The following is a 72,089-nucleotide window of genomic DNA, read 5'->3' on the forward strand; positions in this document are numbered from 1 at the left end:
TTAATGTTAAAAAAGTATTTTAATCTCTTAAAATAAATTCTGCAAAAATTTTAGTAATTTTCAAGTCATATTCAGATTTTATTTTCTAATACAAATAATCATACTTAAACCTCAAGTGTTATAGTCTTTTAAAATTAATCATAAAAAATTATTTTTGTTAGAATTTTAAAGAGGCTACTTTAATCATTACACTACAAGAAAAATGTTGATTACCGTTAGATTTATCGTCGGACATTACCGTTAGATTTACTAGCAGTTGCAACACTAAATTTGTTATCTATAAAATATTACTGTCGGATTTATATTTTCCAACCGCAACAAATGGCGCAAAAAAAAACTTTGGTGGGCACGCATTTTACCATCGAATTTAGGGGAGAAAAAATCCGACTGTAAGATAATTAAATGAAATGCGCTATTTTGGTCACAGACTATGCGTTCGATGATAAATTCACTAGTAGAATTGACCCTAAATTTATGAGCTTGTTTCTACTATGAAGGAGCTTGTTTCCTCTCTGCGAATTGCTACCTCCATTGTTTGCCACCGTTGCTGTTTGTTTTCATCAACTACGATGCTACTCTTTTTCTTTTATCCAGGTATGTCTTCTTTTCTTCCTTCTTTTATTTTTTTTATATTGTTGGCATTTACTAAACTCTAACCCTACACTCCTCTAACCCCAATATCCATGGTCGCTGTCACCGTTGGTTATTTACTTAAATATTCAAAAAAATAAACTTGAATAAAGTTTAACTAGATTAATACAATTTGATTATGTATCATTAACTGAATGGTTGGAGGTAGAAAGTGTGTATGTGGTGTTTAAATTTGGGGTGAAAGGTGAGAATATGGTATTTTGAGAAGATTGGATATGAGAGTTGAGTGAAACTGAAACTTTAATAAACTTTAATCATAATTTTTTATGTTGGAAGTTGTTTGCTTTGAATTAAAAGTTTTCAATAAATTATTATGGTAAATTGTAAAATTTAAATATTGTTAGTTTAATCATCATTGAATTTAAATCTTTAAAATTATATATTAAAATTTAATTTTTTTTAAAAAAATAAAATTTAAGTTTATCGTCAATTAAATCTGCTAGCAGTTATTAATTTAATTATTAATAAATAATATATTACCATCAAATTTCACCGATTACAAGTTTATACTTTATATCCACTACAAAATTCGTTAGTAATTAGCGACAGATAAAAAAATCTGCTACTAAATAATTACCGACGATATTTATACGGTCAGATTTATTCATTGTTAAATTCGACAGTTTCGACGACTTTCTTATAGTGTTAAAATAAACTAATTTTTTTTCGTTTTTAAAATTAACCTGAAATTTTTAGTTTATAATTTCTTATATAATAAAATAATATGAATTAATTCTAAAATGATAGTATTTTGAAAATTAACCTTAAAATATTGTTTTTTTTATTTAAAATCTTTTAATAAGTTTATTTTGCTCAGCCTTAGTTTTTTTATAAAAAAAAATATCAAAATTACCATGTGTAATATAATTATACAACGTTTTATTCTAAAAAGGTAGTTACTCTTTTTTAAGTAGTATTTTAGTAATTTTAAAAATGTTGCTTAAAGAATATTTTAATCTTTTTTAAATAAATGCTAAAAATTATTTTAATTATTTAAAATGAACTTTGTAAATATTTAATATTTTTAAAGTAGAATACAAGTCTTTCGAAATACAATTAAACAATACTAAGACAAAAGGTTTTTAGTCTTTTTAATATTAATAAGAGTAAAGTAGGGTGCACGTGGGCCGGGTGAAGCTGGGTTTGATGTGACCCAGACTCGACTCGAAATATACATCGGGTCTATTTATTAGACCCGAACCCGACCTTAGACCCGATGAAACCAATACACTTTCGGGCCACAATTATACCGGGTGAAAACTGGGTAAAAACCGGGCCGTTAACATTACATTACGTTGATACCTTCTTGTAAGCTAGCATGAAAAAATATCCAAATTTTCAAGACTCCAACCATTATTTAACATGGTAAAATTCACTTAGAAAAATATAACAAGAACCAACCCTTCTTTAAAATTAAAGCATAACCACAATCAATACTAAAGCAAAACCACAATCAATACTAATATTGTCTAATAATACCAAATATTTAAATCAATACAAATAACACAATATTATGCATTAGTCTAAAGTCCTATGCATTCTAAACATAAAACATTAACTTATAGTCTTATAATGACTAATAACAAAAAATATTCAAGTTTACAATACTTAAATTCCACATAAGAATAGTCATGATCCATCACTAATAACACAAAATATTAATTGTGTATGATGACCGGGTCTATTTTTGAGACCCTTACCCGGTCCTAAACCCGATGAAATCACACCAAATTAGCCCCTAAAGTGTTCGGGATTGGGCCGGGCCTTCGGACCGGGTCGGGTCTGTGCACCCCTAGAGTAAAGTATTGATTTTGTTCCTAATGTTTAAGATAAGTCTCAAAGTTATTCTTAATGTTTCAATTGTCCTATTTAAGTTCCTAATGTTTCAAAATTGACTCAATGTTGTCCTGCCGTTAGGAATCCGTTAACAGAATTGACGGCAGGACAAAATGGAGACGATTTTGAAATGTTAGGGACTTAAATAGGACGAAAACGTTAGAGACAAAAACGATATATAAAAATAAATTTTAATTTAATTTTATCTTTTAATAATATTAATTTTTTACTGTACATAGTATTCAATTATTTTTTAATTACATCTAAATAAATTACACTTAATCACATTACTTTTATTTTAAATAAATTTATTTTTTTATAATTTTAAAAAATTTTGATACATTAGAGACAAAAGGTATAATTTATATTTTATTATATATATATTATTATTTTTTTTTCTGCAAGTTTATATACTAGTCATTCTATAAATATTTTATGATAACTAAAAATCTTTAAGAGTAAAATTATAAAAAAATTAATTTATTTAAAATGAAAGTAATATGATTAAGTGTAATTTATTTAGATGTGATTAAAAAATAATTGAATACTATGTATAGTAAAAAATTGATATTATTGAAGGATAAAATTAAAATTTATTTCTATGTATCATTTTTGTCTCCAACATTTTCGTCCTATTTAAGTCCCTAACATTTCAAAATCGTCTCAATTTTTTCCCTCTGTCAGTTTTGAAACGTTAGGGACTTAAATAGGACGATTGAAACGTTAGGGACAACTTTGGGACTTATCCCAAACGTTGGGGACAAAAACGATACTTTACTTTATTAATAATAAAATACTGTTTTTTTAGAATATTATAAAAAAATTTAATGTTTTTAATAAATTTATTTAAGAGAATATTTGAGTATTTTTATAATTAATTTAAAGGATATATTAATATTAAAGAATATATAATATATGTTTACCACAATAAATTATTTTTGCAGATGATATTGTCCACATGTTAATTTATCATTAAACAATATACGTATTAATACGTATTTATTTGTTAACGTATCATAGTAATCGGTATTTATTTTTTAACGTATCGTGACAATCATTTTAAAAAATTTTGTTGTAAAAAATTCACATTCAAATGAACCCAGAACCACACGTACCTCCGACCTGGCTTGTCCATTGATCGGCTCCCATAATAAATATAAGCTAGCCATCAAACCACAGGAGGACAAGGCTGGTATTATAAATCTGGATTGTTGGGTGAAGGGAGCAACACGTCTAGTCTCTATAGTGTTCTACATAGAAAGACTCTCCATATGAGAAACTACCCTGTCAATCTGAACCTTAAGTTTATTTTATTATTAAATCAAACGCTTAATAGACAAGGTATAGCAGTGTTTCAATAAAGTGCAATGGAACATGTGAAAACTTTCCTATATTTTTATATATGAAATTCTCACTAATTATTTTTCTTCTTTTTTTTTTCTTTGGGACAAAATTACCATATTATATCACTAATTAGTAATTTAATTAGGATAATGAATGATTTTTTTTTATGTGAAACATTTCAGTATTTCACATTATATTATGTATTTTTCAAAGTTTATATCTAATTTCTTTACTGATCAACAATAAAAACATATTAAATTAGGAATTTACCAAAAATTTCAAGGTAACATACTAACATGCAAGTGTGCAACGATGCTCAAGAAGAATAACGACGTTTACATAATCATATCACATGCTGTGTGATTTTGATTTTTGAGTAAAAATCTTTTTTTTTTGTCTTAAAAAAATTATTTTATATATAGTTATATGTTATGTTTGGACTCTGGATATTGAATATTACAGAATATATATTTATATTTAAATATGAACAATTCGTTTAACTAAATCAATTCACTTTACGAATATTTTATCTTTCTCAACAAAATCTCCAATATTTCTTTCACTGCATGATCCAAATTCCAAAGTTCCCAATCACTCTAAGCCCGCAAAATTCCTCTTTTATATTCACTCCAAATTTTACTAGATTGTATAAGATTTAATTTAAAAAAAAATCACCCATAACAAAAAAGGGTTAAATTGTTGTATGAAATTATGAATTAGCCATCTTACCTTGTAATAAATTAACATCATAAACACAATAATTCTAGTTAAATTTGATCTTTCCCCCTTTGTTTCATATATAAAAGGAAAACATTATATATTTGGGAAAAGATATGAATTTTAATTGTGAGGAAATTATTTTAATTTTTTAATTTATTTGTGGCAATGCATATATTAATTATAATTATAAATTATACTCTTTCAACTTAAATGACTTATATAATGGTGATCTCATTTATTGTTATATATGCTAAATTGAATAAGTCATTATTACTTTTGATTTGAAATTAAATGAGAATAAAACCATATATTATCTTTTGTTCCTTAGATAATTATCTTTTGGATTTTAGATATATTATATTTTAGAATTTATATACTATTTTTATTTGAGCTTTAGAGTTTAATGGGTGTCATGCTCAAATATAAATAGGCCTTCAGGGTTTCGGTCCCCAATATACCAAAATCGCATTTGTTGCTCTTTCCCCATCAAAAGAGTTACAGTTCAGCCACCTAGGAATACACAAAGTTTTGGTTGAGAAAGATCGAAAGAATCACAAAATCCAAATCCTTCCATCAATTTCTAACTTTTATGAATAAAGGTACGCTTCCGCATTGTCTTATATTTTCATGATTCAATATGAATAATCTGGATTATTAAAATTAATTTATTCCAACAAGTGGTATTAGAGCTATCCATAATTTAATCATAAAAAATATTCAGTTTTATTTTTTTTTATTATTATCAAATCAATATATATATATATATATTGTTCACGTTATGAAATTGTTGCACGCACACGAACTTGGTCCGTATATACATACGAAATTGTTCTGCGTTGTGTGTGAGTGTCAATGTATATAAATTGGTTCGTATATGAAAGGCTTCCATATATATGCATTGTTTTTGTTTGCGTTGAACTCAGATTGCGTTCTCAGCCAATTTTATATACATGTATAATATATATATTATTCTTTCGATTATATATATACATTTTTGCGTACCGATAGTGTAAAGCATGTTCCATTTTATTTTGTTTATAAAATTGATAATTTTTTTTGAAATATTGATGGAGTATTATTGAATAATAATTGTCTAGGATCTAATTATGTATGCTATTAATTTAGTATACAATTGATTAATAATTCTTTTTGGGTTATAAGGATTATTATGTATATGTCACTTATGCGAATATTGATTTAGTCAAAAAAATATTTATATTTGGCCAAGTTATGAGTGTACATCAATAATATTTGAGTAATAAAAAATATTAATTGTTACATAAAAAAATTAGTAACAATTTGGATTATTATACCCACTTATTTTATAAAGATTTGATTTTAGAATAAATTGATTGAACATTATGCTGCCAAAGTAATCTCTTGTGAAAATTGATTTATTTAAAACATTAGGAATATGGTGTTATGTAATTCATGCGAATATTGGTCGGTCCAAAGGAAGGTCTATATTTGGCCGAATTACATACAAATATTGATAGTAAATACATGTTTGGGTAACAAATTAAGAATAAAGTAATGCTTATTATTTATGCGAACAATAATCGGTCCAAAAGAAGTTTATTGTTTGGCCAAATAATAAGCATTACACACTTTTGTTTATTTTCTATTAATTATGCGGTCAATAATCGGCCCAAAAGAAAGTTATTGTTTGGCCAATTAATAGAAAATATATGCGGTAATAAATAGGTTGCGAAGTTTAAGTCTCCATGTGCGCATTAAGTCGGTCCAAAGAAAGGCTTCATTGTGACAGGAATTTTGACAATATTTTATTACTGCAATGAGAGTATTACTTACAGTTAATTTTTCTATCCAAAGATTGAAAATTAATGTTGTTCTAGATATCTCAATATGGATTTTTTTCCATTATTTAACTAATGTTTACTGCATGTTTATTTGTTCTAATCCAGAAACTATGGTTTCAACTACCAATGTTTCTGCACAAATTAGCAGTATTCCTATGCTGAATGCTTCAAACTTTAAAGTTTGGAAGGATACCGTGGAGATTGTCCTCGGTTGTATGGATTTGGATATAGCTCTTCGAGAGGAGAAACTCACTTTCACTCCGGAAAACGTCAATGAGGCTAAAATAGAGAAGTGGGAGAGATCCAATCGAATGAGCATTATGATCATGAAACGCTCAATTCTTGAGACGTTTTGGGGCTCAATTACTGAGGATAAAGATGTCAAACAGTTTCTGAAAGATGTTGAAATTTTTTTTACTAAGAATGAAAAGGCAGAGGCAAGTAGTCTTTTGAGCAAACCTGTCTCCATGAGGTATAAAGGTAAAGGAACATAAGGGAGTACATTATGAAAATGTCTCATCTTACTTCAAAATTGAAAGCACTAAAATTAGAGTTGTCTAAAGATTTACTCGTGCATTTAATTTTGATTTCCCTTCCTGCACACTTTGAACAATTCAAAGCGAGTTATAACACTCTGAAGGACACTTGGTCCTTAAATGAGCTTATATCTCACTGTGTGTAAGAAGAAGAGAGACTACAGCAAGATAAGACTAAAAGTGCTCACATGACTTCATCTTCTTGCACACAGTGAGATATAAGCTCATTTAAGGACCAAGTGTTCTTCAGAGTGTTATAACTCACTTTAAATTGCCCAAAGTGTGCAGGAAGGGAAATCAAAATGAAATGCACGAGTAAATCTTTAGACAACTCTAATTTTAGTGCTTTCAATTTTGAAGCAAGACGAGACATTTTCATAATGTACTCCCTTATGTTCCCTTTACCTTTATACCTCATGAAGACAAATTTGCTCAAAAGACTACTTGCCTCGGCCTTTTCATTCTTAGTAAAAAATTTTTCGACATCTTTCAGAAACTGTTTAACATCTTTATCCTCAGTAATTGAGCCCCGAAACGCCTCAAGAATTAAGCGTTTCATGATCATAATGCTCATTCGATTGGATCTCTCCCACTTCTCTATTTTAACCTCATTGAGGTTTTCCGGAGTGGAAGTGGGTTTCTCCTCTCGAATAGTTATATCCAGATCCATACAACCGAAGACAATCTCCACGGTATCCTTCCAAACTTTAAAGTTTGAACCATTATAGGAATACTGCTAATTTGTGCAGAAACATTGGTAGTTGAAGCCATAGTTTCTGGATTAGAACAAATAAACATGCAGTAAACATTAGTTAAATAATGGAAAAAAAATCCTTATTGAGATATCTAGAACAACATTAATTTTCATTCTTTGGATAGAAAAATTAATTGTAAGTGATACTCTCATTGCAGTAATCAAATATTGTCACACATGAAACATTTCTTTGGACCGGCTTAATGCGCACATTGAGACTTAAACTTCGCAACATATTTATTACCGCATATATTTTCTATTAATTGGCCAAACAATAACTTTCCTTTAGGCCGATTATTGACCGCATAATTAATAGAAAATAAACAAAAGTATGCAATGCTTATTATTTGGCCAAACAATAAACTTCCTTTGGACCGATTATTGTTCGCATAAATAATAAGCATTACTTTATTCTTAATTTGTTACCCAAACATGTATTTACTATCAATATGTGTATGTAATTCGGCCAAATATAGATCTTTCTTTGGTCCGACCAATATTCGCATGAATTACATAATACCATATTTCTAATGTTTTAAATAAATCAATTTTTACAAAAGAGGCTACTTTGGCAGCATAATGTTCAATCAATTTATTCTAAAATCAAATCTTTATAAAATAAGTGGATATAATAATCCAAATTGTTACTAGTTACCTTATGTAACAATTAATATTTTTTATTACTCAAATATTATTGATGTATACTCATAATTTGGCCAAATATAGATCTTCCTTTGACTAGATCAATATTCGCATAAGTGACATATATATAATAATCCTTATATCCCAAAAGAAATTATTAATCAATTGTATACTAAATTAATAGCATACATAATTAGATCCTAGACAATTATAATTCAATAATACTCCATCAATATTTCAAAAGAAATTATCAATTTTATAAACAAAATAAAATAGAACATGCTTTACGCTATCTGTACGCAAGAATGTATATATATAATCGAAAGAATAATATATATTATACATGTATATAAAATTGGCTCAGAACGCAATCTGAGTTCAACACAAACAAAAACAATACATATATATGGAAGCCTTTCATATACGAACCAATTTATATACATTGACGCTCGAGTAAATATCCATAGTCGTCCCTGAGATTCACGCAATTACTCATACTAATTCCTAAGATCCCGATTTTCCTATTGCAGTCCTCCAGATAGAGCTCCGAGCACTCAAACTGGTCCTTGGCCATATTTCAGGTGATGACTCATCACCGGAGCGCTGACGTGGCCGCGAATTGCCACGCTGGAAGGCTCCGAAACGGCGTCGTTTTGGTTTGGTGCCCTTGATAGCCAAAAACATCGCCGTTTTGACGTTATTTAGCATGAATATCAGTTTTCTCGCCAATACAAACTTCACTCGTCTCTTCTTCTTTCACCCTCTGACTCCATCTTCGTATACTCATCAATGGCGTAGGGTTCTAATCCCTGGGTTGAAAAAGTTGAGAGAAGAAGCAAGAGGTTTTCGTTCTTCCCCTCCATCACCAGAAGCAAGAGATTCGGACTTTGTGATCGTATTTAAGGTAATCTCCCTCCTTTTTTTTTTTACTTTGCATTTTCGATTCAGTGTTGGTTGTTGATATGCAAGTTGTTTGTGTGTCTGAGGTTCGGGAGTTTTGGTGTCATTGTAGTGTCTAGGATTTGAAGGTTGGCTGGGGTTTGTGGGGTTGCTATATTTAACCAGAATGAAATAGGGATATGGTTCAAAAATGTGTTCTTGATGTGTTCATGTCACACTCCAATACCAAAGCTCATACTACATCTAAAGTCACACAGCCACCATCAATGTCAAAGACTCCTACCCAGCCCAAGGTGCCAACAAAAAAATCCCAGCTTATGAATAGTTTTCCAAATATCAGTTTAATTTTTTAGGGATTCACTTGATCCTGGAGTGATTTTTTTTTTGGCCGTCCTGTAGTAACTCTTAGACTAATTACTTCTATTTGAGGACCACTTGTTATAATCTTTTCAAGAGAATGTTGATGTTCCAAAAATTTCAGGGACAAATAATGAGCTTTTATCTTAATTTTATCTTTGTGCACTTAAGTTTTTGTAGTAAGATGAATTTAAGAGATGAGTTTTTATTTGATAGTGATTTGGATATGAGTTAAAATATACTAGTACTACAATAAATTTATCAAAGCTTACATTGTCTTGAAGTACACCATTGATTGCTATATAGTTAAGTTTGACAGCAAGATGGACTTGTTTTGCCTAAAATGTTTCCACGCTTGGCTAAATACCTCTTTGAAATTTGTGATAAATGTTGTGAAGGAGGAATTGCCTAATAATCTAGTCAGACTAGATATGTTATTTCAAAAGGCAGTGAAATCTGAAATTGACATACAGGTCTATTAATGGTTTATTGTTATACTTAGATTTTAACAAGAACTAATTGAATGGTGGAAAATTAGTTGCACTTTTAATAAGAATAGGAAAATGAAAGTGGTGTTTTTATCACAAAAAAAAAAAGAATAAAAAATAAAGTTGTGTTCTGCCAAATTTGTTGGACTTGAGGAAACTAACAACTTGATGCATTTTATTCACTAGCAACTTTGTCATTTATTTATAACATTTAGTCAGAAAACCTTTTCATCGTTTTGCAGTGTAGATCAAGTGGAAGAGAGATTTCTATTCTCATATTGTCAGGGAAATAGATTGCTATTGCATTAGTTGACCAAAGCAAATTGAGGTATAGGTTTCTTCTTATATGTTCTGTTCTTTTTGGCTTCAATACTTAATTAATGATAGCTTTTCAATAGTAACATACCCCACGTTCTTACCAACTTTTTACATGGTGCCTGTGGTAAACCAAGTTTATTCATTTGATACCATCTTTTTTAGAAGAAATTTGTCACTCCAATTGCATTGTTTATAGTTTAGCTCCCGAATCATTGTCAGATTATCTGCATATCTGTTAGGGACTTTTATAGGGATCGATTGTAAATTTTAAGGACCTTTATGGGGATAAGCATAAACGTTAGGGACTATTATGGGTCACGAATATAAAGTCAGGGTTATATATGTTTACATTTTGTTGAAGCTATATATGTATAATATTTTCTGAATCTGGCAGGGACTGATATCAGCAGTGAAAGAGGTGATACCTGATGTGCATCATATATTCTGCGTCTAGCATTTATGAAAAAATTTCAACAAGAATTGGAAGGACTTACAATTACGGGAACTTTTGTGAGAATGTGTAAGAGCAACAACATACCAAGAATTTAGAGATGGAATGGACAAGATCAAAAAGTTAAATGAGGATGCTTGGGCATATTTACAGAAGTGGCTGATGGATGTTGGACTAGAAGCTTATTCAGCCATATTTAGGAATTTCTATTTTGTGTAATTAATCTTTTTCATCGTACAATGACTAGATGGTGAATTGTGATCCAAAGGTCTTTTTGATATGCCATGCTTTTGATGAAACTACAGATAGCAGCATAATGGTTTCTAGGCTGCCTTGTACCTTCATCTTTTGTTGTTTTTTGATAAACAATGGAATTTGTCTTAATATACTATGCTTTGTGGTTTACCATTCAGGTGGAAGCAGTATTTTTTTATTTTTTTTGATAAACAATGGAATTTATCTTAACAACAGTTTCATAGTTAACAACATTTTTCATTCCATCAACAAGCAATTTTTTTTTATAAACAATGAAATTTATCTTAACAATAATTTCATAGTTAACATCATTTTTCATTCAATCAAGAAGCAGTTTTTTACATCTGTTGCTAACAGAAAATCCTAAACCACCAACTCATTCATCATTTACAATACAGGATCACCAATAACACTATCAATACAAACACAGCTAACACTAATAATTGGATAATCACTTTTTGCATTTGGACATCCTCTACCAACCTTCGAAGCCTCCAATCAAAGTTCATCTTCACTTCATCACCACACGATTCTGACTTCTCATCCTGTTCCTCATTCACAGAATCTGCCCACACAAAAAGCCCGCACCATCTTTTCCCACTTGTCTGTAACCAAGAAAGGATCAAAGTTCAGAGAGGAACAACACAAGAACAGTCAGAGGAGGAGAATCATAACAACACAAGTAATTATTCTAACCCACATTATAGTTGGGGAAGCCATAAAACGATTTGTTTGGATTCGAATCTGTTCCAGACCATTTGAGGACCAGCCTGCAGCCATAGCCACACCATTCTGGCAGGACCGATCTACTGCTCTTTGTTTGCGTTCTACTCCGGTTCCAGCTAGATGGGGAACGAACAGAGCTTCCACCTGCAGTGCTACCACCACCCATCATCGACATGAGTAGCAGCCCCAGCTGAAACTGTGTGAGAACGGGAAGAAGTGTATGAAAGAAGAAGAAGAAGAGATGAACAAGATGAAGGGATGAAGTATTTGAGAATTTGGGGATTTAGGGTTACATATAGTACGAGGGACCAATATGGGTACAAATTGTAAATTAGCCAGCTCAGCTAGCCGTTGGGAGCCCTCCAGCGTGGCAATCCGTAGCCACGTCAGCGCTCTGGTGATGAGTCATCACCTGAAATATGGCCAGGGACCAGTTTGAGTGCTCGGAGCTCTATCTGGAGGACTATAATAGGGAAATCGGGATCTTAGGGATTACTATGAGTAATTGCGTGAATCTCAGGGACGACTATGGGTATTTACTCTTGACGCTCACACACAACGCAGAACAATTTCGTGTGTATATACCGACCAAGTTCGTGTGCTTACAACAATTTCATAACGTGAACAATATATATATATATATATATTTTAATTCGATGATAATAAAAAAAATAAAATTAAATATTTTCGATAATTAAATTATGGATGGCTCTGATACCATTTATTGGAATAAATTAATTTTAATAATTCAGATTATCCATATTGAATCACCAAAATATATCATAATGCGAAAGCGGACCTTTATTTATAAAAGTCAGAAATTGATGGAAGGATTTGGATCTTGTGGTTCCTTCGATTTTCCTCAACCAAAGCCTTCTGTATTTCTAGGTGGTTGAACGACAACTCTTTTGATGAAAAAAGAGCAACAAAGGGGACTTTGGTATATTGGAAACCAAAACCCTGAAAGTCTATTTATATTTGAGCATGACACTTAATATATGTATTGCACTCATACAAATTAAAAAATTAAAATAATTTCCTAACATTAATAACAGGGGAGACAGCATCTGATATTGTTTTTTCTTAGCCACCATAGAACTCTGTATAGATAAGAGGAATTAGATTTTCAAGGTTCTTGCAATGAAGGTTCTCAATCCTTGCACTCTTGTTCTTATGAACTCCATTGCTGTTCCTTCTCGTTCTCTTCCTTTCATAAAGTCCTTCAGAGCTTCTTCAAAATCATTCCCACCATTGACATGCTTCTGCAGCATCAATAACAGTAACAGTTCAGAGTCAGAAGAGAAGAGGGTTTCTCTGACTGGGATTGTGAACGAGCAAGTTGAGGAGCTTCTGAGCAAAGAAGAGAACAAGTCAATACTTGATGGCTTGGAGAAGGCTTCTCTGAGGGTTGACATGGCCAAGAAACAACTTGCCATCATTGAAGAACAAGAACTTGCTGCTAAGAAGTTCAGGGATTATGTCAACAAGCTTGAAAGACAAGCTTCTGAGGTATATAACTATATACTATATCATATCACATCATATTGAATCCCATGTGCTATGTTATACCCTTTTCAAATGCGTTGAAATCATTGCTATCTTAGCAAGTCATAAAGGGCAGGGTTCTAAATTGTGGTTGCGGTTGTTGTGATTATGAGGGTATTACAAGTGTTGTGATGCACATTGTGGCCTTCAATTTTTTGTGATTGCAATTTGAATTTGGGTTAGTTGTTTAAATGAATTGGAACCACAATTTAAAACCGGTTTGTAGATGCTTCGCCATGACTTTGTGATCAAAAGATTTCAGCCAACAGGGGAGGGAGACAGTATATCTTTCCATGAAAAATGTAGAGATGTATTCTTAATGAATTCCTTTTTATTGAAATTACAATTCAGATTATTGCTTGTGGTTAAAAGTACATTGAAGCATTTCTAGTGCTTTTGAAATTTTTTTATAGGTTGGTTCATACCAAGTCTATGCTGATACAAATTGAATCACTGTAATGTAAGATTGCAGAATGTCAAAGAGAAATATCTGAAGCAAAAGCCCTGGTTGAGGAAGCAGAACGCGCACTCTTAGTAAGCGAGAGTGGAGCTGAAGATGGCGAAGAAATTGACCGGGACAAAGAGAGATTGGAGTCAGTAAAAGCAGCATCCATTGCTGCCCTTGTTGGCACCCTTTCAGGGCTCCCCATATGCCTCACTCAGGTCACAGACACTACTCAGCTGCTTCTCCCTTTGGCTATCAACTTCATCAGCTGCATACTGTTTGGAGTAACCTTTCGATACGCAGTAAGGAGAAACTTGGATGACGTTAATCTTAAAACAGGGGTAGCCGCTGCTTTCGGTGTTGTTAAAGGTAATCAGTCATACTTGAGGTTGAATTAGTAAGAATTTCATGACTTCATCAACTCACATAAAAGTTTGTACATCATCTTCTCTTCTTTTGTTGAAATAAAGTAACAAACTTGTGATACAGGTCTTGCAACCCTGGGTGGTGGACCAGTTCTTGAACTGAACCTTGACAGCTTCTTATCACATGCCCTAGATGGAACCATTTATGTAGCTGAGAGTTTTTTCATTTTTGTCTGTGCTGCTGTTGCTCTAGATTACTGTTTCAAGACAAGGCTTTTGAGCCCTTTTCCAATTGATAGATCCATTTAGTAACAAGTCCAGTTTTAGACATCAAACTGACATCAACTAACTAACTACCTATGCAAAAAGCCCTTCTCTATGTAGGTCACTTGCCATTAGGCTGTCACATTAGACTAATCCGATTTTTAAGTGCTAGTTGAAGAAGAGAAGTAATATGGTTATATCTTTTGGGCTTTGCACTACGAACTTGTGTTGTTGCAGTAGTCAAGTTACTGCAATTGATGACAACCACACCCTTTGTAAATTTCGGTTAAGCTAATGAATATGTTGTTATACTGTGACACTTCTATCATAATATGATCATTTCCCATTTAAGAGTTATTGCTTTTATTCTGACTTTGTTGGTTTTGATAACTTTGTATTCAAGGAGGGAAAGAAACCCTTCAAACTACATTTTTTAAGTGAAGACCTGTTTCATATGACATTAGTCATTAGCTTTGGCTGACTTTTATACAGAGAACTTCAAAAAATTATGACAAGGTCTTCAAAAGCTACATGAATTAAGCATACAGGAGGAACTATGTACAACAGTTAGGATAATCTTTCAAGGGTCACTTTCTCTAACCCTGTTCCAGGAATGCCAATTAAGCTGTTACCGGGCTCTGGTTTTTGAACCCGCCTTTCCTGCATTGATTTTCTCTCTCTGCTCATTTCATTCCATTGACCCCTGCTTGCATACATGCTTGCAAGAAGAACATAATCACTGCTATGATCTGCTTTCAGTTCCAACAGATGGCTCCTTACCTTTTTACCAAGTAGAATGTTCCCATGAACTCGACAAGCCGCCAATAACGTCCTCCACACGACAGCATCACACTCCATTGGCATGCTCTTTATTAATCTATATGCTTCTTCAACTAAACCAGCACGACCCAAAAGGTCTACCATGCAACCATAGTGCTTCATCGTCGGTTGGATGTTATATTCTCTGTTCATAACATCAAAATACCTCCTCCCTTCCTCAACCATTCCTCCATGGCTACAAGCACACAACACTCCCAAGAGCGTAAGCTCATCTGGCCTCACTGCATTCTGCTCCAACATTCTTGCAAACAATGCCAACGCCTCTCGTCCATCGCCATGCGTTGCAAGCCCAAAGATCATGACATTCCACGAAACAACACTCTTCCTTCTCATCCTCCAGAACGTCTCGCACGCTTCCTCCACCACCCCACACTTAGCATACATATCAATAAGCGAATTCGAAACCTCTGTAACCTCATCAAGACCTGTTTCTTGGACAAAATCATGAACCCTCCTACCAAAATCCAGCATTCCAATAGCACCACATGCAGAGAGCGTCACCACCAAAGTCGCATCATTAGGCTGCACCCCAGCATCCACCATCCTTGTGAACAACTCCAAAGCTTCCTTATACTTCCCACAATGCACATGACAATCTATAACACAGTTCCAAGTCACCAAATCCGGATCCTTCATTTCATCAAACACCTTGCGTGCAGTTTCATCCTCCCTCAACATACCATACATGTGCATGAGGGAGTTCCCAACGTAAGCATGAGTTTCAAAACCAAGCTTGACTACATTACAGTGCAGTTGCTTCCCCAAAATAATGGGTCCGAATGAAGCAACAATTTTGAGCAAGAACGAGAACGTAAAAGTATCCGCTAGTGCTGTTTTCTCTCTCAGCATTCTGCGATAGAAATCGAAGGCCTTTTGAGGTTGTAGGGCGTTACCAAACCCCCTGATCGTGGTGTTCCAAATGAATGTATCTGGGTTATGGACCTTGTTGAAAACAGAGACAGCATAGTTCATGTGCTTGTGAAGTGAACAGAAGAGAATGATTTGTCCTAGGACGATGTTGTCATGGTGAAAACCAGTGTGAAAAACGTGGGCTTGAACCTGCTTAATGTGCTTAATGGTGGAACATCGCTTAAAAAAGGTTATGAGCGTTTGTTGAGCCTTATAAAAGGCCAAGTCTTTAGGACTCATTAGATAATGAACCCTTCTGTGTTCCCCAATTGCACTTTCTAAGATGAAGCTATCAGTTTCAAATATCAACGCGATATAGCATCAACACTGAAACTCATTATAATTATGTCATGATTCTTGTTATTGGATCCTTTTTTCTTTCTTTCCAGTTAAAATTTAAATTTAGTTAGAACTTATTTACCAACGGGAGTGGATTCTCTCCGCTGAAAAAAAAATTGACAATGAAAAGAAATTGAATGGTGTTAACTGTTTAATCTCATCCTTGATTGCTCTCTTTCATATTTATTTTTGGTTTCACTTATAAAATTAATGGTAAGAGATCACATTTTATTCCAAGTGTTTAAAAAAATTTAGAGAATCTATTTCCTTTAAAAACTATTTGATATGAGAAAAAAGTTCTAATTCTTTAAGAAAAGAATCCATTGACTTTTAATTTTTGAATTTAAAATCATTTTTATATGAATTAATTTTTTTTATAATTTTATCCTTCACAAAATTATTTTGTTAATTGTAAATAAACATATTTTTGACATTTGACATATTAAGTTTGAAAAGTGTGAAAATTGATTTAGAAATCAAATTCTTTTTAGTTTAATTTACAAAAAAAAATTAAAATTAAAATTATCAAAAATTTAAATAATTCATTTTTTATTTTTTTTAAAATAAAATATTTTCAACTCTTGAACCAATTCTAATTTCTAATATTCCAAATATATTCTAGGAGAAGATTCACCCTAACAAGCAGCAAATTATTTCTCCCAGTTGGAATCTAATTCGATGTAGGTAGTGTTTCATTTTTGGTTAGATATATTCTATGCGATGTGATTGGAATGCTCTATGCTTGGATTACTACTAACATTGGTTATGTATAAAAAATCAATGGATAAAAGTATGGTGCCAAAGCCAACATCCAGCTTTTAACATAAATGGACCTGGCATGAAGAAAGAGGCAATTCAATTCTCACAACCCAAGAACATAATTTACCCCATGACCAACCAAAAAAAAAACATAATTTACCCAAAAAGTAAAGTTGAATGTTGCCAAGTTCATCTTCAAACTTTTTAAATTATATGAATCATCTACTGAAATCTACCTCCGAGTATGAGAAAAACAGATGTTGTTATAGTGACAAAATCGACATTGACAAGTAATAAGACACTGATGCACACACTTATTGGACAAATTACAGGACAGCTCTCATCAATTTTAGATAATAAGGGTATGCCGAAGGGTCTTGTCCCAACTTCCAATGTTGAAACAGGTTGAAGAATCCCATGACTATTTGAATGGAATCGAACCAAAATTTTTCACATGAAATCATAATCGTCCAAAGCCTCATATCGATCACTGCTAGCAAAATCATCATCCGGTTTTTCAACAATAAGCTGTTTTTTCTTGCCACCTGCAGACAATAGACATAACAAAAGCTTTAAAGTTGCTCAAAACAAAGACAAAAACCAGCACAAACATAAAAAAAGCGCTTCTTTCAATCTCCTCAAAGAAATTACCTTTCTTTTTTCCAGCATTGGCTTCTTTCTCTGCTTTTATCTTCTCATTTGCAATGGCAGTAACTGAAGATGCAATGTCTTTTGCATCGGCTCCTTTCAATTGAACCATAGATAGTCTCATTACAGCCTTCAGCAAACCAATATAATGATAGCTTTTCTGCATTCATCAATGAAATCATTAGAATGCCATTTCAACAAATATAGAATACAGAGGGGAAGAAGAAGTTTCAAAGTCACCTCAAAAGCACGAAGCCTGTGTGAGATAAGCTCTGCATACTCCGAGAAATCACTCTCTGACTTGGGTATGAAAGTATCAAGGTTTTTCTCATCTTTTCCCCCACCACCAAACAATTCTTTGGTACTCTTATAATCTGCTTCTTCAACCAGTCTGTTGTAGAGTTTAGAGTTAGATGAGAAACATAGGCAATCCAGCAAAAGGTATTTTATCACTATCATGACTTAAAATCAAATTTAATTGGAATGATGCATCAGACAAAAATATATATCTCGTTACACCCAACACTGATTTAAACCATAAATCAGGAGTAAGCTTTTAAGAGTTTTTTCCATGATCATTAAGTTCAAAGGCTCTAGCAGCAGTGTGGAAAAGGTTGTTCCATGGAAGTGTGGTGTGCCTACTTACTGAACTTCTGCATTTGATTTAAAAGGAACATCCTTAATCTTGCTCTGGAGTATTATTGGTTCCTTGGCCTATATATAGTACTCACCTCATAGATTAAGGTGAATCATTTTTGTGGATTACAATAGGTACTGTAGTGCTCATATCCATTACAGTATTTGTTAGGAAGATTACTGATCGTAAAGTGCAAACTTTTTACTTCCATACTAGGATCATTCATTACCTACCCCTTTAACAATCTCTTTTATCTTCTATGGATAGTTCTAATCAAAAAGTAAAAGACAAATCTTCATCACGTAAGAAGTAAGCACCACAGTCAAAGTACACTTTAAAAATCACCGCACTAAGTGTGTCCTATAATGAAACCAAACTAGATCTAGCTCTAATAGAATGTTCATTGTACTAGACTTGCAATGAGCACTTGCTCACAACTACATCTTCCTAACCGGCAAACCTAAACTTGCTACCTGCATTTTGTATGGTATTTACAGCTGTTAACCAAAACAATACTTCCAAAAGACACGCAAGGTAAACTAATTTAATTTAAGAGAAATACCTTTGTTGTCTAAGTTTTTCAGCCACAGGATCCAACGGTTCTTCCTTTACTGGTTCTACACTCTTTCCCTTCTTTTCAGCAGCTTTTTCAGATTTTTTAGGAGCCTTTTCGGTTGTTTTAGGGGCAGGTGCCGGTGCTGGTGCCTGCCAATATAATGCAAAGAATACACAAATTTAATAACAAAGGAGCAAATCCTAAAAGATTGTAATTATAAGAAACGGAGCATCACTTCATAAAAAGCAATCATGACACTCAAGTACAATATTTTATAAAACTGAAATTGAAAATCTAATAGCAAAAAGTTAAAACAAATAAATCTTATTATGTTAATATTAATATAATATATTTTACTAAAAAGCTATTAGAAATATAGACATCTGGTAATCTGCATCATGCAAAGGATGAAAAGAAAAAATGTGGTTTTGATTGCATTTAAGTATTTAAAAGGCCATGCACTGTATAAGTTACACAAGCACACAACCATATTCATGTGTAATTAAGCAACATTATTTTAAATGTTCATACCGGAGCAGGCTCATCTTCATCCTCCCATGATTCCTTTACATCATTTTCATCCACATCTTCATCATCCCATTTACTTTTAGTCACTTCCTTTTTGTTAAGGTCAATAGGTGCAATTTGCTCATCCTCTAAAACAAATACACAAAATTGGTCAAATAAACAACAAAACAAAATAAAATAGGATAACATGTAATACTTGAATTGAATGATTATTTATTACAGTAGATTTAATAGCACTTAGATTAGCACTGCTTTTAACCACACAATTTGGGAACACAATTGATCAATAATGAAAATTTCAGTTAAAAAGGATAAAAGAAAGTGTGAGATTTTACTTTTTAATGTATCTTATTATTTAAGTTCTGCCATTTTAAAAATTCCATCTATTAGCAACAAATAAAAATTAAGATTAAGATAAGTTCGTTCAGCTTCAAGTGAGGTTAAGGTTCACCATACATGTGGACATTTTTTTTTCTTTCCAATAAAGTACATTTTTAACCAATTAAGATAAAAAAAAAAATCAAACAAAAACTATAAGCAACAGCTGAAGAAAAAACCATAATCAGAATCTTACCCCAATCGTCCATTTTGCTGTGTGCACTTCTTTGACAAAATAGAATAACAAAATAGCAGCTGATCAACTGCATAAATACGCATGAACAAACTTATTAGTCAGATATCTGAAACAAAAACAAGAGTCAATAAGAAACACCTCCTCAAACTAAAACCAATCAGGCAGATACGGAGTAAGTGATACAGGGTCATAATTCTACAAAAGCTGGCAGCCAAAAGTTTTTTCATGATTTCAAAATCATATTTTGAGGAAACAAACATAGAGGAAACATCATTATTGAACTATTCTAGATTTTACTAAGCTTGCTCTCTTCCCCCTTGTAAACCACCAACCCCCACCCCCCCCCCCCCAAAAAAGAAAACAACAACTATACAAGAAAGAACCAAAACAATTACAATGATTCTAAAATATAGAGTGAAAAAAAGAGTAGAAATTCTATACTGCTATTGCTTCCTAGCTGATTCCTCAACAAACAAACAAGCTCGCATTCTCAATGGATAACATAGAAGTTTGGAACAATCAAATAAACTAATGAGCTTAATTACAGAGGTAGCTAGCTAATCAGGGTTCTAGCAACCAGGAGGAAAAAAGAGGAATTTTTCTAGCATTGAAGTTCAATTCAATACAAACACACCAACCAAAACACGTATAACAGGCAAAAACCCCTATCCAATTCAATATAAACACTCCAAGCAAAACCCATATCCCAATTCATGAAGAAGAAAAATTCCCCCTTTAGAAATTAAGCATCTTGGAGAATTACAGCTTCTCCTAATTTGCGAGCACAAAGATCCGATCCATATTACAAGGAATCCCAACAAAACTACTTTTTGTTAGTTTTTTCTTTCCCAATGGGCACCAGTACAGAGACACTAGTTGGAATCGATTGAAGAAGTGAATTAAACGGAAGAGAAAATCGAATAGGTAAAACATAGAAAGCAAGAAGAAAAGGAATTACTTGGTGAGCTACGACGGCAGAAGCGTTGATCGGAGAGAGTGATGATGTGAAAGAGAGAGAAAGCGAGATTAGGGCACAATTGGTTTTGAGTGTGTTTGAGAATCTCTATTTTACTTTTGAGAGGGGTTTATTATCTTTAGTTTTCGTGCATCTATTTAGTATTTATAAATATACACCTTCAAAATAAATTATCTTCAAAATAAATAAATTAAAAGCTATCATATCTAATTTTATCTTCTTTTTTTTTTTTTTACAGTTATCATATCTAATTTTATCTTGATTGCATTTAGATATTTATATTATTTGGTTTTTCTTTCTTTCTTTATTTATTTTTAATTTTTGTTGTGGTTTTTCTATTTTGTTTGAATTGGAGTTGAACCTTCCAAGTGAAAATCAACACATTTTACCCTTCTAAAATATCCTGTACCATTTAATAACAAAAATTTGGGGAAATCTTTTTTTTATTATTATTTTTGGTATTAAAAAACGAGAAAATGCTCTCAAGAGACTAATATTTTGCTTAGATATTAAGAAATGTCACTATTTATGAACCCAAAAAAAAAAAAATATATATCACTATCCATGTAAAGATAATAACTACCATCAAAACAACATTAGCTAATATCTCTATATAAAGATTATTCTAATTACTTTTATGTAAATAGTCACTTTAAAAAGTTTTATTTTAGATAAAAAATAAATTGAATCCAAAAAAAAAATCCATTGGAATAAGTTTTTTTTTTTTGAATTGGTTTTTATGAGTAAAAAGGTAATTTTTTTCAAAAATAAAATACTTCTATTAGGTTTAACCATATTTATATGTATTTTTTAAAAAAGAATACTTTTTTTGAAAAACAAATTATTTACTTTTTTAAAAAGTCAATAATATCTTATAAAGAAAAATAAAAGTAAAAGAAGTTTTGATACTTGATTTAAAAAAAAAAAAACTATCCAAATATATCTATTTAAAAGAAGATATTTAAAAAAAATGAAAAAATATCTACTTTTCAAAAGTCAATCCAAATTAATCCTAACTACCTCTAAAATAAGGAAAGTAATTTCTATATAAAAATATAAATAAAATCGTAGTAAAATATCATCTCAAAAGCATTTATCTGAAGTCGTGTTTAATTGGAGTGAAAATATTGATGATTTTTCTTTTTATAAAAGTAAAAGTATTCGTGAATAAACTCTATGCACGCATTTAGATATAAAACTTATTGATAAAAATTCTTACAAAAAAATATTTTTAATAAAATTATCAAAGTAGAAGTTCTTCTCGACTTCCTAATCTTAAATTTTTTTTTTTTAGTACAGGGAAACAAACATGATCCAAATCACATGACTTATTCAATATATTTCAATGACTTAACCTAATCATACTTATCAGCTGAATCATGAATTATTCAACCAAATTATCATCAATAATTCTTATCGATATATTAGTATAGAAGGAGAAAAGAAAAGAGAGTATAGACGGAGGAAAGTAAGCATAGCCTCCCAATAATTATATTTTTCTATAATAATACCAGATATTATATTTTATTTTACTTAATAATAAAATAAGATAAAAAAAGGAACAAAACTTTGGATTCGTTTTAGCTAGTCAATTCATTATTATTTGCATGCCTTTTCACTTCATCCGTTAGTTAACTTAAATCGCCGCTTACTAATGACGAAAAGTCTAAAATGTCTAAGTAACATAAATAAATTATTATAATGATTACTATATTCCATTCATTTATTAATCAATTCTACTAAAATTCCAAACAACATTGAAATGGAAATTCCCTAGTTTATTCCACTATTAATATGCGGGTTTGTCAACGTCTTTAGTCAATTTAAGTCCTCTCCAATGCAGAAAATCGGGAACCTAGCAGTAAAAGAAAAACATAATGTAAAAGAAGAGTCACATAAAATATTTGAAAGCAAAAAATTTGGCAGTGATATGCACCAATTCAACCCAAACATAGTTCAAAGCATTGTATTGTTTCTTCTTTTGTAGCTCCTCAGAATTACCTTCTTCAACATAAACTTTTCAGAAATTGGAACGAAAGAATTAGGAAGTTTTATGGCATATAAATGATTCATCATTGGAGCTTCTGGCCAGAGTCAATCAATTCCATTCAAATGGCAAAAGCACAACATTTTGAAGTGACTGAAAACTTGTTTCCATCTAAAAAATCTCAAAGGCAAAGACATTTCCTCTCATTTACCAAAAAAAGTCAACTTAAAAAAAAAGCTAATTATAAAAATTAATAAATCAAGATCTATAACAAATGCCATAATAATGAAGAACACCTGTGACATATATCCTGGCAGGGCATGCAAATACCATCATGAACAGAAGAATATGTGCACATTAATAATTCAGGATCAAACAAAAAGTAATATAATAGTTTACAAAACAATTGGAACATCTCACACTCTACAAATCATTCAGTCACATAAGATCATCAAGGTTCCATTCATAAAGCTAGCACAGCTGAAACAGCTAGCTTATGAGTAATGACAGATGATAATGCAGCTAGCATAGCACCATTGACAGGTAAGCATACTCTCCAGTTCAAACACAACAGAAGGTGATAAACAAAACCACCAATTCAGACACATTAACCATCACACACATAAACACAAACACATGGTGCTCAAAAGAAGCCCCAGTTCCAAGGAATGGTAAGTATCAACTAAGCTTATTCTGTTAAGCTTTCACTCCAATTATTGATTTAATGAACAATAAGTTATTACATCTAACACTAAAGCCTCGAGCTTTGATTATATCAATAGCCTAAATTTAAATGGGTTAGCATAAAAGAGGGACAAGATTCAAACTTTGGGCACTCACACCTTCAAAAGCTTGGAACTTTCGCATTATTTGGCGCCGGTGGTTTCCTGGGGTGTCTTGGCGACGATGGAGATAGCGTGCAACCCTGATTGGAGCTCGTCGGCGAGGAGGTCGTACACCATACGGTGTCGTTTGACGAGGCTCTGCCCATCGAATTTTGGGGAAACGATCTTCACGTTGAAATGAGTCTCGTTATCGGAGTTTCCTTTAACGGCGGCGTGTCCGGCGTGCTGATACGACACGTCGTCTACCTCCAGAACAGTGGCTTCTAGCGCCGTTTGCAGCTTCGATTTTATTCTGTTGGCCCTTGAAAGTACCACGCTGGCTCCCCGAGAAGCCATGGAAAGGAGAAAAAGGTTTTGAATCTGGGGTTTTGCGGGCACCGTAGATGTCGCAATTTGAATATGGAGGATCGAATTGGATAAAGAATTAATTAAAACGGAAGAACCTAACGAAAGAGTAGGTGGTGCAAGGTGCAAGTCTACGGAAAAGGAAAACCCTAATCCGAAAATGCAGAAAACAAATGAGAAAGAAAAAATGCGGTGAGCGTGGATCGAACACGCGACCTTCAGATCTTCAGTCTGACGCTCTCCCAACTGAGCTATCCCCGCAATTTAATACATATTTAATGTACTAATATAACATAGCTTAATATTCCTGTTATAAAGTTTAGTTTATTCTTCAATTCTTTTGTTTACTTTCATTTCATACTTTTATCATTCATATCAATTTTGTCCTAAATTTTGTTTAATTGTATTTTTCTTTCTCAAATCACTTATCGTATAATTTTTATATTATTATCTATTCTATTATATAAAAAGGGAGCTACTCAAACGAAGATATTAAAAATATTTTTTTATAAAAATATTTTATATAAAAATGTGATTTATTTATTTGATCACATTTTAAATAAAAACAACACTTTCAAAACATATAAAATCTAACCCTATAATTCATCATTTAAGGGTCAAAAAGAAAAATTTTCACATGAAGACAATTATAAAATCTTTGTTAGAGTATCACTTATATAAAAATTGAGTTTCTACACTTAATGATGAAACTAACGTGGCATGCTTCTCAATTTATTATTTTTAACTCATTAAATACAAATTATTACGATAAACTAACTATATTAACTAATTGATTTGATTAGATATTTAAATATTACATAATTTATTATAATTTATATTAATTTGATTTATTAGTATTTTCTAATTTATTTCTTTTAATGTTCTGTTAGTATTTTTTAATTATTTATTTATTTATTAAATTAATAAATTTATTTATTAATTAATTTGATTAATTTATTAGTCATTAAAATCATAAATCTATGAATAAAATAGGCAACTGGGATATTTTCAATTACTAATTAAATCAAATAAAATCAAATCATATATATTGAACTAAATTCAAATAATATGAATTAAGGACTAAACTAAAATAAAATAATTTTTTACTTATTCAAATTAAATTCAATAAATACAAATTGATTTTATTAGATAATCATGCTCTTTTGGTCTACTATATATATGTGGCCACACAAAATTATAAGAATCGTCGTTTTTATCGCTCTTGCTATTTCAACTCTTATTTTCTTCTTCTTTTTTTCTTTATGTAGAATTTCTTTTATGTATAAATGTACTCAAAATGAGAAGGTACGAATGGGTGTTTCATTGATTGTTTGTTTGACGAATACTATAACCTGAAAATATCTCAATTTAAGCATTCTATCACTGTTGATGGAAGTTAAACTTGTAGTACTTCAAGGTGACCAGTGTATTTTTTATAGTATATAGAAGAATATTTATTAAAATGAACATACCCATTATAACGAATTTTATTTCTCAATTGTTAGATTTTTATGTCAGTCTTGTGAATTTTTGAAGGCACAAGACAATAAAATAGGTTGACTTTAGTATCATTAGAAGCTAAATTTAATGGGCAAATCACCCATTTAAGCCAATAGGAGAGACAATTTTCGCCATTCAGCAAAAAAAAAAAAAATGAGACATGAATCAACCAAAGCATGCATATCTGTAATTCGAATCAAACCAGCTCAAACTACAAACGTGAGTAATTCGAATCAAGGGTGTTCGAATTATATGGAGGGTAATTCGAAACTAGTCAATTTGAACTAGAAATGGTTGGTTCGTAGGCAGTTCGAAGAGAGCTTATTCGAATTATATATGTATAATTCGAAACAATTTCGAATTATAGAGGGTCAGACGTGTATAAATATGGTGTGAACGTGAATTCCTCTCATTAGAGTGACAAAATGGCTAGTGAGGAGAGTTTTGTAGTGTTGGTGCATTACAGAGGGTCAACTAAGAGAAAAACACGATCTAGTGTGAAGTTCACTCATAAGGATCTTCTGAGTATTTTTATGAGACCTACGATGAGATTCGATAACTTCGTGAATTCTATAATACAGAAACTTGGGCTGCAAGACGTGAAATGGGTTCAGAAGTTATTCTATCGCATTCCTATCTCAGTGCTGCGAGATGACGTGAAGTACGATTGTTCATCATAGGGAGTGATGAGGATTTGCAGGTCCTCTTTCATTGTCGTCGGCAGTTTCCCGAGGTCAAGACACCTAAACTGTTGGCAAAATTGGTTAATATGGTATCTAGCTCGGGGGTTCGAACCGGAATACCCACACTATAGGCATGGTAGCCGGTTCTAGCTCGAGACTTGTTGGTGCATCTTCGTCCGTGCCTATGAATGCACCTCTGGACGAGCCTGTTGCCTCCCCGTCATTCGCCGTTGATCTAAACTGCAGTGGTGGCGGAGAGGTTGGTATCGTGGATAGGGTGCCGACTTCTTTACAGTGTGGGGCGCCAGCTGGTATGGGTAATGCATTGCTGGATGATGATGACGATGATGATGTGGACCTGGACCTCATTGCTGATGACAGTGGCGATGACATTGCAGCGAGTAATCCAGCTGGGACTGGCGGTGGTTCTAGCTTTGGGACACAGCAGTACCCTCCGCACTTTTCATCTTTGGACTTGGATGCCATGAGACAGGAGGGGGTTCCTGGGGATCCCATTGGATTTGGTGCTAGAGATACCCAGGGTACTGAAGGTCTGACAGAGTTCCAGGTTGATTAGCAGTTTTAGGATAAAGAGGAGGCTGTGTTAAGCGTGAAGACGTATAGCATCCGACGCGGGGTACAGTACAAAGTGGTGGAGTCCGATTATCGCAGGTACGTTGGAAAGTGTACCGAATTTGGGAACGGGTGCACATGGTTGATTAGGCTTAGTCTCCGGCAGCGCAAGGGTATTTGGGAGGTAAAACGGTACAACGGACCTCATACTTGTCTCGCGACATTGATCTCAAGTGACCACATGAGTCTTGATTATCATGTGATTTCGGCATTCATAAGTCAAATGGTTAGAGCTGATGCATCCGTCTACATCAAGGTACTGCTGAATGCCATGGAGGCATACTTCGGGTTCAGGCCGACTTATAGAAGGGTCTGGTTGGCGAAGCAGAAGGCCGTCACCCATATTTACGGTGATTGGGATGAGTCATACAATGAGCTGCTGCGGTGGGTCTTAAGAGTTCAGATGACACTGATCTCCTCTAGAAAGTGTGATCCTCCGAAATCCGCATCAAGACCATCACTGGTCAGCAAGTTTGACAGTAGTTGCCCTGGACTAACCCATGTCTGGCTGTCATGAACTGCCTGGTCGGAGCTGGGGACACCAACAAAGTAATCGCCAAAGGGTCCTCCTCCATCTCCCCCGCCACTATGACCCAAGTCGTCTACCGCACCAGACACATACAAATCTCCACCATGACCTCCTCGACCCATTCCGCCAGGGGTCCTGCCGCCTAATCCACCCGGGATCCTGCCACCCCCTCCACCATCATGCCTTCCGTCATCTTCCCCACCAGCCCCATCATGATCTCCAGCGTCGTCATCCTCGTCATGGCCCCCGTCTACTCCAGCACGGCTTCTGCGTCGTCCACTACGGCCCCATCGTCTGCCACCACCCCTCCCCCTAGCGTCTCCCTCCGCCATGGCTTGATTCAGCCACCTCCACTCACGCTGGCTCTTACGTGTCCCAACACGAGCTCTCCGCTCAACGCGACGCCTATCCGAAACATCGTCCACCCAATCCATGTCAGGCACTCGTCCGGCACCTCGCTGTGTCGCCTCCTCTGGAATAGGCACGGCTCTGGGATCCCCAAGATACATCTCAGGTGACAGGAATCTCTTACCATGCTGACTCCACCAATCTAGAAAATCATGTGACGGACCTAGGTCAGGTACAACATTAGACCAGAGCACATGATCCGCTCGGCTCTCTCAATGAAGGTGCCAGAACTGCAAGCTGTACGGGAACCAACGATCACTACCTCTGCCATCCTTCGACATTAAGAAGTCGATGTCGAGGACGGGCTGGGGTCGGGGCTGTACTCCACCAAACTGTGGTAGCACCCGATCTATCTGGTGCCACTCTATGACAACAAAATATATCAGCGCCGTCACACACCTCCCCAACACCGTATGCCAAAGCTCCAATATCTTCGGATGCACAACCTGAAGAACATCAGGAGAGATGTATGGCATCCAAATAAACTGCGAGTACATAGAATCAGCTATTAGCCAAGAACACTTGCTAATCTGAAAGAGTATATAATCCGAAGTAGTGGTTCATGTACTTACATCCCCAGCCTGTAAGAGGTCTATCCTGAGCCTTCACATCTACACTCGAGGTCCTTTCTCGCTCACTGTAGGATTGTGACCAGACCACCTGCAACCCATGCCCATGTTATCACGAAATGAGAATAACACCAAGTAATATAACAGTATAAACGTAGATATAATAAAATAATAGTAGACGACAAAAAAACATAACAATACCTCAAGGCCAAGGGCCAGGTGAATGTATCATATCCAGCAGGTCTAAATCCAGGAAAGCGCCAGAAGATCCATGACTGAAGTAGCCGTAACGGTCCGGCTAATTTCACCACATGTCTGTTCGCCACTCGGCACATGCACTGGTATAACCACGAGAGAGCAGCTGATCACCAGCTATAGCCACCCATGTTCTCAAGCCTAGCTACGTATGGGAGCCACCTGATGTGAATGGGGTTGCCAGACTTATCGGCAAATAGCTGAATCCCTAACAGCATCATGATATAGGCCTGGGCATACCTCCTAACTGTGGGCTCATCGGCGCCCTCAGGGAGCTCTCCGAAGGTCTCCTGGAACCAGCTGCAGTTCACTGCAAACTTCTGGATTTGGTTCGCAGGAGGCAATACACCAAGCAACTTCTGGAACCAGACCCAAGCTGGCCGACCACCCTAGATGTACGTCTGGAAATCTTTCAGGCAACCACTAACATAACGTCCATTGACTGGCAGTCCTAACTGGTACGCCACGTCCTGCAGTGTAATAGTGCACTCCCCGAACGGCATATGAAACGTGTGTGTCTCCGGACGCCAGCGCTCAATGAACACACTGACTAGCGGCTCATCCAGTCTGAACCATCTCTCGTTCAGCCTCGCAAGATAGTATAAGCCAACCATCTGCAAGTACAGAACGTACCTCTCGTCCAGACGCATACCCTGCTGTCGCCGCATGCTCGAGATGCATCGCTGGGGTTGCAAAGATAATGTACCAGAAAATAAAAAATAACTTTAATCTTTCAACCAATAACTAAGCCACCAACAAAACCACTAATAAAATCACCACCAAAACTACTAACAAAATCAGTAACAAAATTACTAACAAAACCACCACCAAAATCACTAACAAAACCACTAACAAAACCACCACCAAAACTACTAACAAAACCACCAACAAAACCACTAACACAACCACTAACAAAACCACTAACAAAATCACTAGCATCATTCACTAACGAAACCACTAACGAAACCGCCAACAAAACCACTAACATCGTGCACCCCCTAAACCACTAACATCATTCACTATCAAAACCACTAATAAAATTCATTTTAAAAATATTCACTAACACAGTCACTAACATAATTCACTATCAAAATCACTAACAAAAAATATATAGAAAAAAAAGTTATTCGCTTCTATTTTAAAATAACAACTTCGCACTAACCTCTTCGTTGATGACACCAGCTATATGGGCTACTCCATCCAAACGATCAAGTCTGTCTGGATTATTCCCCATTGGCTAAATATTCTGCTCAAGCCTTTGTTGGAGTCGTTATGGGTCGTTTTCTCTGGGATTTGGTGGGATTTGGATTTGGAATAGTGGTTCGAATGAGGTTAGTTCAAACTCCTTATATAGGCAAAACAGGAAGTAATTTGAAATGGCCTCTTTCGAATTACTATGGGCACGAATACATGACTACTACTCAATTCGAATTAGTGTAAGCTTGTGTGTGTAATTCGAATCAGCTTGATTCGAATTAGTGCTTGTGTGCGCGTGTGTAGTTCGAATCAGTATGATTCGAATTAATATAAATGTGCAATTCGAATTATACTAATTCGAACTATAAAGAAATATGCACCTGGTGGAACTTTGTAACGTTTTTTACTTTGGTGGAATTGTATAAATTTAAACAATGCTTCGTTTAAATGGGTGATTTGCCCAAATTTAATTGTTCAAGTAAGCACCATTAATTATGTTAATAAAGTAATTTTGTAATAATAATATGATTTATATTTTAATTTCTCGAATAAATTCATTTTAAAATGTAAAAATTATACTCAATTACGCTAAAATTTTAAAGATAATATAAAATTTCACAACAAAATTAACAGTCGTTAAGGAAATAAATTTATTTATGATTCTTTCCTAATTATAAATACTAACAAGACTTATGAAAAATATTAACGTCATCATTATTATTAACTAAACCATAATATTAGGTAGTTGATAGTTTTATAAGTGAAAATTATTAAGTAATAACGTAAAAATTAGCAACGAATAAGCAATAAGGATTCATAAAAAATATTATATATTATCAATTTTATGATTAAAATACGTCACATATCATATTCTCATCTATTCTATTTATTATCTATTCTATTATATAAAAATCAGATTTTTACACTTAATGATGGTCGATGGAGCTCACGTAACATGCTTCTAAGAGTGTTTAGCAATTTATTTCTTACAACTCATTAAATAAAATTTATTACGATAAATTAACTATATCAACTAATTAATTTAATTATATATTTAAATATCACATAATTTATTATAATTTATATCAATTTTATTTGGTAGTATTTCTTAATTTATTTATTTTAATGTTTTGTTAGTATTTTTTAAATTTATTCTATTTAATTTATTAAATCAAATTAATTATATATACTAATTATCTATATTAATTAATTAATTTGATTAATTTATTAATTAATAAAATAATAAATTTATGAATACAATAGATAATCGAGATATTTTTTACTAATAGTTAAATCAAATCAAATCATATATTCATATATATATTGAGCTAAATTCAAATCATGTGAATTAAGAACTAACTTAAAATAAGATGTTTTTTTACTTATTCAAATTAAATGCAATAAATACAAATTAATTTTGTTAGATAATAGTCATGGTATTTTCTTTTTTTTTTTATGTGTAATTTTTTTTATATATAAATGTACTCAAAATGAAAAGGCACAAATGAGTGTTTCATTAATTATTTGTTTGAGGAATATTATAGTGCGAAAATGTCTCAATTTAGTCATTCTATTGCTGTCTCATTAATTTAGGGTGGCCATGGTATTTTTGATAGTGTTGGATAGAAAAATATTTGTTAAAATGAATATACCCATTATAATTAATTTTCTTTATCAATCTGTTATCTTTTATCTAACAAATAATATCTATGTTTAATATATTATTTTCATCAGAAGTCATACGTAATTGATTGATAATTCTATGTATAAAAATACTCCTGTGGATTATGCCAATGTATAGCACTATCAGATGAAAACTGATTAGATTACATTTATTTTCAACGAGGTGGACAAGCTTTTAGGCCTAATCACATTCGAGTTTAGGAAGGTTAGAAAAATACTAATAATATAAATACTTTTTTTATTTTTAATACCCAATAATAAATATATAAATTAAAACTATTATTGTTTTGTACAAAATAATAAAACATATATTATACTAAAAACGTATCCAATCCGTATTAACTGTCATTGTTTATCGATTATGTTATGATAAATTTGGTTACTAAAAAAAATTAAAATTAACTTAAATATATACAATATTATTTTGTCTTTTTTTTTAAAGTAAAAGAGCTCAACACATTAGAGTGGAGCAAATAGTATCAAACAAAACAAAAAAACAGGCAACTCCCACAAACTCCTTGAACAAAGACAACCTTAGGGATCACACCTCTCCACTCGTCGCAGCTAAGGATGGTCATTGTGATGATATCTTCTACGTCTTTCTTTTGATTATGAAATATCCTCCTATTTCGCTCCATCCAAATGTGCCAAATGATCGCACATAAATACCTTAAACGCTGCTTTCGATTTTCTTTACTTCGCGGCTCATCTGTCCAAGTCAGGAAATGGTCCTTCACTAACTCCGGGAAAGTCTAGAGCCGGCCAAACATAGATATCCATGCACTCCACACCTGCCAAGCAAAATCACAGCCAAGAAACAAGTGATGGACCTACTCAACATCCTTATTACATAAGACACAGCTCTTATCATCCTGGCTAATAATTCCGAACCGACTTAGCCGATCTTTGGTGTTCACCCTGCCTACCAGGACAAACCAAGCAAACAACTCCACCCTTGGTGGAACCAAACCTTTCCAGATGGTCTTTGTGAAGCTTTAACTGGTTACATCCTCTGATAGCATTTCTTCTTGTAGCACTTGCACAAAAGAGTTAATCAAAAAAATACCAAGTCTATCATATTTCTACACAACTCTATCCTCCTTATTATTCGCTAGCCTCACAGGTCTCAAAGCCTCATGTAGTTGACTCAGAAGATCTAACTCCCATTGAAAGAGCTCCCGCTTCCATTGGAAGTTCCAAATCCACTCTAACCCATCCCAAAACTCACAATCCCCAATCATCGACCCACATTATTGGTTTGAAACAGAGAAGAGCCTGGGGGAATGATCTTTCAAGGAACCACACTGCAACCAAACATCCTCCCAAAACTGGATCTTTCGTCCGTCACCAATCTCCATTGCCAGACCTGTAATCATCTTATCCCCCAAATGTTGCTCCTTAAATTCTATATGGCAAATATTCTTTCATGGGCCTCCTCTAGTAGGCAGCACTTGAGAAGACAGTAACTCATTCGGCCTCAAATTATTATAGGAACAGACCACCTTCTTCCACAATGGGCACTCTTCCTTAGCAAAACACCACCACCACTTAAACAACAGTGCTGTGTTCCGAATCATAGCATCTCCTACTCCCAGCCCACCGAATTTCTTTGGGACCTGCACCAACTCTCATTTCACCAACGCCATACCCTGCCTCCCATCCTCCTTACTCCACAAAAATCTTCTCTGTAGAAAAATTATCTTCTCAGCAACGGTCTTTGGTATTTTGTATAAGCTCAGATAATACACTGGCAAACTATTCAAGACTGATAAAAAATCATAAAAAAATCATCATAAAAAATAAATGGATAATTTTGTTATTTTTAGTTCTTTGGTATGTATGGACGACGCATAATAATATTGTGATTGGCACGAATATATGAGATTTTGAAAGGCTTAATAAGCATGAGTTTGGTTCTTGGCATATTCGTAGATGAAATGCAGAATAAATAAGAAGATGGTTAATAAAAGAATAAATGGTTAAAGTTTCTTCAATGCTAATAGTCGTAGTGCATGATAGGTGTTCTATAACTTTTTTAGATTTGATTGTTTCTTTATTATTATATGTTGTTCTGTTTAATTGTGCTAAAAATGCTTATGATGATCATCTTATCGTGTTAGTGTAAAGGTTGTAGGTGCTATATTTATTTTATATGCTCTTAAATCTCATTTCTCTTATAGATATTTGTGACTGAGTAATTATTAAAAGAAATTGATTTAATATTTATTTATATTCTATTTAAATTATAATTGTGAATAAATATTTTTCAAAATAAATAATGTGATTTTTTTATAAAAATAAAGTTTAAATAATTGTAAAATTAGATTATAGTATACCATAGATGATGATAAACTTGGCATTAGATATGCTATAAAAACCTTCTAAGAATATTATGTTGTATTATATAATTTGGTTATATTTTTCTTATTTTTAATCTAGATTATTTGAATTGGCATATTTCTAAAACGTGTTATTCAAAATTTTTAAATTATTAAATTAAATTTATTACAACTAATTAATTAAGTTGATTAAATATCTAGATATCTTATAATTTAATACAACTTAATTTATAAAGATACATAACTTTTACAGTTTTATTATTTATATAATAAATTTAGAAATAATTTTTATAAGTTATAATTTATTTTTTTATTTGCATATACAATTTTTTAAGAACATTTTTTAGTTTTTTATTCATAAATAAATTATTTTTTACTTTGATATATATGATGAATATTTAATTTTATAATTTTAGATTATTGTATAAATATAATTAGTATGATCTTATTTCTATTATTTGAACATTAATAATGCCTTTATGAATATTTTTTATTGCATAATTCACTTTGACAGAAAAAAAGATTTATGAAAATTTAAACTTGAGCTCTTACTATGATTAAGTTCAAATTTCAATTTATTTTGTCATATTATATAAACATTAAATTCTTTGATTAAACACTTATTTGATTATGATATGATATTATATATAACTTTCATATTGACAATTAAATTTTAGTTACTACACAAATGTTATATATTTTAGGTAATTGTACTTTTTTTGTTATTTTAAAAATTAGTATATTTTTAAGATCGTTTAATTATGTTTATTTTTCTAAAAATATTGTCATTATTGAAGAGTAACTAATGTTCGTTTGTGATAGTCTAAAATTGAGAAAATATAAAATATAACATATTAATATTTTGAGTTTTTAGACCATATTTGCCTTACGTATTTTTTATTTCTTATTAATTAATATTTTTTATACACTTAATTGTCATTAATTTATATCAATTAAAATTTATAACTTGAAAAAAATAGATACGTGTCTAAAAAATGAACAAAAAATATATTTTTTATTTTAGTAAAATATTTATGACGCTTTAGTTTTTTTCTGCATCATATCTAACATTTTTAGTTTTTATTATAGTTAAAAGTTTTACAGATATAACAAACTAATTGTTACACTATTAAATATATTATTAGAGATAAATTATTAAATATAAATTAGTAAAGAATATATAATACTTAGTTAAGTATCATAATCATATTTAAAGGTAACTAAAATTTAAATGATTGAAATGATTAAATGCTAAATATTTTGCACCTAATCAATTTTATTTTTGTTATTGAAATTAAAAAAGGATAAGTTGTTAATAAATTCTATATTTAAATTTAAATTTGAGTAAGAAAATAAAAAAATATTTTGAATTTTATCTCACTAACCATAATTAATTTTAAGATAAGAAATTACTTTGTATATCATATTGTCAGACAGTGTGATCATTTGTTATTCTTTAACGACAAATATTGCCAAATCAAATGGTGTAAGAAATTAAAAAGAAATGTATTTATCAGTTCAGGAAATACTAATTTATTTTTCAATAGAATAAATTATATATTGAATAACAAAAGTTGTTATTGGTTTCTCTTCACACTGACTAATACTCAGCAATAATTATATTTCGGTACACTATGTTACCAAGAAATATTAATCAATTTAATAAATTTTGTAATGACGTAAGTCTATAAGTTTAAAAATTTAAAATTATGTCATAAAATGTGAAGTTTTAACAAGGAACAATGTTGATAATATTGTTTTGACTTCAAGAATGAATATGATATCAACAAATAAATTTGTCCCAAGTAAATTTTAACAAAGACAAAAATCCATAAGTATTGTTATTAATAATGAGATATTAATCTATTTTAAAGACAAATACATTTTTTTCTACGGATTTTTTAACTTGGCATGTCAAAGACTAATCTACCACACATTGATGCTCTAATGCTCTATTTATTAAAAGTGTGCCGCTAACTAATAAATTGTTATACACATAAGGCGAGATTCGAACTCCAAATAATTGCTTAAGCAGACAAATGAGATGATTATTCAACCAATCTAAATTGATTAAGATAAATACTAATTATTTTTAATATTTTTAAATTATAAAATATTTATAATAATAATTATTATATATATATTTTTATTTAATTTTTTAATAAAAAATTTATATAACTTTACTTATTATCCCGTCTAGAGCACGGGAACATATACTAGTTATAAACTAAAATATACTGTATACTAATTAAGTAACGTGATAGTGTATTTGACACGTGTCAAGTGTTCGACATTCAAAAATATACTTATGTTATACATATATTTTTATTTAAGTAAGTATTTTTTTTTTAACAAATATTCTCCACATATAAGTCATTATTCCATACAAGTTTATACTTTATACAAATCTCCTTAATTTAATTCACCTCACGTATTACTGTTTAACTAACTTTTCAATCAACGCGCGAATATATGACTGCCTTTTTCGAAAAGATTTCGTTTCTATTTTCGAATTTTCTCAACGTTTTCGATCTACATTCTCTTCCATCTCTGCATTCTCTGCGTTTCTCTTCGTTTGTTCTCTACGTTTTTGAAATCTAGCTCTAAAATCAGTTTTGAACAGTTATCTCGTTGTTGAAGATAATGAATAATTCAAGTTTAGATTATCAATTGAATAAGAAGGAAGTTGATTATTGTTTTGAATCCAATCAAGTGGCTGAGGTGTGGTTCGATTCTAGTTAATGTTTTCGTTAGTAGTTTATGATTCTGTAGGTGAATAATGTTGTTTTTATTTTTGAAAATTGTTGTTCATCGTTGATGGTTTGAATTGAATGTAATATAAGAGTTTGCATTAAAGAAAATATTTTTTGGTATTTAAAGCAAATTTCGGTGTAACATGAAAATATTTAAGTGTATTGTTTAAGAAATTTCGGTTTATGTGTGCTGATAAGTTCTGTATAATTAAAAACTCTTCTTCTCCCTCCTCATCTTCTGCTGTTTCTTCTTCTTATTTTTCATTATCATCATCATCATCCTTTTTTTTTCTTGTTTTATCTTCTCAAACTTCTTGTTGTTTTATTCTTAAATTCTTAAATACAGAATTACTTGGAAGATTGTGAACTTATATTCATTCAACTAAAAGAAAGAAATAAATAAAGAAAAAAATACAGCATTTGAGGAAACATTTTTCTGTATTTGCAGCAAATTTCAATGTAACATGAAGATATTTAAGTGTATTGTTTAAAAATTTTCGGTGTATGTGTGATGTGCATAATTCAAAACTCTTCCTCTTCCTTCTCCTGCTACTTCTTCTTCATCTTCTTATTTTATTTTCTCATAATTCTTTTCGAATTCAGCTTCACAACTTCCTTCACTTTTTCCCGACGATTTTGAGAGATTTTGATATTTGTTTGATAAGCGTTGCGGTTTTGATTGAGGGAGAATAACCGTTTGCGCTATTCAAGAGTTAGGAAAACACGCGTTTACACGTAATCTAAATTAAGAATTGTTTTTGTTGGATTTGAGCTAACTTATATAAACTTTTATACAAAAAAAATTTGTATGTGTAACGGCCTATTTTTTTAAAAGTTTGTTAACACTTCAAATATGACTTAGATATAATGTTAATATATGGTTTAGAAAAGTTAATACTAATTGTTTGAATGTTGGTGGTAGTAAATATTTGTAGTTTAACATTTATAATTACTTGATTATCTTATAAATTTTGGAAAAATATATACGTATTCCATTGCATGTGTTCAATCATTTAAAAAATTTTGTTTGTCTCTGTATTTCCTATGGTGTGATATCTCGTATGTATATGTCTTATCATTTATAAAAAATTGGCACTTAAAATAGGGTTTGTTTAAAAATGCGGTGAGCGTGGATCGAACACGCGACCTTCAGATCTTCAGTCTGACGCTCTCCCAACTGAGCTATCCCCGCAACATATTGTATAATTTAGTTTCTTATGTTGATTTGCAGTTAGAAAACTAATGAAGCCAAAATCCTCTATTTCTGCTTCTCTAAAAACTGGAAAAATAATCCTTCCTGTATTGTATTATTGTATATATCAATCGTTACGATGGAACCATTAAAAACCGTTTTCCTTCTGTTACTTTTCCATTAGGTTCTCGTAAAGTGCAAGCTTATGTATACAGATAGCCTCAAAAAGGCAAGATCCATGTCAATTTTGTCTTAAATTTTGTTTAATTTTTTATTTCATCCCAAATCACTTATTGTATACTTTATTCAATTTTTCTCATATATTAAAGATTTGATATAATACATTTATCTAAAATTTGGCACTGTTCTTTCTCCCAACACAAAATATTCAGAACAAAGACTCATCATACTTAACAATTTCATTCAAATTATTAAACATTTGCAACATTATCAAGTATCAACCTTGGCAGCACCACCATGAGGATAATGAGTATTCATAATTCTTGTTACAAAAGTTCCAAGTGTAACCAATGTAACCACCACAGCCACTACTCCAATTACAACCTTAATTGCTGTCCTCTTCCTTGTTTTCAATTCACCAATGGAGGAGGAGTAATGCTCTTCAACTTTCTTTGGCATCACAATAGAGAGCACTCCATGAGATAACTTTGCACTGATTTCATTCACATTTGTGTCTTTTGGAAGCCTAATTTCTTTGTGAAAACGGCTCCATTTGTTGTTGGATGAATCTAGAGGCCTTTCTCCAAAGATAGTTAGCAATCCTTTGTTGTTTGTTTGAACCTTAAGTTGCTCCTTCTTGAAACCTGCGAAAAATTATTCAGAAGAAAACATGACATGTTATTATATATTTTAATAGAGACTTATGATACTCTTCTACATATTTTCTTAGTACCTAATTTGACACTTGGTTATAAATTTTTTAGTTGACGATATAAAAAAGTTTTATATTAGGATAATATGCATAATATGAGGTTATTTTCTAGAAGAGAACATAGAGGGAAGAAATTTTAGTACCCTTCAAATCAATCTCAACAGTGACATGTTTTTCTTCTCTAATCCATCTGCAGCAAGGTTCAAATTCCTCATATGATCCAATCATTGTAGCCCCAGCAGTGTTATTTTTTCCCATTGCAGAATAATACTAGTGGCTATAGCTTCTTCTCTCTTAAACTTGTGATTTTTAGTTTCCTTATTATTCCAGCAAAGTTTATGGAAATGGATTGAATGAATGAATGAGAGAACCATGATACAATATCTCTATTTATATCAATATATATACAAGGCTCAATGCATATAATTAAGAGTGTATTTGGTAATTGGGGTGGTTCTCTTGGTTAAGAATGATTCCTTGTTGGTTTGAATAAGTTTTCTATTGTTACTTTCTTGAATCCTAGTTTTGAAGGAAACCATGTACCTTATTTTACTTCCATCTCTCAATCTCTGTTACTTTTTCTTGATTCTTTTTTCTACAAACCAAGAATTGTAGCAATGTGTTCACAACAAGCTTGTGACTTAGCTATCTATATTCTGATATTCTACAAGGGCAAAAAGAATTGACACCTTATCACATCAACTCAATTAGTCTGTATAAGTGTGATTAATTAAAGAATTTTTGGCATTATCACACATTATCATAAGAATAATACAGGAAAATTCACATCTCATATTGGATAGTGTTAATTAATGAAAGCTTACAAACTATAACATTTATGTTCTAAATTCCAACATTTGTCTACTCATTCATACATCAAAGTGCTGTTTTTATAAAAGATGTAACATTTTTTTCCACATTTTTTGACCGCTAAAGTTTTAATCTACTGACAAGTTACTACATGGGGATGAAATGATGAATAATGATACTGCGTGGAATTTGTATGCAATATGCAACAAGAAATCATGATGCCGATGGGATACAAGTTTTCACTTGCTTGAAATTTCGAGGCAAAAACTAATAATAAGTCAGTGTTTTTCAAGATCACAGTATGCTAATTACAACAACGTTTGTGCCAAAGAAATAGTTAATAAGAATTACACCACACTGTAGAATAGCATAGGATTCTTTTGAACAAAACTTAAATAGTGATGACGCGTGGGTGAGAGGTGGACCCAAGGAATCAATAATGAATGAATGCAGTTTCTGCGTGGTTGCTAAGTTGACTGACTTAGACTTACACCCACTATTATTGTCTCTCACTCTCACTCTCTCTCTTTATTTATACTTACTATGTTTCTCTGGTTTTCATCATCATCCAACACTCCAACATATATCCTTCTTGCTTCCATCTCATGGCTCTGCAATCCTCCTCCTCCTCCTCCTACTCTGCCCGTCCATTTTCCTCTTCTTCCATCAGATATGTATGGAAATACGATGTGTTCAATCAGTTTCAGAGGCCAAGATACTCGCTTAGGTTTCACTGGCAACCTCTACAAAGCTCTCTGTCGCAAAGGAATCCACTCCTTCTTTGATGATGGCGAGCTTCAAAGCGGAGAGGAAATCACACCTGCACTTCTCAAGGCAATTCAAGAGTCCAGGATTGCCATCGTTGTGCTCTCTCCTAACTATGCTGCTTCTTCTTTTTGCTTAGATGAGCTTGTCCATATCCTTCACTGCATCAAGGGAAACAATCGCTTTGTTTAGCCGGTTTTCTTTAAGGTGGATCCTTCTGATGTGCGCCGTCTAAAAAACAGTTTTGGAGAGGCAATAGCTAAGCATGAGAACAGATACAAGGATCACATGAACAACAAGGTGGACACATGGAAGAAGGCTCTGAAAGAAGTAGCCAATTTGTCTGGCTATCATTTCGAAGATGGGTAACTTCACTTCGTATACTTCTTTCTGTAATTGTTTCTCATTATTACAATTTTGAATTGTAAAAGTATTTATGTGTTTGTTTGTTGGGCAGGCATGGATATGAACATGAGTTTATTAAAAAGATCGTGCAAGACATTTCAAGAAAGATTGGACGTCTACCTTTGCCAGTGGCTGACTTCCCTGTTGGACTCGAGTCTCCAATGTCAAAAGTAATTTCACTTTTGGAAATGGATTCTACTGATCGAGTTCACATGGTAGGGATACATGGGATTGGTGGCATAGGGAAAACAACACTTGCTCTTGCTCTTTATAACTTGATTGCCGACAATTTTGAAGGTGTGTGTTTTCTTGAAAAGGTGAGAGAAAATTCACAAAAATATGGGTTGGTGCATCTTCAAAACAATCTTCTTTGTAAGATATTAGAAAAGGAGGGAGTCCAGATAATATGTGTTAAGGAAGGAATTTCACAGATACAATGTAGACTGAGTCAAATAAAAGTTCTTTTGGTTTTGGATGATGTTGATGAGCATGAACAGTTGACAGCTATTGCGGGAAAACCTGATTGGTTTCATCCTGGAAGCAGAATCATTATTACAACACGGGACAAACATTTGTTGACACTTCATAACATTGAAAGAACATATGAGGTACAAGGTTTAAATAAGCAAGAATCCTTAGAGTTGCTTCAATGGAAAGCTTTTAAAACAGATATTGTCAACCCAAGGTATAAGAATGTTTTAACCCGTGCAGTAACTTATGCTTCCCGTCTTCCATTGGCTTTGGAAGTAATAGGTAGTCACTTGTGTGGAAAAAAAGTAGAAGAATGGGAATCTGCATTGAATAAATTTGAAAGACATCTTGATGATAAAATACATGAGATACTTCAGGTTAGTTTTGATGCTTTGGGAAAAGAAGAACAGAGTGTTTTTCTTGATATTGCCTGTTGTTTTAAAGGGTATGAATTAGAGGAACTTGCATATATACTTCAAGCTCATTATGGAAGTTGCATGAAATATTATATTGGAGTGTTGGTTGAGAAATCTCTCATAAAGATTGATCAATTCAGAATAACATTACATGATCTAATAGAGGACATGGGCAAAGATATATGTCGAGAAAAATGGTCAAAAGTGCCTGGAAAACATAGTAGATTATGGTTCTACAAGGATATAATTAAAGTTTTGGAAGATAATCAAGTAAGTAATAGTTTTTTTACTCAAGTTTATTAAAGATTTTTTTAATACATGTATTTTAATTAACTCATGTTCTTACTTTTGTGTGATGAAAGGGAACTAGTGCCATTGAAATCATACATTTGGAATTTCCTTTATTTAGAAAGGAAAGGGGTGAAGGTCCATTGGAAAAAGAGAAAAATGATGATGTAGAAGTAAAATGGGATGGAACAGCTTTTAAAGAGACTTCAAAATCTCAAAACACTTATCATAAAAAATGGTCGTTTTTCCAAAGGTCCCAAATATCTTCCAAATAGTTTAAGAGTATTGGAATGGAGGAGGTATCCATCGAGACATTTTCCTTCTAATTTTAATCCAGAAAAGCTTTCCATACTCAAGTTGCCTTATTATCCCTACATGTCACTCAAGTTGGATAGCTTATCCAAGGTAAGCGTACTAAATTCATTTTTATGATTTTGTATGTTTGTTAATTCACATAATCAAGTTTATTGGTTTTATTTTAGTTTGTTCATTAATTTTATTTGTTTGTTTGTTTTTTCTCCAGATGATGATCACCTTGAAAGTTTTGAATTTTGATCGCAGCTTTTTTTTTGAAAGAGATACCTGATGTATCTAATCTTCAAACTTTAGAAGAATTTTCTTTTGAAGAATGTTATAATTTAGTCTCAGTTCACAGTTCAGTTGGTTTTTTACCGAAACTTAAAGAATTGAAGGCTGAAGGCTGCGACAAGCTCAGAAGTTTTCCACCTGTTATTAATTTGCCATCACTGGAAATACTCGGTTTATCTGGTTGCTCAAGTCTTGAGAAATTTCCAGAGATTCCAGAAGAGATGAAAAATCTAGAAGGGCTTATTTTGAATGAGACTAGCATAAAAGATTTGTCAAGTTCATTTTGTAACCTTTTTAGATTGCGGCGTTTGGATATGCAGTATAATGAAATGTATAAAATACCAAGTGTCATTGCCATGATGCCAAACTTGTATCGGTGTGATATTAAGTTAGGAGGAAGAAAGGGGAGGGTATCAGGGGAGCAAGAAGAGGAACTTCATGGAATACTCACTCACTCCGTCCCCTCTTCACATTTGAAATATCTTCCTCTCGAAAACAACAATTTGTGAGATGACTTTTTTCCACTAGCTGTTGCATGGTTTCCGAATGTGAAATCTTTATACCTAGGAGGCAATAATTTCACAGTCCTTCCTGAATGCATCCAACAATTTCGCTTTCTTCGGTATATCGATGTGGATTGTTGTGAGCATCTTCGGGAGATTAGAGGGATTCCACCAAACTTGGAAATCTTTTCAGCAGCACACTGCAAATCATTTGAGTCACAGAGGCACAAGCGTGTTACTCAATCATGTTTGGTTACTTTTTAACAATGCAGATGACATCATAATTCATATTAAATTAATAATTTATGCTAAACTACTGCTTCTGCATTATGAATGAATGTCAGAAAGTGCACGAGGGTAGAAGGACCAAGTTTGTGATGCCAGGTGGAAGCATTCCAAGGTGGTTTGAGTGGCGCAGCAGTGGATCTTCTATTTCTTTCTGGTTTCGTGGCACCAAATTCCCTGACAATGCCCTTTGGGTTGCAATTCTACTCAAAGATTGCATCCCTACCCCACTTGGATGGAGTAATATCCATTGTGACCATCAATGGCACACGTTATCATGAATATTGGGAAGCACCATATTTTGAAAGAGGATGGAATCATGCGAAGCTTTCATATGAAGCATCTGACGGTTATAAGGGAATGGTGCCAGGTGAGTCAATTGCAAAAGAGATTGGAATCCACGTATTGAAGCAAGAGAGTAGTAGTATTGAAGATATTCGATTCACTGACCCATACAAAATGACACAAGTAATTATAATGATGATCATGCTCTCAATAGCATTGCCCAACCATAAGAAGCAGCCCTTGCTCCTCCAAACATGCATTGGTTTGTGGACGTTGCTGTTTCTAACTATGCATGATTTGGATAAGGACAGTGAATTAGGGTCGGAAGGATTAGGAATGTAATACCACCCGAATCCGCGGGTACCCACCCCGCCCCGCCCCACACCGGGGCGGGTTATTGGGAGGGGCGGGGCGGGGTCGGGTTTAGGTAATACTCGCCCCCTACCCGCCCCGCTATATATATAATATATGTAAAATAATTAGTAAATGATTAATAATATTGTATCATATTTAAATTTGTACTTTAATTTATGTTATATATATATGATGATGGTCATATAAATTTTGAAATTTAATTTTATTTATTAGATTTTAATAATTATAGGGGCGGGTAGGGCAGGGACGGGTTAGGGTTCAACGTTTTACTACCTGTGGGTAAAAGCGGGACGGTTCTATGCGGGTTGTTGTACGGCGGGGCGGGGTCGGGTAGAGCAAAAACCTGCCCCTACCCGCCCTGTTGCCACCCCTAATCAGATATCAGCGATGGTTAAATTGCATCCACAGAGCTAGTGGGTGCAGAACTTGGGTGTGTCCAAGGGTAATTGCATTTATCACTGTTTTTCTGTTACTCATTTTAGATTTTTGTTATCTCCCTCTCCCCAATTTACTTTTATCAATAATATTTTTGTACATAAAAGGATCCCTGGGAGTCTGGGACTAGAGTGATTCATTGAACTTGTTCATGTTCTTGAAGATAACATAAAATGCACACAATCTTGTTTATTTCATTAGTGACAGAAAAGATAAAAGAATATTGTATCAGTATGATAGAAATCACCATGCATGTGTACTTGAGATATCCATTCAATGTGGTACTTGCTACTTTTTCATCAACAGTTTATATTGTATGTTACACTACATTGAATGATTCTGAATTTCTAATAAAATGGGTACTAGGACACTAGCTAGGAATGCAAATAAGTAGTTTATTAGTCTTATCTCAACAAGAATGTGGAGCACAGACCATAATGGTTCTAAATAACCTTTTGGAAAATATTGGAATGTATGAAAATGATGATCGGAGAGAGAGTGTTTTATGTCAGTACTTATTGGCTTTTATATGGAATAGTAAGAACAGGGAATTATTTGATTCAAGCTACACTAGACCTCTCTGATTCTCAATCACGTCCACAAAATTAGAGACACTTCATAAAAAGAACATGAGCATAGTTACTCAAGGTTTAGTGGCAGAGTTATCAGGAACTGGAATGAAAAATGGATCACTGGATTCTAAAAAAATGGTTGCGATATGTGACGCTATGCTAACCATAGCCACAAATCAGCAGAACAAAATCTCAATCTAATCATTAACAGGATAATGGAATTCAAAAACAAAATGAAGACATACCTTGCTTATTCTCTGTTATTGTTTGAAAAATCTTTATCTTATTCTTTCTCTATAATAAATTAATAATGCTGTGGATTCTAGATAGCTAAAAATCTAAATAATTTCTACAATCTCATCTCTTTAATTAAATGAATATCATCTTTATTTCAAAAAGCAGGAAATTGAAGTAATTCTAAACAGATAAATGTGATTAAGGAGTATCCTCCAATCCAATTATTTAGTGGGCTTGGCACTAACAAGTAACAACATTAAGATGCTCAATTTCAGTAACTTTTTTGTATCATACATTTATATATTGAATGATTCTGAATTCATAACACAATGCAATTGCAAAGCAAATAGATAACCCTGTTGCCCACGGTCAATTTGAAGCTTTATTCTTTGCTTTATCTTAACTCATTGATTTACAGGTAAGAAGATGAATGTTTTTGAACCCTGATTTTCGTGGCACCAGAGAAACACATTTTGTTTCATCAATCAATATAGGCCAAGCTTGCTGCATTCCCATTTCTAAGAGAAACATGTCAGAACAATTGAACAACACTCTGTTTTATTTGAAGAGAGAGTTTTATCAGTAGTTGTTGGCACTTATGGAATAGTAAGAACAGGGAATTATTTGTTTCAAAGCATGAAAATTTTATGACATGAAATTCTGTAACTAGTCTAATTAATGATTTGCAGATGTAGGGAATTCTTTTTCTTTTCTTGGGATACAAGAAAAACAGGACTAAAAGAAATTATTTTTATAATTACCAAGAGGACAAGAAAAGAATTGTTTTCTGTTGTCATGTAGTCTTGATCTCTTGAGTCCCCAATATAGGAATAATAATAGATGAATCAATGAGAAAACAATAGAAATAGTTATGCAAATTGCAAGGTAGAGACAGAGATACCCTTCCTTGAAATTTTGAGGAAAGAACAGAACATGTTGTGGCTTGATTTTCATGAGTTCGTATTTTCCTATGTTGCTGCTTTACAGAATTCATTTTTTTTTTCCATTTCTTTCTTTTATATAGAGTAGAGGGCCCTTGGCCATGTCACTTTCACTTTCATATGGCAGAGGATGGTTACTGTGGTCCATATGGTTACTGCTAATTTGAAACTGTAACCGTGTGGCCCAGTCACTTTGATGTATATGTTCTTTATTTTTTCACCTTTGGTGAATTATATATGTGCTTCTTAGAAGAAATTTAAGACATGAATGTCATCTCTACTTTGTACAAGGCATGACAAATGGAAAGTCAAGAATTCATAGGTGTTACTTTTTCTGAGATTTATGCTCCTCACAGCACTAGACATTTTGATCTCATTTATTGTTGATTTTTATGAAGTAAGAACAACTCCAAGCTAATCTTAAACTCTTCTTCTTAATTTTCTTCTGATTTGGTTGATGCATGCAATACATATAACAAACAGCTACTTTGTCAAAGGCTTCAATACAGCAACTAATTTCTTAGGGAACTCAATCACTTGTTAAATTCAGCAGGGTCAAGTTAAAACTGAAAGAGCCTAGCAGCGGAAATGACACAAATGTCCAACACAAGAACAATATGGAAGCACTCACAACACAATATGGCAGCAACTATAACAAGCAAATATAGTAAGTAAAGCAATAATAGGAACACACCGAGATTTTAACGTGGAAAACCCCCTCAAGGTGAGAGGTAAAAACCACGAGTCGTCCAGACCAATGAAATAGCTCCACTATAATCAAATGAGGTACAAGAGAGTCTCAAATAAAGCACAAAAATGTGCATATAACCAGCCAAAACATTAAAGCACCAAAGCTCACAAATGAAAAGCAAGAAGATGAAATATACCCAAAAAACAGAGCTACTGTCGAAGCCAATTTCTCCCTCTGTAGACATCCAATTAAAATCTCCACCGTCCAGAATGAAGAACAAGATATGAAGAATCTACAGTTCAAATTTCACGTCGATCCAACGGTGAAAGAATGAGAAACTGCCGTTCTAAAATTGCTGCTCTGTGTAAAAACGGGAAACCTAATTTCTCTCTTGCGAAGCCAATTTCTCTCACTGCAAATCTCCAATCAACATCTCCACCGACCAGAATGAAGAACAAGATGATAGGAACATGCAGTTTAAATTTCAAACCGATCCAACGGTGAACAACTGAGAAACTGATATTTGAAATTTACTGCTTTGGGCAAAAACGGGAATTTTGTTTTTCCCCTTCTCTCTCACTTGGTGGCTACTCTCACTCACTCTCAATGACCCCCAAAAATCTGAACTAGGGTTGTGGCACAATGGGTGCAAGAGACACCCTCAAAATGTTGGGCTTGGGCCTCACAAAGGAGAGAAAAAAACCCAACAAATCTCCCCCTTCTCGACTAGGTGGAGGCTCTCGCCATTCCGGCGATCAAAACTTTTCTCTTGACAATGCTTTTGTCATCATATCAGCACCATTGTCATCAGTGTGAACTTTCTCAAGTTCCAATAACTTGGAATCTAACACATCCCGTATCCAGTGATACCTAACATCAATATGTTTAGATCTTGGATGAAAAGTAGAATTCTTGGCAAGATGAATAGCACTTTGGCTATCACACAACAACACATAACGGTCTTGCTTGAAACCAAGTGCTGCAAGAAACTTCTTCATCCACAACAACTCTTTACATGCTTCAGTTGCTGCAATAAACTCTGCCTCTGTGGTAGAAAGTGCAACACACTTTTGTAGCCTTGACTGCCATGAAATAGCTCCCCCTGCAAACTTGACCAAATAACCTGAAGTAGACTTTCGAGAATCAATATCTCCTGCCATGTCTGCATCAGTAAAGCCAACTAGCAAAGGTTTCTCACCACCAAAACTCAAACTCAAGTTAGTTGTACCTTTGAGATATCTCATAATCCATTTAACAGCATTCCAATGTTCTTTACCTGGATTAGAGAGGAAACGACTCACAGTACCAACTGCATGAGCAATGTCTGGTCTAGTACACACCATAGCATACATCAAGCTTCCAACAGCTGAGGCATAAGGAATTTCATCCATTGCTTGTTTCTCCTCATCAGTGGTTGGACACTGCTTGGTACTCAACTTAAAATGAGGAGCAAAAGAACTAGCAACACATTTAGCATCATTCATGCCAAACCTTTGAAGCACCTTCTTTATGTACTTCTCCTGTGACAAATAAAGCTTCTTGGAATCTCTATAACGAGTAATAGTCATGCCCAAAATTTGTTTGGTAGGACCCAAGTCCTTCATAGCAAAGAACTTGCTCAACTGTTTCTTCAACTCATTAATCCTCAAAGCATTCTTGCCCACAATCAAAATATCATCCACATAAAGCAAAAGAATGATAAAATCATCATCAGAAAATTTTTGCACAAATACACAATGATCTGAAGTTGTCTTATGGTAACCATGCTTCCCCATAACAGATTCAAACTTCTTGTACCACTGTCTTGGAGCTTGCTTCAACCCATAAAGACTCTTCTTAAGCTTGCACACAAAATCTTCCTTTCCTTTAACAACAAAGCCCTCCGGTTGCTCCATGTAGATCTCCTTGTCTAAATCACCATGAAGAAAAGCTGTCTTCACATCCATTTGCTCAATCTCCAAATCAAGAGACGCTGCTAATCCAAGCACAGCACGAATGGATGACATCCTCACAACAGGAGAAAAGATCTCCTCATAATCAATACCTTTTCTCTGGCTAAAGCCTCTAACAACCAATCTAGCCTTATACCGAGGCTTAGAATTGTGTTCTTCATTCTTGATTCTGAATACCCATTTGTTCTTCAAAACTCGCATACCCTTCGGTAGCTTCACCAATTCATAGGTATCATTCTCAAGCAAGGACTTCATTTCTTCTTGCATAGCTTCAAGCCATTGAGCTTTGCTTTCATCTTCAACAGCCTCTCCAAAGCATTCAGGTTCTCCCCCATCAGTCAACAAAACAAACTCATGTGGAGAATACCTTGACGAAGGCTTTCTCTCTCTTGTAGACCTTCTAAGTGCATTTGCAGGAATTTCTAAAGCTGGTTCTTCATATTGATCATCATCACCAACTTCATCAAGTATTGGATCAACTGTTCCATCTTCACCTGCACTTGTATCATGCTCATTATTTTGAACTTCAACTCTACCATCTTCTACCATAGGCATAGAGGGAGTAATATCCAAGTCAGAAAAATCATCACCAGGCTGAACTATTGGCTTCTCAGCATTATCAACATCCTTCAATGTTTGGTCTTCAACAAAGACAACATCTCTACTCCGAATCACCTTTTTGTTAACAGGATCATAAAACCTGTAACCAAACTCATCCATGCCATAGCCAATAAAAATACATTGCCTTGTCTTTACATCAAGCTTAGATCTCTCATCTTTAGGAATATGAACAAAAGCTTTACATCCAAAGACTCTTAAATGATCATAAGAAACATCTTTACCTGACCATACCTTCTCTGGCACTTCAAATTGCAAGGGAACACATGGTGTTCGGTTCAAGACATGAACAACAGTGCTCAAAGCTTCACCCCAAAAAGATTTTGCCAATCCAGACTGTGACAATAAGCACCTAACTCTTTCAACCAATGTTCTGTTCATCCTTTCAGCCAAGCCATTCAACTGGGGAGTCTTCGGAGGAGTCTTCTGATGTCTTATACCATGCTCTTTACAATAAGCATCAAATGGACCTGAGTACTCACCACCATTGTCAGTACGAATGTATTTCAACTTCTTCCCAGTTTCTCTTTCAACAGAAGCTTGAAATTGCTTGAACACATTCAAAACTTGATCTTTGGTCTTCAAAGTGTAAACCCATAATTTCCTAGAATGATCATCAATAAAGGTTACAAAATAGATAGACCCTCCAAGTGTTCTTGTCTTCATCGGCCCACATACATCAGAATGCACCAAGTCAAGTATCTCTGACTTCCTTGAAGGTGGGTGGCTCTTGAAAGAAACCCTGTTTTGTTTCCCAGCAAAGCAATGGTTGCACTTTTGCAAAGCAACCTTACAACCAGATAAAAGATTTCTCTTGGATAACATATTCATGCCCTTCTCACTCATATGACATAATCTCTTATGCCATAAATCAGTTTCATCAACAAACTCAGCAGCATTAACAAAATCTTTCACAATCTTTGCTTGAGTTAAATAAAGAGTAGAGTGTCGAGTACCTCTAGCAACAACCATGGAACCCTTGGTGAGCTTCCAACTATCACGAGAGAATGAGCTATCCAAGTCTTCATCACACAACTTACCAACAGAAAGTAAGTTCAACCGAATATCTGGAACATGCTTCACACGCTTCAAAGTCAACTTGGTACCGTTGGAGGTTTCCAAGCAAACCTGTCCAACACCGGCACATTTTGCAACACCTTGATGAGCCATTTTTACATCACCAAAATCACCAGGAGTATAGGACGTAAACAAATCCCTCCTAGATGTAACATGAATAGAAGCACCGCTATCAATCACCCAACTAGTGCTATTATCAACAAGGTTAACAGATTCAAACTCCTCAACAACAAGAAAATCATCATGAGTTACATTAACCTTGTCTTCCTTGCTACCATCATCTTTATTTGTGCTCTTGTCTTTACTTGCCTTGGCTTTCTCCTTCTTTAGCTGCCAACAAAATTTCTTCACATGTCCCTTTTGACCACAATGATGACACTCAATATTCTTATACTTTCCTCGAGACTTGCTTCTGCTTTGATCTCTACCTTTAGGACCTCGACTTTTGCTTCTCCCCCTAGACTCAGAAACAAGAACATCTGAATGTGTAGTCGATGTACCTTGTGACTTTCTTCTCATCTCTTCATTCAAAACACTGCTCTTGGCAAGATCCATAGAGATTACACCATCAGGAGCAGAATTGGACAATGACATTCTGAGAATTTCCCACGAGTCTGGTAAGGAGCCAAGAAGTAACAATCCTTGAACCTCTTCATCAAACTTGATACCCATGGAAGATAACTGATTCATAATTCCCTGGAAATTATTCAAGTGATCTGTCATTGATGTCCCATCTGTATACTTCAAAGCCAACAACTGCTTGATCAAAAACATCTTGTTATTCCCAGTTTTTCGAGCATACAACTGTTCAAGCTTAATCCAAAGGGTCCGAGCATGTGTCTCTCCAATAATATGGTTCAACACATTATCGTCAACCCACTGCCTAATATATCCACAGACTTGTCTATGCAACAAAGTCCAATCATCATCAGATTTATCATTAGGCTTCTCTGTACCAAAAACTGGTTGATGAAAATTCTTGACATAAAGCAAATCTTCCATTTTTGACTTCCACAAATCATAATTAGGACCATTAAGAGTGATCATCCTACTAGTATTAGTATTAGCTTCCATTGTTCACAAAATCACAAGCCCAGAAAAATACCAACCAGGCTCTGATACCAGTATGAAAGAGCCTAGCAGCGGAAATGACACAAATGTCCAACACAAGAACAATATGGAAGCACTCACAACACAATATGGCAGCAACTATAACAAGCAAATATAGTAAGTAAAGCAATAATAGGAACACACCGAGATTTTAACGTGGAAAACCCCCTCAAGGTGAGAGGTAAAAACCACGAGTCGTCCAGACCAATGAAATAGCTCCACTATAATCAAATGAGGTACAAGAGAGTCTCAAATAAAGCACAAAAATGTGCATATAACCAGCCAAAACATTAAAGCACCAAAGCTCACAAATGAAAAGCAAGAAGATGAAATATACCCAAAAAACAGAGCTACTGTCGAAGCCAATTTCTCCCTCTGTAGACATCCAATTAAAATCTCCACCGTCCAGAATGAAGAACAAGATATGAAGAATCTACAGTTCAAATTTCACGTGGATCCAACGGTGAAAGAATGAGAAACTGCCGTTCTAAAATTGCTGCTCTGTGTAAAAACGGGAAACCTAATTTCTCTCTTGCGAAGCCAATTTCTCTCACTGCAAATCTCCAATCAACATCTCCACCGACCAGAATGAAGAACAAGATGATAGGAACACGCAGTTTAAATTTCAAACCGATCCAACGGTGAACAACTGAGAAACTGATATTTGAAATTTACTGCTTTGGGCAAAAACGGGAATTTTGTTTTTCCCCTTCTCTCTCACTTGGTGGCTACTCTCACTCACTCTCAATGACCCCCAAAAATCTGAACTAGGGTTGTGGCACAATGGGTGCAAGAGACACCCTCAAAATGTTGGGCTTGGGCCTCACAAAGGAGAGAAAAAAACCCAACAAAAACCACTACCCAAAATCCTTTTTCATATCTTAAATACACTAGGTTATACTTTTCTTAATAATTAATTTGTAGGAAACTAAAGCTAATCCAAACATAGATATTACAAAAATAAACTAATAAAAAAGATAGCTGTAGTTAAATTTCTGGAAACATGTACAAATGGATTTCATATACAGCAAGTGACCGTTACCATATTATCAAAGAAAAGTTCACGAGCCATTTTACAATAGAAAGCTATCAAAAGTGTAGCATGGAGGATATTCAATTCATGTATCCTTATAAAAGAAGAAAATTGGACTGCATTTCAGAAATGAAGTCCTTTAGAATGTTGATGTATACTTTTCTAACTTTGCTCATTGGATTCATGGTCTGAAAGTAAAAGTAATTACTTAGATATTTGTATGCTATGCAAGAAGAAAACACGGTGAACCCATATATATGATCATTCTTCTAAGATTTCATGTGAACCAATTCTCAGAACAAAAGCACATACATCATTTTACATCAAATCAGTATCAATATAAAATCATAGTGCTCCTAATTTTGTTCTCTTTCTTCACATGTAATCTTATCCTCTTGGGTAGTATAATAAATAAGAAATAATAGCTACGCAAAGTGTCCTTCCTTGAAATTTCGAAGCAAAAAACTGAGTTGCTGCTAAATATACTGCTTGTGACTTTCATTTTTTGTTATTTTGTTTCTTATGATACAGTAAAGGGCCCTAAGCCTTGTGACTATTAACCTTGGCCTGCCAAAGGAGGGTCAGCAAAGTATATACCACGGCACATGGCATATTCAATGGAATCTCTTTTTTATGTGTCTATCTGTCGTCTCTTAATACTAATAATTTATTGTCCATATAGAATTTTGGACAGTGAATTCTTGATAATGAAAGGCTCCAGCTTTTGTGCTGTGTTCTATGTGCATATTTAGTAAAATTTTCTTAGATTGGAGCAAGTTAGACTTCATAATAAAAATTAATACACATAAAGGGGTATTGACAAGTTTATCTAAAGGATTAGGTAAAGTAATGTTGTTGCTTGACTAAGCATTTGGATAAGCTGCATTCTTATTATAAACAAACAAATATCATCAGCATAATTAATTGCACAAGACTTTTTTTGTTGTGATCTAGTCTTGGCCTCTTGACTCTTGAGCCCCCCAACATAAGAATAATAATAATAATACATGAATCAATGACAGGATATAATAGTTATGCAAATTGCAAGGTAGAGACACAGACACAATTTCGAAGAGCAAAGCATGGTGATGTCTGGCTTCCATGAGTTAATATTGATGGTTCTAGATGAACTTGAGAAGGGGGGGTTGAATCAAGTTAGCTTAAAACTTAGAGTTTCAAACTCTGTTGCAGTGGAAGCTTATGTTGCAGGAGATTATTTCAAATTATCTCATACGCAGAACATTAAAAGAGCAGAGAAGAAGAGAAAGGGGCCAGCATGTATCCTGGTTCGGATTCTCAGTACCATGAATCCTACGTCCAGTCTCCACCACAAACCATGGTGGAATTTTTACTATAATCCTCAGATTACATACACCAATACTTATTGAATTACTCCCTAATTCAACTAGTATCTACCCTTAAGCTTTCTTCACCAAAGCTTAGCAACCCCAAAGTGCTATCCCAACTTGGAAGGGGAATCTACACAGATTCAATTCTCACCAAGTGCTAACCCAACTTGGCAAGGGGAACTAATCCTAGTTCATAAACCCAAATTACATCAGAAAAACAGTGGCTATTTTGCATTACTCTTGCCTTTTCTCTCTTGGCTTTTGAACCTCACATAAATGCCTTTTTCAAAACAGAAAATAACGCAAGACAGCCATAACATAAAATCAGAATTAAGCTTGAGTAGAAGAAAGAGATTCCAGCTCTATGTTAGAGATGGTGCTCTGAATGTGTGTGCTCTCTTCCTTGATTTCAAATGTTAAGGTGAGGCTTGCTATATATCTTCATCTTGGCTTCATTGTAGCTTCATCCTTTTGCTTGTCCTTGCTGCCCGTTGGGGCTTTCTCTGATGGCATGCAGTCCTTGCTCCTCTGCTCCACTAACGCTGCTTGTTGGAGGGTCTGATCCACCAACCTCTGTTGTCCTTGGAGCTGCTGTCTTCTTTGGCATGCAAAGCACTTCCATTTTTGAGCCATTCCAACTGCTGTCCATAGCTCTGCGTTTTTGTTTTGCTCTTCCAAACTTGCTAGTGATCTTCTGCATTTTGATTTGCTGATGTCCTTTGTGTAGTGGCATTGTCCTTGTGTGTTGTTCTTTTCTTAGTGCCACAGCTGTCCCATAATAGTGCCAAATGTCCCATTACCTTTTTTTCTTTTGTTCAAACCATGAGCTTGCGGATCTCTCTCTTGGCTCATAGGTTCTGATTAGTTTCTTCATTAACTTGTAATGGGCTGAAGCTTTGGAGTTGTAACACTTGAAGTTGCTGAAGCAACATTAACTTGGGCTGAAGCAACATGTAAATGGGCCTGCATCACTTAGCATACACACATCAAGCAATATTGGGCTTTTCACCCAAAACAATGTTTGTCATCATAACATAACCCAAAATCAAACTAGGCTCAACAAATATATATATTGAGTTATTTACCATATCAATGCTTTATATAAAATTCGTTTTTTGTTTCCATTTTTTTTAATGTAGAGTAGAGGGCCCTTGGCCATGTCACTTTCACTATTGTATGGCAGAAGATGGTTACTGCCTCGGCTTGGTGGGTGGCTGCAGACTGCAAAGTATAATTATGTGCATAATCTCCTAAAAGTATTTACTTAATCTAAATTATTTCTATTTTAATTAAGTGTTGTGCTAACTTTCTTAACCAATTTTCACTCGGAAAATGTGAAATAGAAATCATGAAGTAGAGAAGGCCTCAACAGTTTGTATGATATTAATTATGTATATTGTATTGAATGATTCTGAAACAAATTAAAATAGATAGTAGCTAGCTAGAATACAAAGAAGATGATTAAAAAATATACAACCTCAGTGTTTTCTTCCTTTGTTAAGTTTGAGTCAATTGCTAATATTTAGAGACATATTTATTATCTATCTTCTATCTATAAATATAATGTGGGTGACTTTGTTCTGATCAGGTGCAAGAATCTCATTTCTACTTTGCACAAACCATGACAAATGAAATTCTGAAATGAGGAATTCATTGATGCACATTTTCATAATAAAAAAAATCCAAAACCACAAACGATAAGCACAAGACCTTGTATCAGTCAATATGTTATTACATGATCAAGCATGCTGCATTCCAATTTTTAAATTGAAAAATCTCAGCACAAATTAACATTATTTAGTTAGGTTGGGGGTGTTGATCAGTCTTTGACAAAGTCCATAGTCAATGTGAATCCATCAATCTCTGCTTTCTATTTTTATTTTCGCTTCCTACCTTGAAAATTTCTTAGTTAGAAAATTAAATGCTCATGCCCGAATCTAATTAATTCATACAACGACTCGTTCGTGGATGAAGACTTTAAGGACTTATTATAAGAGAAGTACATTATGCTGCATCAGATCAAATATAAAATCATATTGCTTCTTGCCTAAGCATTTATACGAGTTGCACTCTCATTTTGAACACGAAATTATGAGCATAATTTTATAAGCTTGTCTATGGTTACATCTAATGTTAAAAATGAAGAAAAGAAAAAATAATAAATTATTTGTAAGCAAATGTTATTGGAGAATAGCTTGGTTAATGAATTAAAAAATGAAGAAAAAAAAATACCCCTCAAGTATGTTTATAATTTTTCATTGCTAAAACGTTTAGTTACATGGAAGTTACATGATAATTAATGATAATAGGATATAGGAACATGGTTTCACCGTTTCACAATAACCGAAATTTCTGAGCAACCTACCTTTGTTCAGAGTAATAGTCAATTCAAAAATTTCAATTCTAAGATTAACAAAAGACAATCATCACCCATGGTATGCATTTGTTAATGCACATGTTAACTTGTCAAGTAGTTGAAATTATCAAACTTTGGGATAGTTTTGTCTTATTTCTATGGCTGCCTTTAACTTAATGAAAGTGAACCACCTCTTGTCCTTAATTTGTTTATGCATCATAAAACTACTTTTACAATAAAATAATTTCTTGATTACCAAAGGACAAAGGTTAGCCATGTAAATATACTACTCTGCACAAAACATCAGAGAGCACAACATCTGAAATCATATTATTGTTTGACTAAGCATTTAGACAAGTTGCATTCTCATCATAAACAAACATAAATCATCATCAAAATAATCAATTCTATAAGATTGTTTTAAAGTAAAAAATATATTTATATATATTGTACTGTATTCCTTTGCCCAGATGAAGAGATCATGAGAGTCTATTATAAATTTCAACAAGCTAAGTAAACAAAAAATGAGAGTTACAAATCTCAATTCTCACATGCATCCAAATTGTTGCACTGTTATTTCAATTTTGTTTAAATTTAGTTTATGCAGCAAATGGCAACACATAGTAATCTCTTCCTTTCTTCCTTGAAGTTAGTTAATCCATCCCTTCAATGAAAAATGTAAGATTACCAATCAAATTGCAGTTTCTGATTGCTTGCTCCGTTGACTGACTTAGTGAGACTCACATAACATCTATTCTCATTCTTCCTTCACTCACTCAATGCTTTCTTTGGTTTTGTGAGAGTCAACACTCCAACAGGCAACCATTCTATCCTTCTTGCTTCTCATGGCACTCCACTCTTCTTCCATAAGCTATGCATGGAAATACCACGTCTTCATTAGCTTCAGAGGCGAAGATACTCGTTACGGTTTTACTGGCTATCTTTATGAAGCTCTTTCTAATAAAGGAATCCACACCTTCATTGATGATGAGGATCTTCCAAAAGGAGATGAAATCACACCCTCACTTCTCAGCTCAATTCAAGAGTCTAGGATTGCCATCATTGTGCTCTCTCCTAACTATGCTTCTTCTTCTTTCTGCTTAGATGAGCTTGTCGAGATCCTTCACTCCGTCAAGGGAAATAATTGGTTGGTTTTGCCGGTTTTCTATAAGGTTGATCCTTCTGATGTGCGCCGTCAAACAAACAGTTTTGGAGAAGCAATGGCTAAACATGAGGAGACATTCAAGAATGACTTGAACAAGGTGAAAAAATGGAAGGAGGCTCTGCATCAAGTGGCTAATTTGTCTGGCTATCATTTCAAACATGGGTAACTTCAATTCGTATATACCTCTTTTTGTAATTGTTTCATTAATCAAAATATCACAATTTTTACATTTTAAAATGTGTCCATGTGTGCGTTTGTATTAACTAGCCTTGTTTGACAGGGTTGGATATGAACATAAGTTTATTAGAATTATTGTGGAAGAAATTTCAAGAAAGATAAGGCGTGAATCTTTGCCTGTTGCTGATTACCCCGTCGGACTAGATTCTCGAGTATCAGAAGTAATTTCACTTTTGGAAATTGAATCTAATGATGCCGTGCATATGGTAGGAATACATGGAGTTGGTGGAATAGGAAAAACAACACTTGCTCTTGCAGTTTATAACTTGATTGCTGATCATTTTGAAGGTGTGTGCTTTCTTGAAAGCATCAGAGAAAATTCAAATAAATATGGGTTGGTATATCTTCAAAATATCCTTCTTTCTCAGATATTAGGAAAGGAGAAAGTTCAGATTGTAGGTGTTAGACAAGGAGCTCCACAAATAGAACAAAGACTTTGTCGAAAGAAGGTTCTTTTGGTTCTGGATGATGTTGATGAACAAGAGCAGTTAAAAGCTGTTGCTGAAAAACCTGAACGGTTTGGTTGTGGTAGCAGAGTCATTATTACAACACGGGACACACATTTGCTAAAACTCCATCGTGTTGAAAGGATATACGAAGTACAAGGTTTAAATAAGAAAGAGTCAATTGATTTGCTTACTTGGAAAGCTTTTAAAATTGATACTGTTAGTCCAAGTTACACAAATATTTTAACTCGTGTAGTAACTTATGCTTCTGGACTTCCATTGACTTTGGAAGTAATAGGTTCTAACTTGTTTGGAAAAGATTTAAAACAATGGGAATCTGCATTAGATCAATATAAAAAAAGTCTCCATATGGTGGGATATCCTTCAAAGTATTTGCCATATGATTTTCAACCAAAGGAACTCTCCATACTCAAGTTGCCCTATGATTTCTCTGTGTCAACCAAGTTGGATAACTTATTTAAGGCAAGTGTACTAAATTCTTTTTTTTTTTCATTTTGCATGTAAGTAAGTCATGAAATTTATTTGTTGACTCGTATTTTCTGTTTTGTATTTTTTCAGAACTTTGTTAAGTTGAAAGTTTTGAACTTTGATTGCAAGAATTCTTTGAAAGAGATACCTGATGTGTCTAGCCTTCAAATGTTGGAAGAATTATCGTTTAAAAAGTGTCCTAATTTAGTTACCGTTCACAGTTCGGTTGGTTTTCTATGTAAGTTAAAATATTGAATGCTAAAGATTGCAACAAGCTAAGGAGTTTTCCAACTGTCATTAAGTTGCCCGCACTCAAAAACCTCTATCTGTATGGTTGCTCAAGTCTCGAGTATTTTCCAGAAATAGCCGAAAGGATGGAAAATGTAACCCTGCTTGATTTGGATGACACTGGGATAAATGATTTGCCAGATTCATTTTGTAACCTTCTTAGGTTGTGGCAGTTGAAAATGAATGGGAATAAAATGTGCACGATACCAAATGTCATTTTCCTGATGCCACGATTGTATTTGCTTGATATCCCCAAAACTGAAGGAGGGGATTCAAGGAATTTCGACTGACTTCCTCCTCTCTTTTAAGTGTGGAACATGATGGTTATCAATGGCTAAGAGAAGGGGGGTTGAACTTAGCCCCCTTTTCACTTGACAATACTTGTTGGTCTTTGAAACTATTTCTCAAAACTTTTTGTCTTTTTATCTCGTAACTAGCCACGAGACTTTTTCTTTTGTCTCGTCTCCAGCCACGAGACTTTTCTTTTTGTCTCGTCAGTCAGCACGAGATATTTTTAGTTTTATCTCCTTGGCAGCAGAAATAGAAATGGAGTAGAGAAGAGAGAGATTTACACCAAGATATATCCTGGTTCAGCTGCTAAGTGCAAGGCAGCCTACATCCAGTCTCCATCACAACAATGATGGAATTTCACTATAATCATTTTTTATTACAAACACTAATTCTCCCTAGGAACTACCATTCGTATATGGGACAAGTCCAGAATCTAATCCCAAACTGAACTTGACTTGGTCACTGCCAAGCTTTCAACTGTAAAGTGCTAACTCAACTTACAAGAGGATTCCCACAGAATCATGAAACACAACACAGATGTACAAAGGACCTCTAAGGACATCTATGACTTTTTCTTTTAATTTTGCACTTTCTGCCTTTTTTCGCTCTATGGCTTTTTCTTACAAATCTCACTGTTTGCCTTTTTTCATAAGACTCAAGACATGACATAATTAAACAGAAAAATTACAAAATGAAAACATTGAAGGAGAAGAATTTCTGTAAGCTTAGGGAGCTATAAGAACTCTGTGCTCACTCTTTTTCTTGAATCAAACCCTGACTGTTCACCCTTACTTATAGGGAGAAGCCTCCAAGGTTGAAACAAACCAAGCCAAGCCAATCTTCTTCTTCACCCAAACAAACCAAGCCAATCTTCTTCTTCTTCAACTAGAATTGGTTCAGCCAGAGAGAGAGAAGAGATAACCCATGCAATTACCTCTAGTCCTTCCTTGGTCACCACTCTTCATCAATCCAAGCCCTTCATCCTTGCCTTGCTCTCCAAGATGAACTTCTGGCCCTTGATGCTTCATGATGATGATAGCTTCATCTGCTCCAATCTCTGCCTCTTCCATCACGTAACCACTGTAGCTACCTCCTGTGATGGTTGAGCAGAATCAGAGACAAGCCATCCCTCCAATGATCTTCTTCTCTGACCAAGATCTTCTCTTTCATTTTTAGTATGGAGAAGCTAAGATCTCTTCACAAAATCTTACCACAAGTGAATGAGAATCTTAGCCACAACATACTTTTAGTTTTCTTTTTCTTGCCATCATTGTGATGATCTTGTTACTTGCATCTTCATCTCTTCGGTGTCTAGCTATAACCTCCATGCTTTCTCTGTAATGATATGACCGAAGGTAGAAGAGAGAGTAGAGAGAGAAAGGAGAAAAAGCAAAGCTATGAGTAATGAGTGTTATTCACAAATAAATTAATTAAGATTAACTCCCCATGCTTTTGTGTAGTAGCGTGTAAGCTATATTAAAACCATCATATCACTTTTCTCTTTCTCTTTCATATTTCCAATGAAAGTCACTTCAAGTTTTAATTGAATTTGAAATCCACCAAAACTTGAGGTGGGATCCGTTGGAAACTTAGAACTTTGCTTTTCTTTCATTGTAGATTTCGGACCAAGTCTTGGTTTAGGTAGCAAAGATTTAATTGGGCTTGTAGCAACAATATATCAAATTGGCCCAATTATAAAACTCTTCAGCCAACAATCATATAACAAATTTGCATAAGGCTGAAATTTGATTTTGTTGGGCTTAGTATCTTTTCTTTTCTTTTTGGCATAATTAACCACAAATTGCCTCAGCCACTCAATTTATCATTTTTTATACCCAAGGCTGAATATATGAATTCATGTTGGGCTGATCAATTTATTTAGCCCAGCAGAATCCTGCATCAACAAAATTATTAATTAAACAAGTATGGATTAATATCAAATTAATAATTTTGTAAATACTTATATTAATAATGTTTAGCCATCACAGAAATTAATTTAGAGTTTTCCAAACTCATCAGAACATCTTACTCTCGCAAAATGGAATCTGTCAGATGATTTTTTTCCGCTAGCTGTTGAATTGTTTCCCAATCTGAGGTCGTAGGACTTAAGAGGCAATAATTTCACAGTCCTATCTGAATCAATCCAAGAATTGCGCTTTCTAGAATCGGTCATAGTGAATGATTGCAAGCATCTTCGAGAAATTAGAGGGATTCCATCAAAGTTGAAAGACTTCTCAGCACTAAACTGCAGATCCTGGTGTCCCTGGAGCACAACCGTGTTACTCAATCAGGTTTGTTATTTTTTTATATTAAGAATGTTGATGAGATTATAATTGATAGTAATTTAATAATATTGGATACACGTGTTGTTAATAATGTATGAAGTTTATAAAAAGTTAAGTTACTAGTGGTTAGCTCACTAGTCCGCTTAAGCAAGTGTCTGAAATTCAAATATATAGAACCGTGGCAAAGGAAAAAAATCATGTATGCATTATTTATGAATTGCAGGAACTGCACGAGAATGGGAACACCTGCTTTGCATTGCCAGGAGGACGGATACCAAGGTGGTTTGAGAAGCGTAGAAGGGGAGCTTCTATTTCATTCTGCTTTCGTGGCACCGAATTCCCTTCCAACGCTCTTTGCCTTGCAATTTTACTCATTGATGACCTCCCTTTCCCAGTTAGAGTGAGGCCCATCGTGACCATCAATGGCAACCATGTTTCCCGTGGTTGGCAAAAGTGCAAAATAGATCAACTATTTATTTTTGATCTGTCGAAGACTAATCATTTTGATGAAACACTACCTTTTGAAAACGAATGGAATCATGCTGAGGTTTCATTGGAACTAAAAGTTAAGTGAGTCAATTATAAAAGAGATTGGATTGCACTTATTGAAGCAAAAGATTAGTACCATGGAAGATATTCAACTCAATGATCCTTACATAATGGCAGAACTAGTGACAACGATGTTGATGCTCTCAGTAGCACTGCCCAACCATAAGAGGCAACCCCTGCTCCTGGAAACATACATAGGTTTGTGGACAATGTTGTTTCTGACACACAAACAATTTTGGACGACACCCACACTCTCTGAGTTGGATAATAACTGTGAATTACGGTTGGAAGGATTGCATAACAGTGTTGGTTCAATGGCTTCCCCACAGCTATGTGGGGACACCACTTGGGGATGTGGAAGGGTAATTATTCTCTTTGTGTTGTGCTATATCGTTGTTTGCCTCTTACTTCTTTTAACTGTTGTACCAATTTATCTTAATCTATAATATTCTTCTACATAAAAGGAGTGGCGGGGCTATACTGCTTCATTGATGTTGTTCTATTTCTTGAGACACAAAATGGACACAATCTTCTTGTTTATTTCAGTAGTAACAGAAAAGAAGCGCCATGCTTGTGTACTAGAGATGACATTGGTAGTTGTTGGTACTTTGAGCAACAGTTTGTACATAATGTATTAATTTCACACTATATTTGTAAGCTTAGCTAGTTAGCTTCTCTTCTTTCATGTTAAAACTAGGAGTAATACTGTATGTACACCAAAATCAATTTCCAAAGTCAGTCACCAATATAAAATATATATTAGAATATAAATACACATTAAAAATAAATTAAATCAGACATGTATTTATACACAAATACATTTGTGGCTAATTTTAGTGACTAATTTTAGTGTACAAATAACATTTTTATAAAAGTAGCAACAATTTATATTTTTTATTTTGACATCTAGCTTCTCTTCCCACCTTTGCTCCTTGGAGTCAAGATGTGAAAGTCGTGTAGCATGCAGTATTATTTTTATAATTACAGTTAGAACAAGAAAAATAAGGATTCTTTTCTATTGTCATGGGAAAATTTTGTATGCCCCTCGCTCTTAAATTAACCCGTGTTCTGTTAGGCTGCATTTGTTTATAAAAATATAAAATCGTATTTAACAGATAAGATATAGATAGAGATATTGTATTTAAAAATATTAAATTAGTATATTTTGTATTTATTTTGATCAGAAGAATACAAAGACACTATACACAACTTATTTTTTATTATTTTTTTCAAATCTAATTTTCATACTTTATTCTAATTTATCACTGTTGAGTTTAAAGAACTAACAACATTTTATAAATGATAACTAAATATTATTATTGGATTAAAAATCAATAATGTGTGATTAGTTTATTTAGTGTGCAGAAATTAAGCTAATCAATACAGGCCCAAGAAATAAGAGAACATGCTCACACACATACACTCAAGCTTAAGGGAAAATTAGTTTAACCAACAGACTCTTATCAGAAACAAAGGAATACTTCAGGCCTCAAATTGATTAATTAAGTCCATATTCATTGACAAGTCCAATTGGTGGTCAAAGACCAATCATTCCAACTTAGTTACTAACTAAGAAATTGAAACTCATTTGTATCTTAACCAAACACAAGCCACTGAATCAATTCTCTCTTCTCTCTCCTCTCTTTTCCATCGCCCACGTAATTTTTTAGAAGAAAAAAAAGGGGGGAAGCTTTAAGTTAGGACAAAATCAAAGAACCAAAAGGTGAGTTATCAAAACTAAGCAAAAAGAGAAAGTAAAAAAAGTTAAAGCTAAAGACAAACATCACATCCGAAGCATCATCAAAGACATTTTTCTATTTCTGTACAATGTTAAAGCTTGTGGAAGAAAACCCTTCTCTCTGCATACACCGAATCGGAAAGCTCAAGGATTTGAAGATCATGGAGCTCTGCTGTAAATCAATGTTCAAAAATCAAATTTAGGGACAAAACAAGAATAAAGGGTTCAGATTCAATAAGCAATTTAAAAAATGTTGAAAGAGATGATAGAAGGTGTGGTTGCATGTATGATTCAGTCACTGCTTCTACTCTATCTCTCTTTTGTGACGCTGCTGCTGCTACTAATTTTTTGTGAGAAGAAGTCCAACGTGCTAAAGCAAAGTTTCAAGTTTGGGAAGTTTCAATCCTTTATTAAAATGGTGAACGACCAAAGATGGAAGGAAAGCGTGAGAACACAAAGTTTGGGTTCCCATAGCTTACAACGCTATTACATTCTTCTTATTTATGGTTCTTATTGAATATTCTATTTTTTCAATTTAATCTTTCTTTGTTTCAATGGTAAAAGGCATTACAGTGAGGTATATAAGAAAAAGCCATTGACTAAAAAAAAGCAAAGAGAGTTAGACTTGGAGAAAAAGCTAAATGTTTATTTTAGAATTCCTTGGTACGCTTTTTTGTTTTATTTTTATGATTCTGAGGGGATTCCCTTGCAAGTTGGGTGAGCACTTTGCTATTGAAAGCTAGGATGAGTTCCTAGTCAAATTTGACTTAGGTAGAAGCTGAGTTTATCCCAGATAGGATTGGGTAGATCCTAGAAAAATTGGGAATGTAATCTTATTCAAAGATAGTGAAATTTCGTCATAGTTGTGATAGAGACTGGATGTAGATTACATTGTACTGAGTAGCTGAACCGGGATATATGGCTGTGTCACTTCTTCTCTTCTCTGTTTCTAGTTTTTCACTTCAGGAAACAAAATAAAATAATCTCCTACTTATTCTATTCAGATAGAATCCACAGCTGTATGCCCTGTAAATAACTCCATTTTGGCTCCTACTTCGGTGAAAGACAATAAAAAATCTCCAACTTTTCACCTAAGGCACCTATATGGAATCCACAAGTTCAGGCCAGTTCTAAGATTTCTCAAGCAAAATTAAAAAAGGCTGATGGTAATCAATGGCTAAGAGAAGGAGGGGTTGAATCTTAGTCTATTTTTGTTGAGAGTTACTTTCTGCTTTTTAAGATAGCTTCAAGAGACATTTCTGTTTTTGTCTCGTAACTGGTCAAGAGAAAATTTTTTTTGTCTCATAACCGGTTAGGAGATATTTTTAATTTTGTCTCCTATGCAACAGAATCAGAAATGGAGTAGAAGAGAAAGAGAGAATCACACCCAGAAGTATCATGGTTCAACTGCTGAATGCAATGCAGCCTACATCCAATCTCCATTACAATAGTGACAGAATTTCACTATAATCAACTGATTACATATACCAATTCTTCCCTAGGAACTACCCATTCATATCCGGGATAAGTCCATAATCTATCCCCAAAGCTGAACTTGACTTGGTTACCTACCAAGCTTTCAACTGCAAAGTATTAACCCAACTTACAAGGGAATTCCCACAGGATCATGAAACACAACATAGATGTACAAAGGAACTCTTAGACCTCTATTGACTTTTTCTTTAATTTTGCACTCTCTGCCTTTTTCCTCTCACTTTCTTTTTCTTACAAACCTCACTCTGTTTGCCTTTTTCACCATGAGACTCAGACAGACAAAACTAAAGAAAAGAATACAAAATAAAACTCATTGAAGAAGAAGAACTCTGTTAGCTTAGGATAGCTATGAGAACTCTGTGTTTTTCTCCTTGCTTCAACCCTTGGCCGTTCATGTCACAGCCCGAAATGAGTCATGACTGGCGCTCGGGAAAAAGGGTTCCCTAGCAAGCCTAACAGATTCGAATATAAGATAAATAAAAATGTTACAAATAATTTTTGATAACTTTATACTTTCTAGAATGAATAATTACATAATTTAACAAAAATAAATAAATAAATAAATATAGATGGATCCTGCCTGTGACATATGGAGCAGATGACGTCTAAGAACTCAACAAGGAATAGAACCCATTGCAGATCATTACTCTTGAATAGAAAGGCTCACATAATCCAATACTTATTCCTGAAAAATATTTTTTTTTAAAAAAGGGTGAGTTTTGCAACTCAGTGACTAGACAGTATGTCTATAATTCACATGAGACCATCTAAACATTATTATGAAAATAATTTTAGTTAGAAAATAATAATTTATATGAATAAGTGAATCAATAAGGGAGTTCTCATACAGAAATCAAATCAAATAGTTCACACTTGGGCGGCTCCACCTCTAAGGGTAGCCCTTTCCTCTAGTGTGTCCGTACGGAATAACAGATCTAACGTGTGGCCTACACGTTAGGCTAGCAACACCCCTGCTAGCTGGAGTCTGAGTTAGATGCATCTAAGTTAACGTCATAACCGCTGTTAACTACGGTTTTCTAATACGAGCCTCCCAAACCAATTCAAAACATATAATTTCAAATACAACAAATCTTTGATCTTTCAAATATATAAGGTATCGAATCAAATCAAATCATGTTATACTTTCTCATCAGAATCTTTTTCAATCATACTTTTTCAATTATAAGACATTTTAAACATATTTCACAATCCTTAAACCAAGTGAATACCAACAAATACTTCGATGCTTCAAAAACAGTATTCAAGTAAAATCAAATATTTTAGAATAAAACAAAACTTCATCAAAAATATATATAGTCTCAAAAACAGATATTCAAGTAAGATCAAACAATTTAAACTAATGCAAAACTTCATCAAAAAAAATATATATATGGTCTCATGTATAGTTCCGAAAGTATAAACTTTATAAAAACGAATTATTTAATTTTAATAAATCAAGTATTCCAATTCTAATCAATTTAAAATCGTTCAAGGCAAATATAGTGAGTATAATTCAGAGATCTTAATAGATATATATCAAAATAATTATAGATACACAATCAAACAATTATAAATGTAAAGTCTACTCACAACTTAGTCCCAAGGGACTGAAGATACCAAACCCGGGATACCAAACTAAAGGGTACGAAAGAGCGAAAAAATTTGGATGGAGGCAGCAGCAGCTCCAATAGGCAACCAAAACAGCGAACAAAGGCACAACAGAACAGAAGTGACGAGCGGCAGGCTAGAACGGGGGTGAAACAGAACTGACAGAGGTGTGAAACCCTTCCTACGACGTTTTCAAAGGGCAAGGATAATGGCGGAACCAGTGGAGGAAGAATAGAGAATAGAGCACGGCCGGATAGGACAGCAGCTTTCCGACAAGTTCTCCTCCGGTGGCGACCCAGCAGCTCAGCAACGAGCTCCTTCAGTGACGACGGCAACCACCGCGACAGCTCCAACAGCGACGGCAGTGTCACTGCTCTCTCTCTCTGCTCGATCTCTCTTTCCTCTGGTGTGCAATGGCGGCTTGGCGAGTTCGGCGGTGACGCGGCAGAGCGTGATGGCGGCGACGGCGACTTGGCAAGTGCGGTGACGGCGGCGACGAGGCCCACCAGCGCCGCTGCATCTTCTCCTTTCTTTCTCTCTCGGATATCACTCTCTCAGATCTCCCTCTCTTCTCATGTCAACAGCGGCGGCGACGGTGGCAGTAACACCCACCGCGCCGCCTCCCTCTTCTCTTTTCCCTTCACTGGTCTCCCATCACCTCTGCTCTCACCCTTTCCTTCTTCCCCTCTTCCTTTCCTTTTTTTTTTTTATTCCCAGCTGCTGCTGTTAGGTGTGTGTGTGTTGCTGAAAAAGAAAGGGGGCTAGGGTTTCTTTGGGGTAAAGGGATAATTAGGTGTTAACTAGGGTTAGGGTTTGGTAAAAGAAATAAGGGTAGTATAGAAATTTTGATAAAATTAGAGGGTTGGATAGTAACAAAAAAAATCAAATGTAAAAAGTTTAAAAAAAATTCAGGACATTACATTCTACCCCCCTTACAAAAATTTTCGACCTCGAAAATTGATATAAGATGGAAAAGATCTATACCAGCTTTACTTTTGCACACCTTATAAAAGAAAACAAATAGTTTCGGCATATACAATTTGAAATACCATGTGGCATGAATATAAGAAAAAAAAATGTGAAATGAAATAGAAGCCAGAAAATAGGCTTGATGCAAAAGATTACACGGTTTTATCACACTATTAAACATGAGAAAGAAGTATAAAGTGATGCAAAAGTTACAAAATAGGTTTGTGTCAAAAAGACGTGGTTAACATTCACACACACCCTTGTTCCCTTGATAAGACAAACACATATAGCGCTCTTCAACTTGTACCAAAATCTCCTTACCTTTCTCCTCAGATAACTCCCACTTCATAATTTCCTTATTCTGTTGCCCATATATAATATATCCATGGTAGCAACCAGTCTCACATCAAGACTTGTGATTTCAACTTTCCAAACTTCGGCATAACTTATCTTCACAACTTCTTGTAATGTTGCACACTTACAAGTTTCACATTCTGGGTCCACAATTCATGTTCCATAGAGCTATATCTAGTAATCGCATGTAACATCGAAACAAGTTCGAATTTACTCAATGGGATACAAAAACTAGGAAGAGAACAAACATCACGGACAGTGTTCGAAAGAATTCAGAAGGATGCGTAGGATCGCAACTAAGCAAGGATATACAGAAACAGTGAAACATGCCAAAAAGAGAATCAATCGCATCTTAGCAAGGAAATCTAAATCAAGAAACTTTGATAGAACAATAAAGAAAAAGATGGTGTATAAAGTCAAAATAAATTTATGTTGAATCAAAGAAGTACGAAGTTCACAAGAAATGGCCACTAAAGTCAACGGCAATATTCACAAAGATTTAAAAGAATGATTAGGAACACAATCAAATAGGACACCCATCAATAATGGATAAAACTAAGAGAGAATCATTAAAAGCATAAATGCTGTCACATCAAATAAATTTAAGTTGAAACAAAAGATGCAGGGTTTATATATTGAAGATTAATAGGGGTTAGGGCAAATGTTTTTTTTTTCTCAAGAATTTTAGAGGATACCTAGGTGCACAATCACGCAAGGATATGCATGAGCAAATGGAATGTGGTTGAAAGAGAATCGAATTGTATTCGAAGGAAAAAAAATTTCCAAAGTGAAGGTCTCCTATAAAGTTAATACAGGAATAAGTGGTGCATTGCAAATAAGCAGGCTCAAACAACATAAGGAAGTTACTTGGGCCATATAAGGAAGTGCAGGCAAGATCTAGGGCTATCTTATCAAAAATTCAAAGAATGATTAGGGACAAGATCAGGTAGAAGAAGAATAAAATCAAAACTTTTTCAAAGAAAATCCGGAACAAGAACTCTGGGAGAATACTACAAGACATAATGTATCACAACAAAGCAAGTTCAGATTTACATCAAGTTGTTACATAGTTCGTGTAGAGAAAAGCAAAGTCAACATCTATGTTGTCGATAATCTATAGGATGGCCAGCAGCATGATCAGATCGAGATATGTTTAAGAGATGAAGAAAAAGAATCAAATCGCATTTCAATAAGAATTAAAATAAGGAACTTCCGATATGAAAGAAGAATGAAGGATATGTCAAATCACGCGGCACGATTAAAGCGCATACTTTGACACAAAGTAACTCGAAAAGAATACCTAACATTCTCAAACTTAACTATTACCATTACTTAAATAAAAGGAAAGGAGTTTAAAGAACTATTTCTCACATGTTATAATTTCTAGCCCTATATGCACCATGCTCAATAACCACGCCACAAGATGTGACAACGCTAGATATTTTAACTCATGTCATGTTCAAGTACTAAGTCAAACACATTACTATCAGATGATATTCCAATAATAATAATAATAATAATAATTATTCAGAAAACACATCTCAAGAAAATAAAAAAAAAATAGCCTACACTGCTGAAACAATAGAACAACATCAACAAAAGAGGTCAATTATATAACTAGTAAAAATAGCATACAACTACTATAATAATTTTCAAGAGAAAGTCAGAGAATACAAATAAAAATATGATCTTACTTCAAAACCTCCCGGTTTTTCACGTTAGAACTACCATGTTTACAAACATAGTCAATTCAGATGATGAGATTCATTATATGCACGTCGGTTAAAAACATGTTCCATGTAGATTGCATATACTATCATCCACATGGCCTACAAAATCAAATGAGCAAAATAGATAAAATTTTTAGAACTAATATAATTATAAATAATTCTGTTAATTCGATTAATGAGTGCTTGGCAACTTGAAGATTGAACCATTTAATTTATTTACAGAATATTTTCCTGAAAATCATCTTATGTAATGATAAGTTTAAAATAGCAGGAAAGAATTAAAACCAAGTAAATCATTCTACTTTAAATCAACTTGGACAAGATTAGGCAATCCACAAAGCTGTGATAGTCTACATGTAGTTGTACATACAATTGTTTCCAAACTCAACTTGTCAAATTTTAACCAAAGCAAATAATTTTTTTCATAAATTAAAGAGACATAATTAGATGAGAGAGGGAAGGAATTTAAGATATAAATAGAATGAAGTCCTAACTAAATTAAGGTACAACTGTCTGATTCTCTTTTAAGTGTTTTGAATTAGATGCGACAATTACAAACCAAGGTACAAAAGCAAAAATGACAGATCAATAGTTGATTTCATTAAACACCATATTCTATAGCAATAGCAAATTAAGTGCCAAACTGACCCATTTATACTCCTCTTATGTATTATGTTTACATTGATTATATTGTCCAAACATGGAAAAAAAAAAGTAATAAGACTTGATAATTTTTTTTCAATTATTGACAATTCTGAATTTCCATTAATGTCCAAATTCAGTACAACAGCTGATCAAAGGAAAGCAATAAATTTAAAGGGAAATAACAGGTAACAATGAAGCAAATACTTTTATTCAGCACACATACCAAAGTTGTTATGCATTTGAAATGTCGAATGTCCAAGATCCAAAAAGAAACAAAAGATAAATCAAGAACAAACAATTACATACACGGCAGTGAAAGAACTATTACATTGTGTTTAATGAAGATGGTTTAGCAAACCCAAATAGCAAGAAAAAAAAAAGTAAACTAAGGTCTATCTTATTATCTCCTATTTATCTTTAATTAAATTCAAATGACAAGCAAATTAAGATTTTAGAATGTTAATTAGTTCATCCTTACATAAAGTAACAAGGTTTAATCATACACACGCAAATCAAAGCTCTATAAATCAAGGTTAATCACACACTGTATTTTTACTTCATAAAGAGGCAAAATAGCAGAACTAATATAAAAAAAGATAGAATTTTAAAAATTAAACTAATACATATCCTGAGTAGAACAAGAAATCAATATCCAATAAGTAATTAATCAGAAATCAACATATGGAGAGAAGCACACAAAACTAAAAGAGAGACTTTACATAGCTACAGCGATGGTGGGAAGAGAAGATGTAGCAGTACAATTAGTAAGTCAACAAATCCATACAATCGACAAATTCAAATGCAATTTTATAAAGGAATCAAATGGTAATTCACAACAAACATAGATCAAATCTTCTAAGTAATTCACAAATTATTGACATTAGGAACCATAGAGAATAACACGAAAAAAAGATTACAGCACACATTCACAAAATCGGAGAAAATTAAAACTAGCTACGAGAGAAATCGCGAGCCGGAACCAAAGCTGAAGCCATTGCAAAAATACGTTCGAGAAAATCTACCAAAGGATAAGTAAAGATTGGGTACAAAACAACAGAAGCAGTAAAAAGCGGTAGAGGACGCATGATCACAATAATTTGAGGACAACAATGACAGAGGACAAAGAGGACATTCCTATAGGCCTTTGATAGTGTCACAATGTGTACAAATAGGCGCGCTTCTATTTATACAATTGTGATCCTACCATAGGACACTTGCTCCATATTACACAGATTAAACCTAAGCT

At 33.8% G+C, this 72,089-nt stretch overlaps 5 protein-coding genes, 2 non-coding genes and 2 pseudogenes across 9 annotated transcripts; 3 read left to right on the plus strand and 6 right to left on the minus strand.

Annotated features, from left to right (window-relative positions):
* Positions 1–12,838: 12,838 nt before the first annotated feature.
* Positions 12,839–14,763, plus strand: LOC107644577 (homer protein). The gene is made up of 3 exons (XM_016348466.3): positions 12,839–13,307; positions 13,809–14,157; positions 14,278–14,763. The coding sequence occupies exons 1-3, from the start codon at positions 12,939–12,941 to the stop codon at positions 14,460–14,462; spliced, it is 903 nt and encodes a 300-aa protein (XP_016203952.1). The 5' UTR covers positions 12,839–12,938; the 3' UTR covers positions 14,463–14,763.
* A 15-nt stretch (positions 14,764–14,778) lies between these two features.
* Positions 14,779–16,528, minus strand: LOC107641390 (pentatricopeptide repeat-containing protein At4g21065 pseudogene; annotated as a pseudogene). Its single transcript, XR_015883147.1, has one exon. The product of XR_015883147.1 is annotated as a pentatricopeptide repeat-containing protein At4g21065 pseudogene (transcript).
* Positions 16,529–17,444: 916 nt separating this feature from the next.
* Positions 17,445–21,301, minus strand: LOC107644578 (Translation initiation factor eIF3 subunit). Its single transcript, XM_088488550.1, has 7 exons — positions 21,166–21,301; positions 20,208–20,274; positions 19,637–19,761; positions 19,112–19,254; positions 18,153–18,303; positions 17,916–18,072; positions 17,445–17,809 (listed from the first exon to the last, which is right to left on the minus strand). The coding sequence occupies exons 2-7, from the start codon at positions 20,218–20,220 to the stop codon at positions 17,715–17,717; spliced, it is 684 nt and encodes a 227-aa protein (XP_088344676.1). The 5' UTR covers positions 20,221–20,274; positions 21,166–21,301; the 3' UTR covers positions 17,445–17,714.
* Positions 21,302–22,863: 1,562 nt separating this feature from the next.
* On the minus strand, positions 22,864–24,578 carry LOC107644579 (BolA-like family protein). Its single transcript, XM_088488371.1, has 2 exons — positions 24,013–24,578; positions 22,864–23,038 (listed from the first exon to the last, which is right to left on the minus strand). The coding sequence occupies exon 1, from the start codon at positions 24,349–24,351 to the stop codon at positions 24,037–24,039; it is 315 nt and encodes a 104-aa protein (XP_088344497.1). The 5' UTR covers positions 24,352–24,578; the 3' UTR covers positions 22,864–23,038; positions 24,013–24,036.
* TRNAF-GAA (transfer RNA phenylalanine (anticodon GAA)) lies at positions 24,549–24,621 on the minus strand. Its single transcript has one exon. It is a non-coding gene; the product is annotated as a tRNA-Phe (tRNA).
* A 13,407-nt stretch (positions 24,622–38,028) lies between these two features.
* TRNAF-GAA (transfer RNA phenylalanine (anticodon GAA)) lies at positions 38,029–38,101 on the minus strand. The gene has a single exon. It is a non-coding gene; the product is annotated as a tRNA-Phe (tRNA).
* Positions 38,102–38,508: 407 nt separating this feature from the next.
* On the minus strand, positions 38,509–39,350 carry LOC107644582 (inactive protein RESTRICTED TEV MOVEMENT 2-like). Its single transcript, XM_016348470.3, has 2 exons — positions 39,137–39,350; positions 38,509–38,925 (listed from the first exon to the last, which is right to left on the minus strand). The coding sequence occupies exons 1-2, from the start codon at positions 39,249–39,251 to the stop codon at positions 38,552–38,554; spliced, it is 489 nt and encodes a 162-aa protein (XP_016203956.1). The 5' UTR covers positions 39,252–39,350; the 3' UTR covers positions 38,509–38,551.
* A 981-nt stretch (positions 39,351–40,331) lies between these two features.
* On the plus strand, positions 40,332–44,336 carry LOC107644580 (disease resistance protein Roq1-like; annotated as a pseudogene). The gene is made up of 4 exons (XR_015883198.1): positions 40,332–40,933; positions 41,026–42,130; positions 42,223–42,553; positions 42,672–44,336. The product of XR_015883198.1 is annotated as a disease resistance protein Roq1-like (transcript).
* A 12,687-nt stretch (positions 44,337–57,023) lies between these two features.
* On the plus strand, positions 57,024–59,403 carry LOC107644581 (disease resistance protein RPV1). The gene is made up of 3 exons (XM_088486286.1): positions 57,024–57,882; positions 58,001–58,886; positions 58,983–59,403. The coding sequence occupies exons 1-3, from the start codon at positions 57,401–57,403 to the stop codon at positions 59,145–59,147; spliced, it is 1,533 nt and encodes a 510-aa protein (XP_088342412.1). The 5' UTR covers positions 57,024–57,400; the 3' UTR covers positions 59,148–59,403.
* The last annotated feature ends 12,686 nt before the right edge of the window (positions 59,404–72,089 follow it).

Source organism: Arachis ipaensis, chromosome B5, assembly GCF_059453495.1.
Source record: "Arachis ipaensis isolate K30076 ecotype BB chromosome B5, ASM5945349v1, whole genome shotgun sequence".
Lineage (NCBI taxonomy): Eukaryota > Viridiplantae > Streptophyta > Magnoliopsida > Fabales > Fabaceae > Arachis > Arachis ipaensis.

Bases quoted from the DNA above. Each gene is read 5' to 3' on its own strand.
- LOC107644577 (XM_016348466.3), top strand. From the start codon at position 12,939: ATGAAGGTTCTCAATCCTTGCACTCTTGTTCTTATGAACTCCATTGCT. The intron at 13,308-13,808 runs GTATATAACTAT...CTGTAATGTAAG, and splicing joins TTGAAAGACAAGCTTCTGAG to ATTGCAGAATGTCAAAGAGA. The intron at 14,158-14,277 runs GTAATCAGTCAT...CTTGTGATACAG, and splicing joins TGCTTTCGGTGTTGTTAAAG to GTCTTGCAACCCTGGGTGGT.
- LOC107644578 (XM_088488550.1), bottom strand. The intron at 19,255-19,636 runs GTATGAACATTT...TTATATTGGCAG, and splicing joins ATGAAGATGAGCCTGCTCCG to GCACCAGCACCGGCACCTGC. The intron at 17,810-17,915 runs GTAATTTCTTTG...TATTGTCTGCAG, and splicing joins CAATGCTGGAAAAAAGAAAG to GTGGCAAGAAAAAACAGCTT.
- LOC107644579 (XM_088488371.1), bottom strand. From the start codon at position 24,351: ATGGCTTCTCGGGGAGCCAGCGTGGTACTTTCAAGGGCCAACAGAATA.
- LOC107644582 (XM_016348470.3), bottom strand. From the start codon at position 39,251: ATGGGAAAAAATAACACTGCTGGGGCTACAATGATTGGATCATATGAG. The intron at 38,926-39,136 runs GTACTAAAATTT...AATTTTTCGCAG, and splicing joins TGTTGAGATTGATTTGAAGG to GTTTCAAGAAGGAGCAACTT.
- LOC107644581 (XM_088486286.1), top strand. From the start codon at position 57,401: ATGGCACTCCACTCTTCTTCCATAAGCTATGCATGGAAATACCACGTC. The intron at 57,883-58,000 runs GTAACTTCAATT...CTTGTTTGACAG, and splicing joins GGCTATCATTTCAAACATGG to GGTTGGATATGAACATAAGT. The intron at 58,887-58,982 runs GCAAGTGTACTA...GTATTTTTTCAG, and splicing joins AGTTGGATAACTTATTTAAG to AACTTTGTTAAGTTGAAAGT.